We start from the raw sequence: 72,089 nt of genomic DNA on the forward strand, positions 1-72,089 counted from the left end.
AAATAATAAATGGGTAAGAGAGACATATTAGAAGAAGGGGGAAGGGATAGGAAGAATGGAGGAAATTATCTAACATAAAAGAGGCATGAAAAGAAGAATTTTTACAAAGGAACAGAACATGGGGTGGGAGATTGTCAGTCAATGCTTGAACCTCTCATCAGTGTTGCTTCAAAAAAGGGAACGATGTACACACTCAGTTGGATGCAAAAATCTATCAATACCCAAGAGAGATATAGAAGGGGAAGGGGAGAAGAGAAGAAGGAGGTGATAGAAAGGAGAATGGATTCAGGGAGGCAGTGATAAAAAGTAAAACACACTTCTGAGTAGGAATAGGCTGAGAGAGCAACAGGGAGAGGGGGAGAGTGAGAGCAAGGAAAAGTAGGATGAAGGGAAATAAATTTAGTAATAGTAATTTGAAAATGAATGGGATGAACTCATTTATAAAATGGTAGTGGATAGTAGAACGAATTAGAAACCAGAATCCAACAATATGTTGTTAATAAGAAACACACATGAAATAGAAACACACAAACAGAATAAAATAAGGGACTGAAGGAGAAAGTATTATGCATCAGCTGAGTTAAAAAAAGGCAAGGGAAACAATCATGATCTCAGATGAAGCAAAAGGAAAAATAAAATAAATGATAATAAATAATAAATAGAATAAATAAATAAATAGAAATGAGCAAAGACAAAAACATTTTGCTAAAAGATGCCATAGATAGTAAAGTAATATAAATATCATATATATGTACATTTGTACATATATATGTACATATGTACATATATATTTATATGCATATATAATATAAATATATATACACCAAATAGCATAACATTCAAATTCTTAAAGGAAAAATTGAATGAATTACAGGAGGAAATAAATGGTAAAACCATACTAGTGGGGGACCTTAATTTTCCCCTCACAGAACTGGATAAATCTAATCAAAAAATAAATAGGAAATATGTTAAAAAGATCAACAGAATTTTAGAAAACTTTGGTATGGTAGACCTCTGGAGAAATGGGAATAGAAAGAAATATGCCTTTTTATCAGCTGTACATCGCACCTTCACAAAACTGATGATTTATTATGGCATACAAACCTCAAAATCAAATGTGTTAAATTAGAAATATTAAATGCATCCTTTTTAGAACATAATGCAATGTAAGTTGCATTTGGTAAAGGCCATGAAAAAAAGATTAAAAATTAATTGGGAACTCTATTTCTTTTTTTAAATTTTATTCTTTTTTATTAATTATTTTTATTTATTTTCACTGTTTTACAATAACTACCATATAACTTAGATTATTATTTTCCCATCCCTCCTCTCTACCTCCCCCTCCCTCTCCAAGATGGTATACAATTTTTGTATAGGTTCTACACATACATTCTTATTAAATACATTTTCACTAAAGTCATGCTATATTTAAGAATTAAAATGAGTGAGAGAAATCATCTAACAAACCAAAATGCAATACACACACACACACACACACACACACACACAAACATAATCTGATACAATCTGTGATTGAATTCCATAGCTCTTTCTCTGGATGTGGAGGGCATTTTGCCTTAGAGGACCATTGGGAATTTTTTTTTAAGTCCTTGCATGGCAATTAAGTTCCAAGTCTACCAGAAAAAACTCTCGCACACTGTGGTCATTGTTGTGCACAAAGTTCTCCTGGTTCTGCTCTTTTCGCTTAGCATCAGATCATATAAGTCTTGCCACACCTCTCTGAAGTCTTCCTGGGGAACTCTGTTTCTAATCATAAAGAATGAGTGTGTCAAAGAACAAATTATAGAAACAATTAATAATTTCATTAAGGTGAATAAATTAATTTTGATTGCATTAAACTGAAAAGTTTTTGCACAGCCACAATCAATGCAACCAAGATTAGGAGGGAAGCAAAAAGCTGGAAAAGCAATTTTGCAACTATTGTCTGTGATAAAGGCCTCATTTCTAAAATATATAGAGAACTGAATCAAATGGTCAAGAATACACATCATTCCCCAAATGATAAATGGTCAAAGGATATGAGCAGACAGTTTTCAGAGGAAGAAGTTAAAGATAGCTATAGTCATATGACAAAATACTCTAAACTACTATTGATTAGAGAGATGCAAATCAAAACATCTCTAAGATACCTCATCACACCTATCAGATTAGCTAACATGACAAAAAAGTAACATGACAAATATTGGAGAATATGCAGGAGAGTTGGAACACTTATTAATCATTGGTGGAGCTGTGAGCTGATCCTATCAGTCTGGAGAGCAATTTAGAACTATGCCCAAAGGGCTACAAACATGTGCATACCCTTTGACCCAGCAATACTGCCTCTAGGATTGTATTCCCAAGGGATCATAAAAATGGGAAAGGGCCCCATATGTACAAAAATATTTATAGCAGTACTCTACGTGATGGCCAAAAACTGGAAATCAAGGGGATGCCCACTAACTAGGGAATGGTTGAATAAATTGTGGTGTAGGAATGTAATTGAGTGCTATTGTGCTATAACAAATGATGAACAGGAAGACTTCAGAGAGATCTGGAAAGACTTATGTGATCTGATGCTGAGTGAAAGGAGCAGACTCAGGAGAACTTTGTACACAACAATGACAACAGTGTGTGAAGATTTTTTTTGGTAAACTTAGAACTTCATTGGAATACAAGGACTTAAAAAATTCTCAGTGGTCTTTAAGGAAAAAATGCCTTCCATATCCAGAGAAAGAAATATGGAATTCAATCACAGAATGTGTTTTATGATTTCTCTCATTCATTTCAACTCTTAGCAACATGACTAAGGTGAGAATGTATTTAGTGGGAATGCAAGTGTAGAACCTATATAGAATTGTATGCCATCTCGGGGAGGGAGGGAGGAGGGAAAAAAATCTAAGTTATATGGAAGTGATTGTGGAGCACTGAAAATAAATAAAATAATAATAATAAAGAACTGGGGTTATGGACAAAAATACAATATCTAGCAAAGTAAAATCTTGATCAAAAATAGAATGGACATTCAATGAATTGACAGAATTTAAGGATTTTATTGCCCAAAGACAAAAATTTAATAGAAAATTTGACATTCGAGATCCAAAAGACATATAAAAATCACAGACTAATTACATGGGGCTCAATAAGAACAAATCGTTTACTTTCTATAGGTGGAAATGCAGACCTCATGTCTAAATAGTCATTAGTAATTGGGTAATTCAAAAGAAGGAGAGGGTTAGAGCTTAGACAAAAATCAAAATGATGTGAGAAAAGGTAAAAAGAGTAATTATCTCATACAAATGAGGTGTGAGAGGAAGAACTGATACAGAGGAATTAGCTGGGGCAGCAAGTGGGTAGTTCTAGCACTCTATTCTCATCAGGAATGGGTTAAAGAGGGAACAATACATATGTATCTAGAGGGGAATAAGCATCTTCTAAATTTAGAAAGAAAGAAGAAGGTAAGAGCATAGGGATGGTGGAATGGATAAGGGAGGGATAGGGCTAGAATAAGGGAAGGTATAGAAGGGTGTGCAGATTAATGGGAATGAGATAAAAAGGGAAAAACCTATATATTTGGAAGGGTATAATTTTTTTTCTAAATTCAGAAAGAAATAAAAAGGTAAGAAGACAGGCTAGAAGGAAAAGGTAAGGGATAGATTTTTGAGGGCATAGATTAAGGAATGAGAGGGCCAGGTATAGGGTAGAAGTAAAGTAGAGAAGTGAAGAAGGATAGGAATAGGGTGAAAAGGAAAGTGAGGAAAATAAGAAGAAAAATATACAGCAAGTAATTATAGTTTAGAATATGAATCAGCTGAATTTGCATATAAAATGGAAAGTGATGGAAGATTCAAAATTTGAATTCAGCAATATATTGCTTTTAGGAAATGCTATGAAAGTAAAAGATATACAAAAATAAAATAAAGGTATTATATAAAAAAGAAGGGATAATAATCATGATCTCCAACAAAGCTAAAGCTAAAACCTAATCAAAAGAGAAAAAAAATGGAAACTACACTATGTGTCAGTCATATTACCAATAGTTTTAGACAGTATGAATAACTCGAGAGTATAAAAAATATGAGAGTATAACTGCCAAAACAGCCACAGGAACTATACAAATATAAACACAAAATACCTTTTATGCAAGCAAAGACAGACTTAACTGAAATAACATTTATTGTGCATGACTAGATAAAGCTAATATAATAAAAAAATCACAATTTATCCAATTAATCTATTTAAATAATGCCATCCTAATCAAGTTGCTTAAAAGTATTTTACTGAGAAAAAAAATATAATAGGGTTTATTTGGAACAGCAGAGGTTCAGGAATTTCAAGAAAACCAGGGGGAAAAAGTGTGAAGAAACAAGATTTGGTGTTATCGGACCTTAAATCATATTTTAAAGTGAGAGCAGTGTTGAGGTGTAAAATGGACAATTTAAATTATTTTAAATTAAATATTTTCCTATATAAATAAAAACTGTGTAGCCAAGAATAGAGGGAATACAGAAAATTAGGGGAAAATCTCATAACCTACCCTCTAGATAGAAGGTGGTTGGATTAAAGTATTGTTGCGGTGTAGGATATGATGAATGAGTGGATTTAGAAAAAAAAATATGGAAAGACTTGGGGGAAAGGAGGATGCTATTCACCTTCAGATGAACAGATGACAAGTAGAAATATATATAATGCTATGTGTTTGAGCATATATGTGCATGTACATGTATGTTTATTGATATCTATATATGTGTGTGTATGTATGTATGTGTATCTCTCTATCTCCACACTTAATTGTTGCCTTGTTGGGGGGAGGAGGAAGGGGAAAAATAAAGTAAAAACTGTACAATAGAGGACAAAAGAAAACATAGAAGGAAGCAAAGAAAACAGTCAGCTTTGAAAATAATGTGTAGTATTCATTATATAGATTTTCTTGAAATGGGAATTTATTGCTTTATATTGAATCTTTTCATGTTCTGCTGGGTAGATGGCTTTTTTTTTCTTTTCTTATTTTATATATAAGCTTAAAATTTAAAAAAATTTAAAAAACATTGAATTTAGATTCAGAAAATGTGTTTTCCTGTACTGGCTCTGATATTTTCATAGACGTACAGATTTGGTATGTCACTTCCTTTTTCTTGATCTTATCTTAATCATCTATTAAACAGAGGAATTGTGCTAAGAGATTTCTAAAGTTATCTTCATTTCTAAATCCTATAATCTTATGTAACCCTTATGCCCAGTGCCTCAACTGAATGAGTACTTGATATGGTGGATAGGATACTGGGCCTGAAGTCAGGAAGACTCATCTTCCTATGGCTAAATCTGGAGTCAGACACTTACTAGCTGTGTTATAGTGGGTGAGTCATTTAACCCTGTTAGTCTCCATTTTCTCTTCTGCAAAATGAGCTGGAGAAGGAAATGGCAAACTACTCCAGTATCTCTGCAAAGAAATTTCCAAACGGGTTCATGAATGAAACAGCTGAACAAGAACAAATACCTTATTTATCACCCATTTGCTATTAAACACAAGCATGCACATGCATGAATACATAAGCCTATTAGTTACTCAGTCTCACTTGGTTCTTTTCCAGTACCTACTTCTAGGATTGTATTTGATCATACCATCAATTTTCCAAAGAAATCGACTGGTTTAGGATAACTTTGCTTCCATTTTTTGGTAAAGATCTTCCTGATAATGAATTTCCTCTTGAATAACATGCCAAAACACAGAATCCCAGTGGCAAAGAGAATGAAAAATCCCGTTTTTTAACCTCTTGCATTTAACCTCTCAAACACTCTTAAAATAGTTCTCTCTTAATTTGGCCTTCTCTCTACTGGTGTGACAGTTCCTCATCCTTTCCTTTTATATAGTCTGTTGTTTCCAGGGTTCATAAACACAAAGTTCCCTTGGTCTTTCTCTAATCTCTGTAACAACTCCTTATCTACTTTTAATGAGGAAAGAACTTTCCTCTTTTTCTTAGTGTTGCCTTCTCCACAGAAGACAGTATTATGGAGTGGAAACAGTGCAGGATTACTACTACTACTACTACTACTACTACTACTACTACTACTACTACTACTACTACTATTACTACTACTACTACTACTACTACTACTACTACTACTACTACTACTACTACTACCACTACTACTACTACTGCTACTACTACTACTACCTACAATAGCAGCTATTACTACTATTACCATTTTTCATTATCATCATTAAAACACATTTATATGTTATTTAAAGTGCAAAAAATACTGACATTATCTCATTTGATCTTAACACAGTCATATCAAGTTGGTGATATAGTTATTCTTGTTTTACTGATGAGGAAACTAAGACTGATATGACAAATAAGTTAACCAGGGCCAAATAGCTATTAAATGTCTGAGACAGAATTTGAATGCAGATTTATCTGATTCTAAATCCAGTACTCTACCCATTGCACCATCCAGCCACCTTTTCCCCCTTTGGCATTCAATGTCTTTAGTTCAATTTTTACATCATTTATTAAACATGTGACCTTAAGGAATTCACCTCTCTGGTTCTCAATTTTTTCATCTGTAAATCACCTAAAGTACATTATAGGTTTTAAATCTATGATACTTTAATCTAGTTATCTCTACTCATAATTTCTTAATCCCATTCATATACAATCCATATAATAATCTACTCCCCAACATTTTAACTTTCAACTTGACTGAGATAAATTCCAAATATATATCTTTACCCATGTCTTCCTTGGGTAGGAAATTGACACAGGCCATTTACCACATTCAAAAATTATGTTAAACTCAGGTCCAGTTCTGTATCTAACGCCAACACACCCACTGTGGGCATAAATTTTAGTTGTCCCCGGTCCCTTTAATACAATTACATGCAATGTAAGAATTAAAAGAAGACTTTTTTGGGAGAGGGAAGAAGTTCAGTGTGAGATATATCAACATGGAAAGGTTAAAAAGACAGATTCCTATGTGTAACCAACTGATATGAAAATAATGTTCTAATAATTTTTATTAGCACAAAAAGGAATATGAAGATCTGGCTTATGCTAATGAACTCATTAATAATCCTTTTTAAAGAAAGGAATGTCCTTTTATGAATACTGTCTGTGAGCTATGTGTTGGGTTAAATTTCGATTCATAAACTGATAGAATTTTAGTATTTTCCTATTTCTCTTTTCTTTTCTTTCCTTAGTTATGGGGTAGATGAAGGGAGATAATAGAGATATAATGATCAGCTGAATATAAAACCTAAATTCTAGAAAGAATAATGTGCTTGAAGCAGTATTTAGGGGAATAAATCCTAAATATACCTGTTACCTGGTATCAGTAGGCACTATTCTTGGCATAATGATTAGCATTTTTATAGTACATTGAGAGAAATCATTACTAGTAACCAATGATTTAGAGAGATCCAGAGTTCTCCCCTTTTTCTAAAGTCCTGAATTTTTAAAAACAGTTCAGTTTCTTGAAGAACATTGATAACAATGAGATTAGACTAATGTTTTTGTTCAGACCCCATCCAGGTGAGGTGGCCATTGTGTTCTATTCAGGCCTGTGTGAGGCATAAATTATTTGAACAGATTGCCCAAGGCTGGGGATAACTGGGTATAGAGAGAGTCCCTCTGTCTAAGGGTGACATGGCGCCACTCTCAGCCCCTCAATGTAAAGTAATATTCTTTCCATCATTTGTTGTTAACCAAGCAGAGCTGATAGTCACTCCTCTTCCAAGACAACATAGAAGCCCTGAGCCGGCCACCACGATTGTCTTTGTTCTAAGAGAGCTGGCCAAATGACCATTGTTTTATTAATAAAAGTGCTGATCTTACAAATAAAATGATTGCATTACCCAGAAACTCTGTCTCTCTAACCTTTTTAATCACCACAACATAAAGGTTTACAAAATTATTTCCATACAACAGTCATGAAGAGGAATTAGTCCAGGAATTATAATATCCAAACAATTAAGTAATGCAAGTCCTGAATAAATGACAACTGTACGTCAGGTACTAGGTCCTGGGAATAGAAGCAAAATGAACAAATCCTTGCCTTAAAGGTGGTTACACAGGTGGTGGAAGGGGACGAAGGAAGCACTAATAAGTAGGTATAAATTGTGTTGGCATGTATTTACTTGCATGTGTGTTTTACACATGAAGTACATCCATGGCTATTTCAGAGGTTGGGGATATCTAACAACCTCATGAAGGTGGGAGGGTAATCAGAAAAAAGGCTTCATGTAGGAAGAAGCATTTGAGCAGATCTTAACAGGAATCTAGGTAGTCTAAGAGGTGAACATCAGATTGGGGAATGTCTGCCAAGGCACATTGGTAGGAGATGGAACATTATCTATAGGGGTTGGCCAATTTGATTAGATCTCAGAGTGAACACGTTTAATAAAATTAGTCTAGAAAGTAATGCTAATGTCATACTGCACAAGGCTTTGTAATTCAGGCTGAGGGTTTATAGTTTCTACTTGACACAATAAGGAGCTACAAAAATTTTTCTTGATGCTTTCTTCTCCTTTGGCTCTTTTAGAGCTAGGTCCCAATTTGCACAAACAAGAATTCCTTTAAGTGATTGTGTTATTTTGATCTGCATCGCATATTTTCTTTGAGTTAAAACCAATTACCATATTTCATAAATTCATAAATTTGAATGGCGCAAATTCAAATACCTGGGTCCATTTCAGGGGTGTAGCAGTAAGCACACTGGCATACACAGGTTCTTAGATCTGCTTTTCTAAAAAGAAAGCAACTTTTGAGGGGTCCACAATCTATTTTAATTACATTAACCAACAGAGAAAATACAAGCAGATAAATAAAGACCAATAGTCAGGGCTTCTAACTGTCTGACCTTAAGCAATACATATGTCACAAATCAACAGACATATCTAACTGTCTGACCGTTGCATACATATATAGTTACCAGAAAAATGAGCACCAGCATCTGGGTTTTCAAAGCGGCAAGGTGGGGGGGGGGGGTGTCTCCTAAATGGCTACCCAGAATCCTGTCTGGCCAAATGAACTCTTCCAATCAGCAAGCCCCAAATCAAAACCTCACCTCTTTATATATATATATATATATATATATATATATACAGAGCCAGAGGACATCATGACCCTTGGGGACCAGGGTCTCATTAGAAATTAACAAAAGATGTGGGCCTTTCTGCAAAACAAATCTCCCCTAATCAAGCTTTCCTTAATAGGTAGGTCCATTAATGGGTTAGGAAGATCTTAAACTCTTATTAAGGTAATTAATATTAGAGAGGGTTCATTCATTTTTCCACACTAATTGTGGCCTAACTGTACTCAATTTTGAAGAGCTCCTCTCTCTGACTATGACCCCTTATCCTCTGTTCCTTTTCTTGATTCTTCAATTTCCTCTACTTCTGTCTCTGTCACCTTTGTTAAGTTCTCAATTTCCTATTGCCCCTTAAGTGGCTATACCCTTCCAGGCAGCATTCTCAGCCCTCTCCTCTCCTCTCTCTAAAATCTTTCTCATTTTTATTAGTCAGACAGAAGAGAAAAAAGTGCCCTGGTCTGGAGTCATGAAAATCTGAGTTCAAATCTAGATTAAGATATTTAGTAACTCTTACTGTGGGCAAGTCTTATTAAAGATTAAATTAAAAATTATTCTTATAAAAGGAATTGAAGCAATTTCTTTCTCTGTGAAATGGAAATGATAACAACTACTTCTTAAGGTTCCTCTGAGGATAAGTAATATGATATTTGTAAAGTCCTGAGCACTGTTTCTCTAACATAGGAGGCACTATATAGATTATTATTTCCTTCCCCCTTATTTCATTCTCCTGATTTCACTTATCAACCCTGGACATATAACTCCCAAATCTCTCTCCCACCCTTGACTCAACTATCTTCTGCACATTTTTAAATAAATGTTTTTCCAGCATGTTACAATCAACATGTGCAGAACTGACAATCTATCAGTATCCTCTACCCTGGAGTCTGTCCTCTCAGAAACGAGTATCCTATCTAGGGTTATAGCATCAGAAATTTTTGGGGATTTAGATTGGGCTCAGAACATTATAGCTTAGGACCTCTTTAGAAAAACACTTATGTATGATATATATGATTACCATGTTGGTATGAATGCACACATGAATGTATACATGTACATGCACATACTATTATGAATGTATAATATATGCATACATGCTGTAATACCCATAATGTTGGTATGTATGCATAGGCAGTATATATGGTAGTATGCATGCATGTGTATGTGTGCATATATATGTATGTCTATATATGAATAGACATACATATAAATATGTACATATATACATATATATGCTTATACATATACACTTGCATGTACATATGCATATGCCAACACTATGTGTTACAGTACACTTGTTAGAAAGTTGGCAGTCTTTGGATGTCTATCAATCAATCAGTCAGTTAACTTTTATTAAGCATTTATTATATGTTAGGTACTTTACTAGTTACTAAGGCTACAAAAAGACATAAAAGACACTCCCTGCTCTCAAAGAAAGGCAGTAGAGTTACCAATAGTTGTCATACACATACATATATACATATGTAATCTAATAATAATACCAATAATATCATTTATATGATGATTTCTATATATGTGAGTATTGTGCTAGGTCATTTACAAAAGCTATCTCATTGGATCTTCATGACAACCCTGGGAGGTAGGCAATATTATTATCACCATTTTACCAAGGTAAAACCAAGGTAAAAACCAAGGTAAAAAGAAGTTAAATGACTTTCCCATGATCCCACAGCTAATAATTATATAGTGTTGGATTTTATTGCAGATCTTCCTGAATCCGGGGATTTCTCTGTAATCTTGCTGAAGTCTAGAAGGGAGATTTCTATTGCTGCCTAAAGTGGAGCTGTAGAAGGGATCATGAGGTTGGATGCTCTGCGACTCAGAGAGGGTGTATCCAAAGGGAAATGTATCTACTTGCCCTCCTAAACATTGCTAGTCCAAGGAAAATAATTTTTAGGTTCAGATTCTAACCTTGCTCACTGTCCTTTAAAGAGGAAGAGTAGTTTATTGTCTCCAGGATCAAAAACAAAATTCTTTGCTTGGCATTCAAAGTTCAGGTCTTTCTATCTTTCCCTTTTTTACTCCCTGACATATACTCTTACTTTCTGTGACACTGGCCTTCTGACTATTCCATGAACATGACAGTGTCTCTCTCAGCTCTGGATATTTTCTCTGGAAGCTCCCCAGGCCTGGAATGATCTCCCTCCTCCACTCTACTAAGCCCCTTGGGTTTCTTTAAGTTTCAACTAAAATCTCATCTTCTACAGAAAGTCTTTTCCTATTCTTTTAAGTTTAGTGCCTTCCCTCTGTTAATATTTTTTGCTGTTTATCTGGTATATGACCTGTTTGTATATATTTCTTTTTTACCTCCCAGTTTAGATTATAATTTCCTTGAGAGCAAGGGCTATCTTTTTGTAACCTTAGTAATTAGTACAGTGCCTAACATGTAATAAGTGCTTAATAAATGTTTACTGACTGATTGATTAACATTCAAAGACTAGCCCCTTTCTAACACATGTGCTATGACACATAGTGAATATTAAGTAATCCAATTTATCTAAGCAGAGAGTGAAAAAACACATAGAAGTTGTATAGATTAGAATGTACCTGAGAAAATACTGAATGAATGAGCTCACAGACTGCATCTCTGTATGAAAAGTCTTGGAATAAGCAAGAAAAAATGAGAGAGAAGGAGAGGAGGGGGCTGGGGGAGAAAGAGAGAGAGAGACAGAGAGAGAGAGAGAGAGAGACAGAGACAGAGACAGAGACAGACAGAGAGAGAGAGAGACAGAGAGAGAGACAGAGAGAGAGACAGAGAGAGACAGAGACAGAGACAGACAGAGACAGAGAGAGAGAGAGAGAGAGAGAGAGAGAGAGAGAGGATCCATAGAATATTCAGGCATACACTCACACTCAAGGGGAAATTCTTTGAAGCCTCTTTGCCTTTTCATCTTTCTCTCTTTTCCACATCTGTACTTATTTTCTCTCTGGAAAGAAGAATTTATCTCTCACAGCAAAGTCTTATACTATCTCTACAATTCCTGTAGGCAATCTGTACTGAGTCATCACTCTCTCAACTAACAAGTGTCTTCTCTAAATATCAGTTGCCAAAATGCCTCATGGTTTTAAAATTGAGCTATATTTAGTTTCAATTGAAGCTATTAGGTGGTAGGCAAGTATCACTTCCTTTTCCCTACCCTAATTCCCTGTCACCCCCTGTTGGAAATCTTTAAGAGGAGCTTTATTATAGTGTCCTGGGGTTTTTGTCTTTGCGTTATGTACAGTGAAACCCATTGTGTATGTCATATTGCTTGCCCCGGAGTGGACTGAGGTGGGAGCACTTGTTGTACACGCAAAAAAAAAAAAAAAAAAAAAAAAAGACTGGAATAGGATTCAGTAGGAATAACTGGTAGGTTGTGAAACTGAGAGCCGGAATGAAATCCATGACCTGGGTTATAAATTAAATGGTGAAGCCCACAAGGAAAAATAGAGTGAACTTCTATCCTTCATCCAAAACGTACACAGTCCCTCACTGTTGTGCTTATACTTTATAACCAGCGTTCTAGAAACAATTTCCCAGAATTACAGTGTATATAAAATGCTTTTTGTCTTATTTTCCCCTCAGACTCAAATATACAAAAAGAATTATCTCTGAAGTTGGATACATTAACTGAAAATATTTCTATTTGCTATTCCCATGGTACTATAACACTCATCCAGAAACCAGAAAAAAAGATTTAGCTAAACCTAAACAGAATCATATCATTGGTAACTATAGGAAAAAAACAAAAAACAAAACAAACACCTTGGGAATACTTGAATTTAACGCTTTATTTGGAATCACCCAGCATGTTGCTTAATAATTATGCTTTAGAATATTTGATCTATCTGGGATCAAGGGACTCTGGAATTTTTAAAATAATTAGGGTTAATAAGATAGAGACAGTGTAGTGTTTCAGAAAGGTGAGACGTGGGATCTGGAAAATTGGGCTTCAATCCATTAGCTGTGTTGGTTTGACTAAGTCATTTATAATCACTGCACTTGATTCATTATTTAAAAAATGAGAATCATAGTTATACCACTACATTAGAAAGATGATGGGACTATTCAATGATATAGGGGATATAAAGGCCTCTGAAAACTATAAAGCGCTATTAAAATATCAGCTATCATTAAAATGTACTGAATTTGTTATCAGAAGACTAGTGTTCACATACTGTCCAAGCTTCATGGTAGCTGAGGAAGAGCTATTTAACCTCCCTGTTTTCTCATTTTTCAAAATGAAATAATTTTTATCTTATTTATCTCATTAAGTAGTAATTGGAATGAGAAAAGAGAATGTGCTAAAAATATTTTGTGAAGTTCAAAGTATTTATAAGTGTCAGGCATGAAGCAATTTTTGTGGAAAAAAAATTGTGGGTGCTCATCATTGGGAAGTAACTGGATAAATTCTAGCATATGAATACAATGACACTATGTTGAAAGAAATAATAAATATAAGCAAATATGAGAAATATGGGAAGATGTCTTAAGTAATATGTCTTTTAAAAAAGCAGTAGAACTATATATATATATATATATATATATATATATATATATATATATATATATATATATATATATATATATATATATATATATACACACACACACAATGACTTTAAGAACCTAAATGAAAATGACATTAAGTGCAACTGAATAGTAAAAACTGATCTTGTTACTGGAAAACACAGGATGAAATCTTTCTCCTTCCTTTCAACAGAGAAGTGGCAGTCTCTGAGCATAGAAGGTTTCATGGTTTTCAGATGAGAACTTTGATTCTGTTCCTTTTATTTAACTGTTTTCCTTTGTTACAAGGGAAGTTTCGGTGAAGAAGTACATTGGACAATGACTGTAAAGAACAAAAGGCATGGAGGAAAGTTAATAGTTAATTGTTAGCAATGAATATAATGGTAATGAAGTTGATGAAGATAAGTTTCAGAGTTTCCTGTGTGTATAACTACAGGATTTCTAATCTCAACATCTTAATGAAGAAAAATGTACTTTCTCAGAGTCAAATGAACCAATATGACCAATGGTCATATATAGACAGTAATTTCAGGGAGTTGATACCTATATGAGACTTCTCAGTTTAAATGTGCTAATTTATTTAAAACATATCTTAAGAATATTTCTGGTGTAGATGAAGAAATCAAGGTTCAAAGAGGTGATAATAACATCTAAGGTTACAAATAAGTAAAGAAGATATTCAAACCCAGAGGTCCTCACTTCAAATCCATTGTTCTTTCTACTGTATTACAGTGGCCTTTCTCAACTGAGAACTGAGTTCATTCTAGTTATTAATAATGTAAAGAAAGAAGCACAGTTCTTTTCCTGAATCCCAGGCTCTTGACATCATACACTCCCTAGTTCTGAATTTTCCTAGGAAACAGGACTTAGACTTTCTGCTTTCCTGATTTCACTTGCTGTAAACTCAATCTACCCTGTACAGATTTTTTTTCTTATTTCCCATTTTATTTTTCTATTTCAATCTTAACACCAAAGAAATGAATATTTTCATATACATAGTGAAAAATAAGGTAAAGATTGTATCATGAAAATATATCTCTCTGTGGAATCCTGATTGGGAAAAAGAAATAAAATACAGTAATAAGTGAAAAGCCATAAAAACTTATAGCGGAAGCCCAAACATGGTGACCTATTTACAATCATAACTTAGATACTGACTTATATTTTATACAACGAGTCATAACTTAAGATACTATGAATTATAACAGTCAAAACAAAAATATTGTGACCTATATGTGCCTGGCACATGATCCATATACAAACTTATGTTTGGGCATAACATTGGCTTAACTCCCAAGCTCATTAGTAAGGACAAAACCAAAAATATCCCCACTAGATGCACTCTCTAGCTATTCCTGCCTTTGTCTGTTTTCTATAATTACCAAAGGGACTGAGGGAGTTCTTTAGTGGGGATCCACTGAACTCTCTGGCTACCATACACACACACACACACACACACACACACATATAGGATTTTCATTTTGGAATTCTCTCCTTCCCTCACAACCTCTTGCTCACCCATTGAAATGGCAAAAAATTATTTCAAGGCATATGAGATCTTAAATTGTATTATAAAGTGGCAATCATCAGAATGATCTAGTATGGTTACGAAGAAATAGAGTGGTGGATCAGTGAAATAGATGAGGCACACGAGACACAGTAGTAAAGGACCATAGTGATCTAGTGTTTGATAAATCTGAAGACCCCAGCTTCTGGGATAAGAACCCACTATTTGACAGAAACTGACGGGTAAACTGGAAAAAAATGTGGCAAAAGCATGATATAGACCAACATCTACTATATATCAATATAAAAATAAAAACAGGTATATGTTTTAAACATAAAGGGTGATACCATAAGCAAAATGGAGCATAAGGAAAGCTTATCTTTCATATCAATGAAGAAGGGAGAAATATATGACCAAACAGAAAGAAAAGAGCATTGCAAAATATAAAATGGATAATTTCAATTATAATAAATTAAAAAGGTTTTGCACAAATAAAACCAATGCAACCAAGATTAGAAGGAAAGCAAAAAAATGAGAAGCAGTTTTTATGACAAATGACTGGTCTAAAGGCCTCATTTCACAAATATATAGAGAACAGAATCAAATTTATAAGAATCCAAATCATTCCCTAACTGATAAAGGATATGAACAGGCAGTTTTCAGATGAATAAATTAATACTATCTATAGTGATATGAAAAATGCTCTACATCACTATTCATTAAAGAAATTGAAATTAAAACATCTGTGAAGTACCATCTTACACCTCTCAAATTAGCTGATATGAAAGAAAATGAGAAGTTTTGGAGAGGACACAGGGAAACTGAGTCAGTGATGTATAGTTGGTGGAGTTAGGAACTGATCCAACCACTCTGGAGAACAATCTGGAATTATGCCTAAGGGGAAAACAAACTGTGCATAATATTTTTTTCAAAAATACCACTACTAGGTCTCTATCCCAAAGAGATCCTAAAAAAAGGGAAAATTACCTACATGTACAAAATAAGAATTGGACATTTAGGGGATGTCCATCATTTAAGGAATGTTTTGGTATATGATTGGAATATAATTTAATGGAATATGATTGTGGTACAAGAAATGACAAGCAGATGGATTTCAGAAACAAAAACTTGCAAAGACTTATGTGAACTGACAAAAAATGAACAAGCATAACCAGGAGATCATTGCATGCAAGTAACAGTGACACTGTTCATGATCAACGATAATTGACTTTGCTCTTCTCAGTAATATATTGACGAAAGATAATTCCAAAAGACTTATGATGAAAAGTGCCTTCAGGCAACAGAATTTTCACCTTCAGAGAAAGAACTGATGGAGTCTGGATGCGGATTGAAGTACACTTTTTAATATTTTTCTTTCTTTTTTCTTTTGTTTAGCTTTTTTGTTTGTTTTTTTTTATAACAATACTAATGCTGAAATGTTTTTTTTCTCTTGAGGGCACATATATAAACTATATTAAATTCTTTTCCTAATCTATGAGGAAGGAGGAGAAGCATAGAGGGAGAGAATAGAGAACTACATAAAAAAATGTTAAAAGATGATTTTACATGTAATTGGAAGAAAAGAAATATTTTTAAAAAAAGAAAGAAAAATTGTTTGTTGTTGTGTTCACACAGTTCCTATGTGTATTCTATAAGGTAAATTTTTAATTATTTTGTACTGTATACAGTTATGTTAAATAGAATTTCTCTTTCTATTTCTTCCTGTGTTTTTTTGAGTAATATATAGAAATGCTGATAATTTGTATGAGTTCATTTTATTTCCTGCAGCTTTGCTAAAGTTGCTAATTATTTTACCTAGTATTTTAGTTGATTCTCTAAGTATACCATCAAACCTTCTGCAAAGAGTGATACTTTAGCTTCCTCAATTCCTATTCTAATTTCTTTTACTTATTTTTCTTTTCTTACTGTTACAGCTAGCATTTCTAATACAACATTGAACAGTGATAGTAATAATGGTTATCCTTGCTTAACTCATGATCTTATTGTAAAGGTTTCTAGTTTATCCCCATTATAGAGAATGATTATTTTTTCAGTTTAGATAGACAATGCTTATAACTTTAAGAATAGTTATGTTTATTCCAGTACTTTCTATTGTTTTTAATAGATGTGTGTTTTATTTCACCAAAGCCTTTTTCTCCATCCATTCATACAAAATATGTTTCTTTGTTGTTTTTTTTTTTTTAAGATATGGCCAATTTTTCTGATAGTTTTCCTAATATTGAACAACCCTGTCTTCTTGATATAAATCCTACCTGGACATGATGATATATTACTCTAGTCTCCTTGCTATGATTTTGTTTAAAATTTTTGCATCGTTATTCATTAGGGAAATTGAATACTCTCTTTCTTGGTGTATCTCACAATGCCCCCATCTTTGGAAAAGGTGGTTTCATAAGTTTTGATGCTTGCAAAATTTTATCATGTGATTTTCATTCTCTTTGTGTTGGGTCTCTACTTACCAGTATTTTTCTCCATATATAGTAAGTGGATATAGTAAGTAGGTCCATTGAAAATTTCATACTCAAGAGCCTTTAAAATCTTATAGCATCTGCTAAAGTAAGATCACTTCCTTTGCCCCAAAAGGAATCAACAAAATTTTAATAGAGCATCAAATAAACTACCATCAATCAAAATTTTTTTAAACTGTAAAATTATATGCAATATATAATTTTTGAAACACCTTGCAAATAGGGGTATTCAATGTCAATGGACTTGAACTGCAATTTAGACTTTTCCCTTCCGTTCAACAAACACGAAGCATTTTTGTGTTGCAAAGTTGATAAAGAGTTATGACTAATAATTATTAATTATTATCTATGACTTCTTGGAGAATGGCTTCCCTTAATAGTGTAAGGTACCAATGCAGTAAATTATGTTATATAACACTTAAAATATTCAGAACAAAAGTGTTATTTGACAGCATACATACATACATATATATACATATATATGCACATATATATACACATTTGTATACATATGTATACACATACACACATACATATATATGTATGTGTATGTGTGTGTCTGTGTGTATAAAACATTGAATACTGTTTCTGCTGATTGCTATCCAAATGATTTTGGACATATCTTTTCATTCATGCATCTTGATTTCTTTCTATGTAAAATGAGAATTTGGCTAGCTAAATCCTATTATCCAAATTCAAGATGTTTGTTGTAATCAGCATCCCGCTGTGGTACCTTGAAGGAGAACAAAGCAGTGGGAGTGAGTGCTTTCTGGAAGCATGAATTTTTGAAGAGGAAGGGAAAGATTCTCTATAATCAAACAATTTACTTTAGTCAAAATGTTCCATAGCATAGGATTATCTGCAGAGTCTTTACCTTCCAAAATTCCTTGGCTCAATCTCCTGGTCCTGCTCTGGAGAAAGGGGGAATGATCTGATAACATATTTCACAATAATAAAGCACAATACATTTTTTGTTCTCCAGAATTCAGAGTTTTGTCTACAATATATTTACCACCCAACCAGGGCTATCTTGCTTGTTAATTATAATAGTTCACATTTATATAGTAAATATAAGTTCCCTCAAACAACCCTTTGAGGAAAGTAGTAAATGATTATTATCCTCATTTAACAATGATCACCTCTATATGACTCTGTTTCCTTATTTGCAAAATTGATTATGATTCTTACACCACCTTTGACACAAAGTAGTCTAGAAAATATGAAACGTTACATAGATTTAGAGTTCTAGGTCAGTTGAGGAAGGAAATAAACATTTATATAATTTCTACAGAGTGCTAGGCACATTATTAAGTCTATTTATCACATAGGTTTTCAAGTAGGTCAAAGAAGGAAATAATTGGAGTGAGGGACCATATGCTATTAGGTCAGAGATTTACAGCTTTGAGGGACTCTAAAGATTATCTAACTTATTCCCTTACAGACAGTGGAATTTAGGCCAGAAAACTGGAGAGGCTTGTCAAATGTCAAACACATTATAAGTAGCTAAGCAGAGATACAAATTCAAGTTTTGTGATTCCAAAGCCAGTGGTTCATAACATATGCTCAGAACATCCCATATGACTCCACTTTCATTCAAGGCTAATCATGGATTAACTCTTCTACTACAGTTCTTAAACTCCAGACAGTTCATCACATAAATATTTAATTATCTGTTAATTACTTTCTCAAAGTCATGGTTTATAGCTTACCTGTTATCTGCATTCACATCAGCATGGTGCCCCCATAGGGAGTAGGTTTGCCATTTAATAACAACTTTGGGATCAATTCTTCGAATAACTGATGAGGAATGAATGGCATCACCATCCATGACCTCTCACAAGTAGGAGAAATATAGCAGCAAAAAGGGAAATATATTCCATCTATGAAGCATCAAAAAATGAGCAGATCACAGGTTGCTCAGATCTACCAAAAGCAAGAGACAGGGGACTAAGGATGTCAGTGATAACACTAGCTCACATTTCAATAGGAATTTATTGTCATAATTAGTGGATGAGTCAATTACAGCATTTTAAAAGATTTTAAAACATGTTCCTCACAACAATCCTTTAAGCAATGTGGTTCTATTGAATGTGAGTTACGTGTGAATTTTTTTTCCCATGGCAACCACTACCACCACCAACAAAAGGAATGTTCAAGAAGACCCCCAGTCCTGAAAAGATGTTTTCTTGTCTAATGATGCCAGTCTAGATAAAAAGGTGACAGAGGGTAACAGGAAAGCTTTTTAGATGACCTAAAATCTTTAGTTACAGAGGCAGTTGTGGCTCAGTGGATAGAGCACTTAGCCTGGAGTCAGAAAGACCTGAATTCAAATCCAAGTACAGAAACTTCCTAGTTATGTAACCCTATGCAAGTCACTTGACTTCTATTGCTTGACAAAAGGATCCATTGGAAAAGGAAATGAAAAACCACTACAATATCTCTGCCAAGAAGACCCCATGAAAAGCTAAAGTCTGTAAGATCTTGAAGAGTCAGACTTGACTGAATGACTGAATAAAAAACGTTTTAATTTAACTATCAATAATCTAAAAGTGAAATTGAATGAAAATACTACTAAAATAATACTATCTTTTTTTGATATTTATTCATCTGGTGGTTAGATAGTGTTCCTGTCATGTATTTGCAAGAGATACTATTATGAAAATCATTACACCTTATGTCCCAGGTTATGTTGCAGAAGATGAATAGGTAATTTCTGTTAGGAACTCAGTATGAACTAGCAATTTAAATCATTATATACTTGAATACTTGGTGACTTCAATGTAAAGGTGGGAATATGTAAGGATGCTGGAAAAACATTTAAAAAATATGGATCTCAAATAAGCAAAGACAGTGGCAAAGGATTAATAGACTACATAAAGTCTTCATATCTAAATGTTACAAATATCTTCTCTGCAAAAAGAACATGTTACACATGTTCAGTGCAAAAAAGGAAACTGATCATGTTTTAAAAGGCAAGAAGTGACTCCTTATTACTTTGAGTCATTCTTGAATTAGTAGCCTATAGAAATTCAGAACCCTAAATTGTAGCATAAAGATAAAAATAAATACATGTGTACAAATAAAAGTGAGGAAAATATTATTTATGCTCAGCCATATTCTGATTTGTTTATTGGCAGTGAAAAACAGGATATGAACAGAAGAAAGGATGTCAGAATTGCTTAACTTGATTTTACATAAAAATGTAACCAAAATAAATCAAATACCATTCCATGGAGGCCCATGATACTTTCAAAACTCTATTTTTAGAAAACACTTTACTTATTTTTCAATTGGAAAGTTGTCACAGCTAAGGGAAATAATAATTAAAATTGTAAAAATGTAGATCTGAACAAGGCTGATGGAAGATTATGGGAAGTTTTATCTCATAAATTAGTAAAAATTAAACATTTCAAAGGCTGTCTTAGAAACTGTCATATGAGTAAAGTCATCTTGATGGAATTTAAGAATAAAAATGAAAGGAGGACAACAAACTGATGAAAAAAAGTTTTAAAAGAGTTTTAATCTCATTTCACCACCAAGATCAGGGAGACTATCTCATTTGGACCCTAATATCATGGCTCAGGATGTGGTTAAAAAAAATAGAAGGATACTAAAGAGAACAAAGATAGAAAAAAGTAGCCAGATTAAACTCAATCAAAAGTCAACAAACATTAATCACCTGCTATGCACCAGGCACTTGCTAATTGTTGAGGATATATAAAAAAAAAAAAAGACAAAAAGACAGTCACTGCCCCCAAGGAGCTCGTAATTGAATGTGATAACAAGCAAATTATATATAGAGAAATGAGTGGGATTCAGAAGAGTTTCCTGTAGATGATGGAACTTTAGTTGGGACTTAAAGAACTTTAGGGAACATAGCAGACAGAGAAAAGGAAGAAAAGCATTCCAGGAATGGGGGACTACTAGTGAAAATGGCTTCCATGATAACCAGAACTGACAGATTGATTGTCTTGTTTTTGGAATAGTCAAGTGGCCAATGTCATTAGATTGAAGATCAGGTTGTGGGGACTAACATGAAAAAAGACTGGAAAGGTAGGAGGGGGCTAGAGTATAAGGACCTTGAATACCAAGCAAAGGACATTATATCTGGATATGGAGAAGATAGGGAACCACTGGTATTTATTGAATAGACACGTGTATATGAAATACTTGTTCCTATGTTTTAGAAAAATCGCATTAGTGGCTGAATGGAGATAGAATTTGAATTGAAAGAGACTTGAGGCAAGTATACACACCAGTACACTCTTATAATAGTTCAGGAATTAGATAGTAAGGATAGTAAGGGACTACATTAGAGTGGTAGTCATTTCAGCAGAGAGAAGGGGGTATATATATATATATATATCTGTATATATATATATATATATATTTTATTTTTGTAGATATATATATATATTTTTTATTTTGTAAAACATTTTTGTTTAAAATTTTCAGTTTCAATTTCTATCCCTCCCCTGTTACTGATGTAATAAGAAAATGGATATAGGTTATACATATGCAATTATGTAAAACATTTCTGTATTAATAGAATTACAAGAGGTCCAGAACAAAAGGAAAAGAAAGAGTAAAAAGTAGTATGCTTCACTCTGTTTTCAAAATATCAGTTCTTCTCTTGAGGCAGATAGTATGCTTCATCATTAATCCTTTGGGATTGTCTTAGGTCATTGTATTGCTGAGAATACCTAAGTCATTCACAGTTCTTCATCAAACAATATTGATATTATTGCATGCAACATTCTTCTGGTTCTGTTTGCTTCACTTTGTATCAGATTATATTAGTCTTCCCAGTTTTTTTTTCTGAAATCATCCTGTTTGTCATTTCTTATAGCACAATAATATTACATTGTAATCTGTAACTGTAAGTAAGATGGATAGGTGGGTTATGGTGCCTTCTGGTTCTGAAAAATTGTATTTATTCTGGGAAATTGACATTTTGCCTTGGGGCTCACTCAAGGGAAGGGCACTTTGCCTCAGGTCTTTTGGATTTCCCCAACAGGACCCTAATCTGTGAAAGTGATCTCAGGTGTTGGTACTCTACTGTTCTGATGATGTAGCAATGGTAAATTGTGTAGGGAAGATGGAGCCCTGTCCATTGAATAAATATTATACTACACAGCAGCTGATTGTATTGTATTGACAATCTGTGTTTGAAGGGGAAGCTTTAGGGTTGAATGCCATATGTGCCTTCACTAGCCCCATTAAGGTTTCGAGGAAGCATTCAGGGTTGACGTACAAGCTAGAATGCTGTGTGTGCCTTGATTGGCCCCAACTGAGGCTTGAGGAGATTTATGGAAATGCAAAACTTGTGCCTATCTCAACTGACCCCCTCGAGACATAGGTATAGTTGCCACTCCCCCCACCCCCCCTACTTCTTGCTGGCTCCTGTGAAATGGGTGACGATTGAGGAGTACTGTAGGAGCTATACTAGTGGTTCCATTGTCAGCAGCCTTTGTGTGAACACTGGACTAGAGTAAAGAATTATTTTTGATCCCTTCAAAGCTGTCTTTCCTGTTTGACCAGATCAAGAATGAAGTAGTGCTAGCAGTCCTCCTGTGTGCTGTGTTTATTGCTGTTACACAATCATATATCACAGCTTGTTTAGCCATTTCCCAATTGATGGGCATCCTTTAAATTTTCCATTCTTAGCTACCATAAAAAGAACTGATACAAATATCTTTTTACAAATAGGCTCTTTCCCTTTATTTTTTTTTTTGATGCCTTTGGAATAAACCCAGAAGTGATATTGCTAGATCAAAGGATACACATAGTTTTACAGTCCTTTGGGCACAGTAACAAATTACCCTCCAGAATGGTTGGATCAGTTCACAACTCCACTAAACAGTGCATTAGTGTCCCAGTTTTCCCATTTCACCCCTCAAATCCAATGTTTTCCTTTTCTCATATTAGCCAATCTGATAGGTGTGAGGTGGTACCTCAGAGATGTTTTAATTTGCACTTCTCTAATCAAGTTATTTAGAGCAATTTTATATGACTATAGATAGTTTTGATTTTTTTTTTGTCTGAAACTTGACTGTTCATATACTTTGCCCATTTATCAATTGGGGAATGATTTGTATTCTTATCAATTTCACTCAGTTCTCTAAATATTTGAGAAATGAGATCTTTATCAGAGATATTTGATGCAATTTTCCCAAATTTTCTACTTTCCTTATAATTTTATTTGCGTTGGTTTTGTTTGCGCCATTTTTTTAAATTTTAGATAATCAAAATTATTTATTTTACATTTTTTAATACTCTATGTTTTCCTTGGTCCTAAGTTCTTCCCTTATCTATAGATATGATAGATAACCTATTCCATGTTCTCTTAATTTGCTTATGGTATCACAGAGGGTGCATTTAAGAGATGTGGCAAACATGAAATTGACAGGCCATGGAAGTAGATTGGATGTGGGGAGGAGTGAAAGACAGTGAGAATACTGAGAGAATACCCTGAGAGAATACTATTCCCCTCTGTAGAAATAGGGAAAGTAGGGAAGAATGTTTCAGGTGAATGAGTAATGAATTCATTTTTGAATATATTGAGTTTAAGATGTGTTGAGGACTTTCATTTGTAGATGTTTGAAGTGCTGTTTGAGATGCAAGATTTGAAGTTAGCAGAGAGGCTGGAATAGTACAGGTAGATTTGAGAATCATAACATAAATAGAGTAATTAAATCTATGTGAGCCGATGAGATCACTAAGTGAAGAAGTATAGGGGAAAAAGAGAAGAAGGACCACGACAATATCCTTGGGACATCTGCAATTAGAGGTAGTAATTTGGATACTGATTCAGCACGGGAGACTGAACAGGAACATATAGTTTTCCTTTTCATATTTTACAGAGAGGTAGAAGGAGATTCAGAAGATTGTTGTCCTAAAAATCTATACACAGAAGAGAATTAAGAAAGAGAAAAAGCAGACTTTAACCATCAAACACAAAGGGGTGAACTGCCTAAAGTACTTTGGAATTTTTTTATGATGATGATGACTGGCTCAAAACCTAGACTTTCTAGATTAGTCCTTTATAAATTTTATGATGTTGAATAGTAGGAAAGATAATTTTTGTGTTTCTTTCCTTTCTTATTTTAAAAACATTGTTTTGCACCCTTCTGAAGGTGGTCTTCATTTGAAGGTCCATAGTCTATCCCTGGCTCTGCTATTTACTAACTGGACTTTGTTCCAATGACATTTGTAATTGTGTGCTCCCTCTTGAACTCAAAATTCAAAAACAAATGTTAAAATTGTTTTACATGTAATTGGGAAAATAAAATATTAAATAAGAAGAAAAGAAATTATAGTGTTACAGATGTTTTAGAGAGCTGCCTAGTTGAGTCCTAAAAGGTTAAATGACTTCTCCAGGGTTATACAGCCAATAGGTATCAGGGATAGGCCTCAGAACTAATTCTTCCTGAATGAAAGGTTGATTCTCTTTTCACTATGTCATGCTGCCTCTGTTAATGTCTTTAGTTTTTATACCAGACATAAAATCATGTGAGGTACATTCATATTACTTTATTTATTTTTCTAATAAAAAGTGCACTCATGTATAAAAGGTATACTGATCAAGATGATGCCTAAGAATATTTCCATCTTTACTTTATATATATATCTTTTCGTCATTGGTTCAGCCACTGAGAAGACAGGAGCAATTTAGGCAAATTTAGGCAAAAACTGACTCAATTCCAAGACATAAAAGCTGATAATTCAACTCCTGGCTGCAAGGAAATTATGAAAACACTTCTATGGTTTCCTCAACTCTTGATTTGTGATGAATATGGAAACATTACAGGAAATTATTCACTGGTTATCTGGGACTAGGGTAAACTAGAGAAGGGAAAAGAAATGCTTTAAAAGAAAGATGAGAACTAGAATTGCAGCTTTGGATAAAAAGGAAAAAGAAAGGAGTTTATTGAGAAAATGTAGTATTACGTTAATTTAAAGTCATGTATGTGTATGTGTCTATCTGTCTGTTTATATTATCTGTTGCTGGTGGAGGAGCTTGGGAAGGAAGGATCTAGGTGCAGTTTCCACTATAATGTAGCTGCAGTTTCCAGGCAAGGAACATTTCATGGCATTTAGCAGAAATGATAACAGGACAAGCTGCACCAGATAATAAAAAGAAGAGCAAGGGCCCAATTATACATCAGTGGTTCTGCTTTTATAAAAGATTTTTTCGTAGGTTTCTGCTTGAGTTTTGGATCTGCCTCAATTGTTACCGATTTTTCAGAAGAGATCACATAAGGAGTTCACTCTTCATGTTTTGGGGTGCACAATAAAATTTGGAACTTACTTTCCAAGTCTAATCATTCTGTTTATCTCTCAATGCATAAGGTGCTCTTGACCCTGTTGATACAAAAATATATTATATGTAACATAAATAGTATTATTATTTTGGCCCTAGCTGAAATGCCAGCTGATCTTATGATCCTGGTCAAGTCATTAATATTAACCTTTGATTTCAGTTTACTCATTTGTAAAAAAAAAAAAAATCCTTCCCTGTTGATTGTCATAACATTATGGAAAGAATCAAAAGAATAATCATATTTATGTAGAACTTTAAAGTTTGCAGAAACTCTATACTAATATGATTTCATTCTAGAAGGTAAATTATTTTATTCTTCTTGGCAAGTATATAGATAAGCTTTGCTTCATGCTCAAAAATGTGAATTTTCATATCTTTCAAAATTCTTTCCAGGAAATAGTTATTAATTTGCATGTTTTGTACTAATAGTTTCTACATGTCACTCAAGGCACTCCATCATCCAATTTTTCACTAACTATCTCTGCTGCTTGCAGTTTTCTCCCTGATTCTCATCTCTGTCTCCTGGTTTTCCTATCTTTCTTCAAGTCCCAGATAAAGTTTCACCTTTTGCAAGAAATCTTTCCTGATCCTTCTTAATGCTACTACTTTCCCTTAGAGACTAGCTTCAATTTATCTTGTATCCATGTGTGTACATAGTTGTTTTCATGTTGTCTCTGCCTTCAGACTATGAATTCCTTGGGAACAGGTACTATCTTTGGCTTCTCTTCATATTCCCAGCACTTAGCCCTATGCCTGGTACAGAGTGGTGTTTAATAAAACTTTATTTGATGACTGATACACTCCTTAAACTTCTACCTGTTTTGGAAAAAAACTAAAAATTAAATAACGTGTCATTCCTACTCAGAGTTCGCATTCTACAGGAGAGCAGACTATGACATGCACTAAAATTAATAGAATAGAAATTAGAAAATAAATATATCAGATAATGATAATAGTGTACATTTATATAATGTTTTGAGGTACACAAATTCTTTTTCCCCATGGAAAACCTGTGAGATATGTCGTAGAGGATGGTCTCATTTGCAGATGAAGCCATTGAAAGTTCAAGGGAGTAAGTGAGCTGCCAAAAGTTAAGTAAATATTGAAAATCAAAACTTGAACCCAGACCTCAGAACTTTGAGCCCAGTAGGTTTAATGGCTGATTACCTAGGAGAAGCTTAAATTACCATGTAAAACCAGAGTTGAGAGTGAATTGCCATTTACAGGAATCAATATGTCTTCTTAGATCAGGTTACTGGTGACCTGAGCCTTGAATGACAAGTACTGCAAAAGGTTATGGTGGCTCACTGACAGTTTCAAGATATTGACAAGCAGAAAACTAATACTAAGCAATCAGGGATAGCACTTGCTCTAAGCAACAGGTATTATTAAAACCTAAGTATTTTTAGGGATCTTCTTTGGTGCTGGATTTTTGTTGATGTTGTAGCTGCTGTTGTTGCCTCGTTGTTTTATTGCATATAAGATTAATGATCACTTTCCTGTGTTCATGGGGTGTTTGTAGAAACAGATGGAATTTTCAGCAGAAGAGTCATAATAAAATTTGCTGCTTGCTATGACAAAACATTCATTATATGCTGTCAGCAGAATACTGAGTTTGGAAACTTGCCTTTTAAATAGTTTTCCAGCATAAATGTTGGGTTTATTTATTGAAGGAAAAGGTAATGGTGTGAACTCCTGAAATTGCAGATGGTATTAGTGGTTGCCTGACAAGACTCCTATCTTTTCTGTTGCCATATAACTGTGGGGGAGCCTGATTTCTCCATCAGCATGGTCCTATATTAAACAAGTGTTTCCAGGAAGAAGAGATTACTTCCTTTTCAGAGAAGCAAATGTGACATGTGATAAAGAGCCAACTCCAGACAGAAGGCAGGTAGGAATATTAAAGTGAAATTAATAGACATATAATCATAGGAAAGTAGGGCCTATTGTTTCATTGTCTCATCCCTCAACTGGAATTAATAAAAATTATGTTCCTTACCTCAGAAGGACGTGGGATGAAATGATGTATTACTTGGAGAAACATCATGAATTTTGAGGATATGCAAGATGTAATGACAATCTTGTGAAACTAAGAATCAGAAGACCTGAGTTCAAATCCCAAGTAATTACTTTGCTATCTTTTTACAGTGGTGGTAGTGGTGGGGTTAATTACATAGATAGAAAGGAGAAGCAATAAGGAGTTTGCGGAATAGATTACCAGCCTTGCACAGAGGTATGATATAGTAATGATGGGGAATTTAAATTATCTAGATATCTGCTGGATCTCTGTCTCCTTCCGCCTCTCTGCTCCTTTCTCTCTCTCTCTCTCTCTCTCTCTCTCTCTCTCTCTCTCTCTCTCTCTCTCTCTCTCTCTCTCTCTCTCTCTCTCTCTCTCCCTCCCTCCCTCTCTCTCTCTCTCTCTGTCTCTCTCTCTCTGTCTCTCTCTGTCTCTCTCTGTCTCTCTCTGTCTCTCTCTCTCTCTCTCTTTTTCCTCTTTCCCTCAAAAGCACAGTAACTAACACTTGAATTGCTTGCTTTATAATTTAATCTTTTAGGAAACAGAGGAACAAAGAAGGAGAAATTCTATTCTGAATCTTATGCTCCCCAATGGGGAGAAATTGGTTGCTAGAGTGGAAATGCTAGAAAAATTGTGAGAGAAGTGAGTACACCATCCTAGAATAATGCATAACAGATGAGCAAAAATCTTGATTTCAAAGAATTCAGGAGAAAGGTAGATAGGATCACATAGAGTAAAATGGTACAAGAGAAGTCAACACAAGAGGGATCAAAAATGCTTAAGAATAAAATTATGGAGACACAAAAGGAAACTATTCCAGTGAGGTGGGGAAAATGGACTTTGTCTAAAAAAATGAACACACAGGAAAAATTACGGACCAACTGGGTTTTAAACTAGTGCACAGAAGACAAAAATAAGTCCTGGTGATAAAACAATTATGTCGAAGAACTTACCATGGTTCTAGAATAATGCTGGGAGGAATTTCAAAACTCAAAATGAGCTGAATCTGATAAAAAAATAAAAATATGTTTAAAGTTTTTTTTTCTTCCTAGATTAGAAGAAAATTTCCAAGGATCCCAATAAAAGTATTGCATCCTTTAATTGCATAGATAAACTGATAATAGTAAACATTACTGGAACTACTTAGTTTTCTTCTTAATTTATAAATAAAGCAGGCATTGCCATAATGGTCTTTCCACTTTTTCTAAAATCATTGAGCTCATTATTTCTTGTAACACAGTAGTATTTCATCACAATCATATACCATAACTTGTTCAGTTGTTCCCTAACTGATGGACATCTATGTAATTTTCAGTTCTTTGCCACAACAAAAAGAGCAGCTGTAAACATTCTAGAACATCTAGATTTGTTTCTTTTTTTCCCTAATCATATGCGGAAATCAACAAAGCAGTGGTATTGCTGGGTCAAAGGGTATGGATAGTTACATAACTCTGTGGGCATAATTGCTCTCCAAAGTGTTCAGATTTTTTCACAATTCCACCAACATTGAATGTGTCCCAGTTTTTCCTCATCCTTTCCAACATTAATCACTTTCCCTTTCAGTTATTTTAGCTAATTTGGTAGGTGAAAAGGAGCTACCTCGTTTTATTTTCATTGTTCTCTTTTCTAAAAAAAATGGCAGTCACTCGACATGATGGAGCAAAAATGACTAAAAATAAATTGATTCTCAAGATACATAAGAAAAGAGTAAGAAAACACTCAAATATCCTTGCTTAATTCAAGTTTTCTCACTCAAAATAAATTATATCCTTAAGTCCTCAAAGAACTAGTAAATATAATTGCTGAGTCATTGTCAATTATACCTGAAAAATATTTTCATTTTTTTTCAAAAAGGGAAGAGTACAGAGCCTTGTGACTATGGGACAGTAAGTGGACTGACTGGTTTCTTGAATAATTTTAGAGTAGAGCACGAAAAAATGTTGGTACATATGTAGAAAGGAAAGCAATGATTATAGAATTAGTGTGGCTTTCTTAACAATGGATCTTGCCAGATATACCATTTTCTTTCATTTTTTATGGAATTATTAAACTAGTAGAAAAGAAGAATGCTGTAGATAGAGCTTATCTAGACTTTTACATAGGTTCAGAGGAAGTATTTCATGTGTTTGTTGAAGGGAAGATTGATATACATGAATTAGATCATAATGAAATCAGATTTATTCATTATTTGCTGGGTGACTAACCTTAAAGCATAGTTATTGTGATAGGAAGTCTCCAGTGGAATACCCCAGGAACCGTTATGGCAATGATTGCTCTTTACCACTTTTATTAGTGATATGAATATCAAAGTTGAGGGTGATGAACCCGGGAAGAAGAGCTATTTGGGTAGATAGCAGAATCAATGTATAAAAGAGTCTCAGTAGGTTAAATCATTTGTGAGGATATAATGAAACAAAGCTCAAAAGGCTTAAATGTAAAGTCATGTTCTTGAGCACTAAAAAATGTTTAAGGTAGCATAGGTTACATAAATAGTATTTGTTCCTGAAAGAAAAGATCTGGAAGTTTTAATGAATGTCAAGCTCATTACAAGTCATTAAGGTGACATGGCAATCAAAAGATCTTATATGTTTTTGGGACACATTAAGAGTTACATGGGGGAAGGGAGTTGGAGCCAAGATGGTGGAGTAGAAGCAGGGACATTCCTGAGCTCTCCACACAAACCCCTCAAAATACCTGTAAAAAATTACTCTGAACAAATTTTAGAGTAGCAGAAGCCATAAAATGACACAGTGAAACAGATTTCCAGGGCAAGACAATCTGGAAAGCCCACAGAAGGTGTCTATTGCACCTGACTTGTAGCAAAACACAGGCCAGTGTGATGTTCTGGCACAGGTGGAACTGAAACAGGCCTCAGGGGACCTTGATTTTCACACTTCTCAACACACAAATGCCAAAGACAACTTCAAAGGTCAGTGAGAAAGCTGTCTCACGTGGGTGCAGAAACTATTGCCTTTTTGGCTTTGTAATATCAGTAACTACTACTATACCTCGTACCTAGCATATGTTATTTTATTTTACTTTGTCCTCACTACAATACCTTGCTGTGGGTCTTCTACTTGGTAGATGCACAATGTATGTAAACAGCTAATTGTGTTAAAAGGTTTGGAACTGGAATTGGAAATCCTGGTTTGATTCAAAATGTGGACTATACTTTTCCTTAAATCTAACTTGAATAGAATATTATTGACTTCAAATTAGATGATCTATAATTAGAGCTACTTTTGAGCATGTAATGTATAATATAAATGAATATGTGTATACACACACAACACACACAAACACACAGTCTTATCTTCTCAAAGAGATCTCATAACTATTTATGGATGCTTTATATTTACTATAGAAGGGTAGTTTTTTTCTAAGTATGTTTAATTTTCCCATCATTCTTTGAAATGTTCTTTTAACTTTCATATCTGTATGTATAAATACATAATATATGTGTGTTTGCATATATGTATGTATGTATATGTGTATACATATATATACACATACACATATGTGTGTTTATGTACCTATTTGTGTGCATGTATACACACATACTATATATACACATGCATGTATATATATGCCATTAGAATGAAACTTTTTAAAGTCTTTTTCTATTATTGAGGGTGTTAATCCATAACAGCTGTTAAATTAGGCTGTAATGAACAGTTAAATATAAGCAGCAATTAAAACTTTGCTTGGTAGCAGAATACTGAAAAGAAAGTAAACACCTATATGTATGTACATATATATTCATATGTACACATGTACATAAACATATGTGTATATATACACACACACAAGTGTATATGCAAAGAGATAGAGATAAAAGAGAGAGATAAAGAGAAGGAGATACATCTCTTTCTCTGTATCCATTAGATTGTAATCTCTTTGAGAGTAGGGACTGTCTTTTGCCTCTTTTTGTATCCCCAGTGCTTGGAGCAATGCAGGGCACAAAGTAGGGGTTTAAGAAATATTTATCAATTGCAATACATCAGAGTTGTTATTTTGCTGGCATAGGAAGGTTCTAGTAAGGAACTTCCTCTTTGAATGTAGGTCAAAATATTTTCTGCAATTTATAACCTTCAAGAGATGGCTGAGTTACTGAGAAGGTATGAGTTTTGTCCATGGTCATACAACCAAGGATATGTTAATACACTTATGGCTGGTACTAAGACCATTTAAAGTTCTGTTTCTTTTAAAATGACAAATAAATATGAATTCATTAAAATAAATTTTACTCCCTATGGAAACTAATCTATATATCTCCTACCTCATTAAAAAAACATCAGGATAAAAGCACATCAATAAGGAATTGTGATAATGCCAAGAGTAACTAAGCAAAGAAAGATCTCAAAAAATATGTAAAAGTATGCATAAGTAGAACCTCTAAACTGTTGCCCTTTGATGATCCATTATGGTGATGCTTATAGGATTTGTTGTTCTTGAAGAAGGTGGTGTGTTATAATGGGAAAAAAAAAATATGTGATTGACCATAAAATATATAGATTTGAATCCAATATCTGTTATTATCTGTGTGACTGTGGGGTAAATCTTTTAACTTCTTTGAACTTCAGGTTTCTCATCTGTGGAATAAACATATCAGACCAGATAACTCAAGTCCAAAATTGCTCTAAATCCTGTCATTATCTGCTTCTGTGAGGGAAGGAAAGATCTAAATGTGACCTTTTTCTATTGAAAAGTGTTTCTCTGGGTGTTTATAACCCCTAGGCAGCATTAATGATTAGCATTTACAAAGTATGGTACTATACATATATATATATATATATATATATATATACACATATACAGATACATAAGCATATATATATACACACACACACAAACACACACACACACACACACACACACACACATATATATGCCTTTTTATTTGATTCTCTTGAAAAGCCTGTGAGTTAGATGTTTTTATTATCTAGCTAAATTTATTTATGAATTAGGAAAATGAGTGAGAAGAAGATTAAGTAACTTGCCCAGGGTCCACTACTAGTAAGAGCCTGAGTCAGTATTTAAACTTTTCTTCCTGATTGAAAGTTGTAGCACCAATGTAATATGCACAGCACCCATGGCAGCCATAAACATCCTGGCACAATTCTGACTCACAAAATTCAATAGACTCTCCACATGGAAGACAAAAGCAAAACATTTATTCAGACACCAGATAGCCAAATCCATCATAGTAACAAAAATCTAGACACAGTAACAATGCAGGAGACAACACCATCCCCATACTTCCCCCTGCCAGGCTTCCCACAAATCAGCTCCCTTGAACAAAATCACAAATAAGCTTTCACTCACATCAGCCAGCTGCCTATTTGCCTGCACCCTTTAGTTCTGACAGTTCTGACCAAATTTTTTCTCAACTCTTCGCTAGCTCTGCCTCTTCCTATTCTACCCTTCCTGCTCCACCCATGCAGCAAACTCCTCCCATCACAGACTCCATGTGACTCAGTCTTCCATGTGACCCAGGCAGGTCAGGTGGATCTATTAATGAATGATAAAGATGTTCCCTTTTAAATTACCATTACACAAGTCCATTATCTCACTTAGCTTCCTTCTCTAAATCATAATAGCTAGCATTTAAGGCTTTACAAAGCATGGTACATATACTATCTCATTTGATATGCATAACAATTCTAACAGGCAGGTTTCTTCTGTCCTGCCCTCTCCTTTCCTCTCCTGTCTTGTCCTTTGTCCTCCTAACTTTAAATCTCAAACTACTGCACTCTGAATCCCATAGACTGGGTGGGTGCCCAAACTCCACTTAAGGGTTGTTTCCTGTACCCCTCCTGGCTAAAGAGTGATTAACAATTGTAACTGTTTCCCTTCCCTTCTGGCTTGGTTTAGTTATTTTTCTTTTGCTCATTAAAGGGCCACTCTCTGACTAACTCTTGAACAGAATTATTCATTGTATGGGTCTTACCTCAGCCTAAGTGAGTACCTAAATAAGCCCAAGGCCAAAGAGGCCAAGGTCTCCCTTCACATCCTGGGTCATCTCCAGTCATCCTGATGAATATCTGGTCACTGGATCCAGATGGTTCAGGAGAAGAAAGTGAAACTGGTGCCCTTGCACAGCTCTCCCTCCCTCAAAAAAAAGTCCAGTACAAATCATGTCATGACATCTCTCTGATGGCATGATCCTCTTCAAAAATGAAGGACAAACACAACAACAAGAGGCAGGTACTAATATTAACTCCATTTTACAGATGGAAAAACCAAGTCTGAGAGAAACTAAATGATTTGCCCAGGGTCATAGAATAACATGTGTCTGATTTGAAAAACCTGACTACAAGTTCAGGAAGAATTTTGTAATATGCCTGGTTTTTGTCCTTTTGTACTGTATGTTTTCTAAGGGGAGGCAGGGAATCTATTGTTCCAGGGGCTGCTGTAAATTATCTGAGGTCTCAGACACAGTGACAATGGAGAACTAGATAGTAGTGCATTTCTTTTACAAGATCAGATATATCCTTACCAAAACTTTCCAGGTCATCATCTATCTTAGAATGTGGTTGTAAGCATCAGTATTTTTGGACTCTGGTCATGATTGTTGCAAAGTATTTTAAAGTATTTAAAGCAAGTATTTTAACATGGTGAAACACGGCAAATTCTTCTCCCCACCTTACAACTTAATTGAACACTTTGAGGGAGATTACTAAAGACCAGCACATACCGTTAGAGGAATATGAATATTTAAACCAATGAAGGTCATTCTAATATAATCTATATTTTCTCCTAAGAGGCTTATTTCTTCAATGGACAGTGTCTGTCCTCTTATAATTGATTTGAAAGCTAAAGCAACATGGTGTAATGGGAAAAGCATTAAAGTTTGAGAAAGAAAATCAAAATTCAAATGTTGGCAGATCTACTCTTAGTGAAGCATTTGAACTTGAGTAAGTCTTCAACATTGTGAGTATATTTCTTTATCTATAAAACAAGAATGATAGAATAAATGATTTTTCAGTTTTATTTCAGCTCTATCATTCTATGATCAATTTTCCAATCTGAATATTTTCTTCTCTTTGTTATTTGCAGAATGGATATGATATTTGATCTCTCTATCCGTATTCTTTGAGTGTGAACATAGCTGAGTAATTACATCCAATCGTTTATTTAAATTATTGTCATGATAATACTGTCTTTCAGTGAGGCTAGAAAATAAGCAATTGACCAAGAAAAGCATTGACCAGCAAATCATGACACTGCAACATTCTGAAATCTCCAGTGACCAAGTCCAATGCCAATGATGAAAATAAGATATAACATAGATAGATTAGTAGCAGTACTTTGTCAATAGCTGAGTTTCTAATAATAGAAGAAATTAGTGGTAAATACTTAAGATATTTATAATATTGTTAGTATATGAACTATAATAGTGTAATTACCCTGATTTCATTTTTTTTAGTAGCATTGTTCAGTACATGGAAATTTTTTCTGTAAAGTCTAAAACAACAGTATGTATATGGGTATTTATCCTAAGTATAAATCTCTTCAGTTCTGTTCTTTTGATTTAGTTGAATTGGATTCAACAAAATTTGTAGTATATGTCAACGATAGTAGAAAAGTACTAAGGAAAATTAGGTTCCAAAGTCCTAGAACTATCAATAGTGAGCGGTGTGACATTGGGGGAGCTGTATTACATCCCCATCTCCACCCCCCACCTCAAGCCCAAGCCTTGATGTTCTTATCTATAAAATACATTAATACGTGAGATACCTATCAAGACTTCAGTGCTTCTGCCATTGTAAATCTTTACTTTCTCTTCATATTCTAGCTACTTGAACTCACAGATTGCTTTGTTTCTATCTTTGAATCCTTAAAGACAACCTAAGAATAACTAGCACTCAGTAGATTCTTGCCTAATTGAATTAAATTGTGCATATCAAGCAAAATATATAAATAAATCCTTTTAAAATCAAAGTATGCTAAAATTATCATATGTAATCTTGTATAAGAGATTTTTTTGTCTCAGACTATGATTATTATAGGGTGTACAAACTTCTGAATAAATGACAATAAAAAGAAGCATTTTCAGATTCCTGAAACATCTTAGAGACACATTTGGGAGAATGGGAGATGTATCAGGCATTGTCAAGGAGGAGACTACCATAGACTTCATAAAAGAGTCATTACTTATATGATGTTCTGTGTATTCTTTGCTCAAGATCTCAGGTAATTCACACAACCCAGACTAGAAAGGAAACATAGATGCACAGGGAAAGTTAACCAAGAATAACAGAACCCTGTGCTCCTATCGTGTAACATGGGTTACAATCTATCTTTCTTTTGTAAAAATATTTAGACCCCCAAACTGAAAATAATAGCCCAACTCATTGGTTTTCTTTTTTATTTCCTAATATTATCTATTCTCTATAGTTTCAGAGGGAGTAGAAAGAACTGAGAGAGTGTTCAGAGCAATGAATGGTGTGCAGTTACTGCTTCTTGTTCCTCTAGCTCAGATGTCCTGGCTTCATGTGAACAAAATATGTGTATGCCCAAGAAAAATACGTATTTAATAATAACACATTTTTATTGTTATCTTTGAGTGGTTAACATAGTTCAAATACAGTTCATATAGCTCTTTTCCATAGATGTTAAATGAGACTGTGAAAAATTACATCATCATATGTGTTTAATAGAAATGTAAGAATACAGTCATATCATATTGCATGACATCTTGGGGAAAGAGGGGGGAGGCAGGGCAGGAAAATTTAAAACTACTAGAAGTGAATGTTGAAAACTAAAAAGAAAAAGAAAAGAAAAATTATACAGCACACTCAGCTCATATCTAAGAAAAAACCTATAAAAAGATTTCTTGTCCCCAAGTCTAATATCCTTTTTCACTATCCTATACTATCTCAATTAATCAATCACTAAATATTAATTAAGCACCTACTATGCACCACGTATTGTGCTAAGCCCTATGGATACATACACACACTTAAAACAAAAAATAGAAAAGATAGTCGTTACCCTCAAGGAGTTTAAAATCTACTGGAGGAGAAAACATGAAAGCTAATATATGCAAAGTAAACTATATTTAGGTTAAATAATAAATAATTAATAGAACGAAGGCACTGAAATTAAGAGGAGTTGGGGAAAACTCCCTATAAAAGTTGAGATATTAGCTGAGATTTAAAAGAAGTCAGGGAAATCAGTAGGTAGAGCTGAAGAGGAGAAAGCACCCCAGGCATGAGGAACAGCAAGAGAAAATGCCATCAAAAGATGGAATGCATTATTCCTGGAACACTCAGGAGGCCAGCATCACTAGTGGTGGCTAATATGATGGGATTTGGATGCCAAACAGAGGATTTTGTATTAGTCCCAGAAGCAATAGAGTTTATTGGATAGGGGAGTAATATGATTGAACTTGTATTTTAGGAAAATCATTTTAGTGACTGAATGGTGGATAGATTGGAATGGGGAGAGACATGAGGTAGGCAGACTCACCATCAGACTATTGCAACAATCCAGAATAGTGGTGATGAGGGCCTAAACTAGAGTTGTGGCAGTGTCAGAGGAGAGAAAGAGGTGTATCTGAGAGATATTACAAAGGTGAAATTGACAGACTTTGGTGACAGATTTAATATGAGGGGGTAGGTAGGATGATGAGCAATAGTGAATGAACCAAGATGATTTCTAGATTGGGAAAATGAGTAACCGGGAGGATAGTATTGTCCTCTACAGTAAAAATGAAGGTGGCTAGAGTGGGTTTAGGAAGAAAAATATTGAGTTCAAGATGTTTATTGGGCATCCAATTTGAGATTTCTGAAATGGAGAAAAATTAGGACAGAGTAGGTAGGTTTGAGAATCATCAGCATAGAAATGGTAATTAAATCCATGGAATATTATGTCATCACCAAGCATATAGAGCATCTGAATAACTACTGTTCTTAGTCTAAAGACACTTTTCCTTTCTTTAGTTCTGAACAAAGAACACATGCCCCAAGAGTATTATTTTTATTTTTAAAGATTCATAATATTTCAAGAAAAAAGCAGTTTATACTTCAAAAAAGTATGATTTATTGCCATAAGAAAGTTTATTGATGCCCCAAGTTAAAATCAAAAGAAATGAAACATGGACAAAAAGAGAAAAGGCTATTATGTATAAATTCCAAAGAAGATAGTGTTGATGAGAAAGAGAGATAGATACACAGAGGCTATTCCAGATGGCAGTGATTCCAGAAGGCTGTCACACCAGCAGTGAAGAGATTTTATTTTTTCCTAAAGGGACAAATAAGAGACAAGTGCCAAATAAGCAGAGGGAGTAGGAAGGAAATTCAGGGAGACCAAATTTCCAGTTCAACTGAACAGATGGATGGGTTCAAATTTTGCCCTTGATTATGAATCCAACTTTTTTACCAGAGACTTTATGAATTCTGAGTATGATTGTACTGGGGCAAATACATCTCAGATTGCCTAGGAAAAGAAGGGAGTGGCCTCCAATGTATCTTCCAGCTTTAGAATTCTCTGATTCATTTGCTCTTTACTTCCACCAAGAGTAGATTCTTGAACTTTCTCTTCCTCCTATTCTAGAAAGGGCTGGTAGGGATCCCAAGCTAGAAAACAATGACTTCTTAGATGATTTAAGAAGATTTAAAGATCTTTGGTAAATGAAATATATATAGTGGTTCCCTTGAGAGTAATCATTTATCTTCCATTCTGTGATAAAAGTTTTCTATTGTTATTCTATGAGACCAATAAATCAATAATTCATACAGTCCTAGACTGTTAGAACTAGAAAGACCTTAGCACATAGGATGGTAGAATGTGCCACATAAAAGGATGTTTCCAGGTCTAACCTATCATTTAAGAGAAGGCAAGAATGAAACCCAAAGAGTAGCTGTGATTTGTCTTTGATTGGCTACTATTCTGGTTTAGGCCTCTCAGGCCAGTCCTTTAATTCTTTAGGTTTGATACTGTAATGAAAGAAGGCAAGAAGTACATCATTCAAAAGTCAGTTGAAATAAATGTATTCAGCCATATAAAAGAAAGGATATTTAATATGGAAATGTATCCAAGTTAGCATAAGTTGATTCATGTGAATAAAAGTTACCTACCTCTTGAATTTGCATTTGTGGTCTCCCAGCCAAACCTCTGAACTAAGGTGAAGCCCTCCCGTGTTTGTGGTTATTGTAGTTCTTTTTATTAACTCTGGCAACCTACTAGAGATGCCAACAGTCTGAACCCTTAGCTTCTTTTATTGAATCTCAGTGCCAGTCCTATGTGTGATCGCAAAATCCATTAAGAGAAAATTAGCTCAAACTGAGTGGGATTAGTGGTTAGGATATAGTAATTATCACACTTATACAACAGAAGCAAGGGAGCTAAATCATTGGAACAGGTTATTAAGACTAGTAATAATAGCCAACAATTATATAGTACTTGAGAGTCTGAGGGTGCTTCATAAATATTTGCTCATTTTACCCTCACAACAAACCTGAGAGACAGTTGTTGTAGCTATTGACATTTTGGAAATAAAGAAACTGAGGCAGAAAGATGTGACTTGCTCAGTTACACAGCAAATAAGTATGAGGCTTATCTTTGATATTTTTTAAATGCAATTTTAATTTTCAATTCTAAATTCTCTTCATCTCTTCACCATCTACCCCATACCCACTGAGATGGTAAAACATATGCTACTCATTATACATATGAAGTCATGAATCATTTTCACATTAGCCATGTTCCATATTTATGTTCCATAACTAAAAATTTATTTCAAAAAATAAAAAAAAATTCATGCTTCAAAGGATCTTACAATCTAATAGAAGGAATATGGCAAGTACACAAATATATATATATGTATATATATATATATATATATATATATATATATACATACATATATATATGACATCAAGTAGATATCTTTCTCTTATCTTAGCACCTAGGGTGGAGACAAAGGAGAGATTCAGGCAAACTATATTAGGATGTTTTAAAGAAAGTGATTACTTTAGCTTGGCAGGAGGTAGGGAGGAAGAAAGGAAGTTCACAAGAGAAGGCTTCAGGGAGGAGGTGACATTTGATCTGAGATGTGAAAAAAGGAATCTTACCAGGGAGTAATGAAGAGAAAAATAAATGCAAAGAATTATATTGAGAGAATCTGTGAAAATTACCAGAGGCAGAGAAGTATAGAAGTGATGGGAGATGAGCTAGTATTACAGTGTGAGTAGAATGCAGAGTTCATGGGGATATGAGGGTGGGGAGAATTAGTATGCAGTAACTGAAAAATAAGCTGCAATGGATGACAGATGACTTTGAATAACTAAATAAAGCCTTTGCATTATATCTTCATAGAGGACCACTATAAAATTTCCAAATAAAAAAGATAATCTTTTCTAACATCAACATCAGAATGCTTATTTTGTAATCTTTATCCCTTAAATTAAGAATTAATAATGTTCTATGTCAGATAAGATGATGAATATAAACATTCATTCTCTGTCCACATCAATTCAGATATTAAAAAAAAAAGATTTATTCTTACTTTTTATCCACCAGCATCATTAAGGACATTTTGGACAGAGTAAAGAGAGGAGAGAGGTTTCTTATTGATGGAGAGTTTCTCCAGATATTCCCATTTTTTTTGGATGGCATGTTGCTGATTGCACTGAGACCTGGAGAACTATTGAATTTCTTCAAGTTGACCTATAATCATTTGGAAGAGTTCAACTTTAAAAAAAATTACACACTAAAATTAAAGTATATGAAACTCCTACTTCTGAATCAGTACATTCTGGTCAATGTATTTCTTACTACTTATTGACTTAGTCAATTATCTGTGTCTTTGCGTCTTTCTGTCTTTCTGTCTCTATCCCTTTGTGTCTATCTACACACACACACGCATACAAACACATTTGCATGTATGAGCGCACACACAAGAAAGACAGAGACAGAGACAGAGAGATGGAGAGACAAGGTCCATCTAAAAAATATCTTTATTAAATGATCTTAATCTACTGCTATCAACAAAGTCCATTTTTTTTAACTACTATAATTTCAAGATGAAGTTAAATGATTGTGAATTGTGGAATATCAGGTTTCCAAAAGAATAAAAATTGCTATTGACATGAAGGATAATGGAAAATTGTTGCCATCTGTGATTAATAATAACTTATTCCAAAAAGTAGTCTGAGATATCATTAAGTGCATAGGAGGCTTTTGATGTTGTAGCTAGAGAAAGAAATAAGAGAAAGACAATCTGAGTGCTTTAATATTATCTATAGAATACTGAAATAATTAAAGTTTAGCACATTGCTTTAAAACTTTTATGGAAAATGTTTGGAAACAAGTCAATAATTCCACCAGATGAAAGGGTATGAGTTGAATACGTTTTACACTGGGAAAGAAAATAGTTCATACTGATGAACTCAGATCTCCATTCAAGCAGAGAGCAAAAGAATGGAAACAAGTGGTTTCATTCAGAAGATATTAAAACAGTGAGTCCTTATCGCGGAAGCTGAAGTCTTTGGGTTAATCAAACAGTAGACTATTATAGTCATCAGCTGCTGGGTCTTGTGTACCTAACCTTTTCCACTGATCCACCACTCTGTTTCATAGTCATTACCAAGTAGTTTTGATGATTGCTGCTTTATAATATAATTTAAGATTTGGTATGGCCAGCCCACTTTCCCTAGCATTTCTTTTCATTAATTCCTTTAATATTCTGAACCTTTTATTTTTCCAGATGAATTTTGTTATTATTTTAAAATAATATTTAAATTTATTTTTTTTAGTACTTTGATTGTGGCACTAAATAAGTAAATTACTTTAAAAAGAATTACAATTTTATTATATTACCTCAGACTACCCATAAGCAACTCACGTGTTTCCAATTCCTTTGATATGACTTTATTTGTGTGAAAAGTGTTATATAATTGTGTTAATAGAATTCCTATTTTAGAATGTCTACAGTAATTTTTAAATGGAATTACTCTTTCTACCACTTGTTGTCAGGCTTTGTTAGCAATATATAGAAATACTGATGATTTATGTGGGTTTATTACATATCGTGCAAATTTACTAAAATTGTTTATTATTTCAAATAGTTTTTTTCATTTGCTTGATTCTCTAGGATGCTCAAAGTATATCAACATATCATCTGCAAAGAGTGATAACTTTGTTTTTTCTTTGGCTATTCTAGTTCCTTCTGTTTCTTTTTCATCTCATTGTTAAAGCTAATGTTTCTAGTACAATATTGAGTAACAGTGGTGATAATGAACATCCTTGATTCATCCCAGATTTTATTGGAAATTACATTACATTACATATAATGCTTGATGATGGTTTTAGGCAGATGCTACTTATCATTTTACGTAAGACTTTATTTATTCCTATACTCTCTAGTGTTTTCAATAGGAATGGGTGGCTTATTTTGTCAAAAGTTTTTCTGTATCTATTGAGATAATTATATGATTTCTGCTAGTTTTCTTATTGATATGGTCAATTACGTGGATAGTTTTCCTAATACTGAACTAGCTCTACATTCCTGATATATCTCCTACCTGTTCATAGTGTGTTATTCTCATGATAAGTTGCTGTAATCTTTTTGCTAATATTTTATTTAAATTTTTTGCATCTATATTAATTAGGGAAATGAGTCTATAATTTTCTTTCTCTTTTTTGACTCTCCCCAATTTGCGATCAGTACCATATTTGTATCATAAAAAGAATTTGGTAGGACTCCTTCTTTGCTTATTTTCCCAAGTTGTCTATATAATATTGTAATTAATTGTTCTTAAATGTTTGATAGAATTCACTTGTAAATCTATCTGGGCTTGGAGATTTTTTTCTATGCAGTTTATCAATGGCTTGTTTAATTACTTCTTCTGAAATGGGTTATTTAAGTATTTTATTTCCTTTTCTGTTAACCTGGTCAATTTAAATTTTTGTAAATATCCATCCATTTCATTAAGATTGTCAAATTTATTGGCATACAGTTAGTCAAAATACTGGCTAATTATTTTTTTTTAATTTCCTCTTGATTGATGGTGAATTCAACCTTTTCATTTTTGATACTGATAATTTGGTTTTCTTGTTTATAAATCAAATTAACCAATGAGTTATCTATTTGCAAAAGCAAGCATCCTGATATACACAAGAGGGACTGCTATCCCAGATTCTTAGATCTGCTTTTCTAAAAGGAAAGGCAACTTTTGAGGGGTCAACCACTTTAATCAAGCACATGCATCATTCACTTAGTTCAGGGAGAAAAGTCAGCACCTTGGTCTTCAGAGAAAATACAGACAAATTGAATTCAGCAGACATGCATCCAACTGTCTGACATAAGGAATACATACATCATAGGTCAACAGCCAGATCCAACTGTCTGACCATTACATATATACATAGTTACCACAGAGGAGAGCACCAACATCTGGGTTTTCAAATCTGGGTTGCTGCTTAGCTGCTTCCCAAAGTCTCATCTGGCATACAAACCTTTCAGGAACTAAGCCCCAAAGTAAAACCTCACCTCAGAATCTTTATACACTTTTTAGAGCCACAGGGCATCACAACCCTTGAGGACTAGTGTATCATTAACAGAAGGTTTGGGCCTTCCTACAAATCATCCTCGGTCCATTAATGCATGGGGAAAATCTTTAATTAAATTATTCAGTCAGAGGCACTTGATTATACTAAAGCAAAAACAGTAAAAGATCTTTGCTTGCCATTACACTATTTTAATGTTTTGTTTTTCATAAAACCAGATCTTCATTTTATTTATTAGTTCAATATTATTCTTAATTTCAATTCTATTAATCTCTCCTTTGGTTTTTGGTACTTCTAATTTGGTATATAATTGGGGATTTTTGATTTGTTCTTTTTCCAGCTTTTTACAATGCATGCACAATTCACTGATCTCCTCTTTCTCTATTATATTCATATAAGCATTTAGAAATATAAACCTTCCCCAAAGAACCATTTTCACTGCATCCCTCAAGTTTTGTATGTTTTCTCATTATTGTCATTCTCTTGCATGAAGTTATTGATTGTTTCTATGGTTTGCTGTTTGACCCACTCATTCTTTATGGTTAGATTATTTAGTTTCCAATTGATTTTACCCTATCTTTCCATGGCCCATTATTGCATATAATTTTTACTGTATCATGATCTGGAAAGGATGCATCTAACATTTCTGCCATTCTGCATTGAATTGTGAGGTTTTTATGTCCTAATATATAGTCTGTTTTTTTGTGTGTAAGTACCATGTACCACTAAGAAAAAGATATATTACTTTCTCTCCTCATTCAATTTTCTCCAGAGGTCTACCATATCTAACTTTTCTAAAATTCTATGCTCTTGCTTAACTTCTTTCTTGTTTATTTTGAATTAAATTTATCTAGTTCAGAGAGGGGGAGGTTGAGGTCCCGCTGGTTTAGTTTTGTTATCTATTTCTTCCTGCAACTTCCTTAACTTCTCCACTAAGAATCTGGAGGCTAAAATATTGCATATGTATTTAGTAATTATATTATTTCATTGTCTATGGTGTCTTCCAGCAGGTTATAATTTCCTTCTTTATCACTTTTTTGTATCTATTTTTGCTTTTGCTTTGTCTGAGATCAGGATTGCTAGTTCTGGTTTCTTTTTTTTTTTTACTTCAGCTAAAGTATTATGTATTCTCCTCCAGCCTTTTACCTTTTTGCTGTATGTATTCCTCTTTCAAATGTGTTTCTTATAAACAATATGCTGTACGATTATGGTTTTTAATCCATTCTGCTACTCACTTCAGTTTTATGGAAGAGTTCATTCCATGCATATTCAGTTATGATTGCTATCTCTGCCTTTCTCTCCATCTTCTCCCTCCACATTTATGCTTCTTTATCCTCCCCTCTCTCTTACCCCCATCATTAGAGTTTTAGATTTTGCCTCCTGAAATTGCCCTTTCTTCTATCCCCCCTTTGTTTTTTTTCCCTTTTCCCTTCTAACAGCCTATAGGGCAAGTTAGCTTTCTATACCTGAGTATGTTTTTCCTTCCTTGAGCCAAATATGATGAGAATAAAGTTCAAACAATGCTTATCTCCATTCCTTCTTTCTCTCCACTGTAATATGTCTTTGTGCCTCTTCATGCGATACAATTTACCTTTTATGCCTTCTCCTTTCCCCTTTCCCCACTATAGTCCCCCATTACAATACCTTTTCAATCTTAATTTTTTTACCATCACATCAAAGTCACCTTAAACCCACTCCCTCATTATTCCTTCTAAATATCATAATAAATATATAGTTCTCAAGAGTTATAAGTATCATCTTCCTGTGTAGAAATATAAACAGTTTGCTCTTATTGAGTAAGGTTTTTTCTTTCCCATTGACCTTTTTATGCCTCTCTTGAGTCTTGAATTTGAAGATCAAATTTTCCAAAGAACTCTGTTTTATTTTTCATCAGCAAAGATTGGATGGACACTATTTCATTGAAAGTTTATCTCCTCCCCTGAATGAATATGCTCAGTTTCACTGGGTAGTTAATCCTTGGTTGTACTCCAAGCTTCTTTACCTTTTGGAATGTCATATTCTAAGTCCTGCAATCTTTTAGTGTAGAAGCTGCAATGTCTTGCATAATCCTGATTGTGGTACCACAATATTTAAATTGTTTCTTTCTAGCTGCTTGCAATATTTTCTTCTTGACCTGATAGTTCTGGAATTGGGCTACAATAGTCCTTGACATTTCCAATTTCAGATCTATTTTCTGAAGTGATTGGTGGTTTCTTTTGGTGCCTATTTTGCTCTCTGGTTCCAGGATATCAGGACAGTTTTCCTTGAATTTCTTGAAAGATGCTGTTTAGGATGTTCTTTTGATCATGGTTTTCAGGTAGACCAATAATTCCTAAAGCATCTTTTATAGGTCTGTTTTCCAGGTCAGTTGTTTTTCCAATGCGGTTTTGTTTTCTGCTGTTTGTTTCATTCTCTTGATTTTGTTTGACTGATTCTTGATGTTTCATAAAGTCATTAACTTCCACCTGCCAAATTCTAATTTTTAAGTAGTTGTTTTCATCAGTTAACATGTGTACCTCCTTTTCCATTTAACCAATTGTGTTTTTAAGGAGTTTTCTTCAATGTACTCTACCCCTCATTTTGTCAATTGCATTTTTAAAGAATTTATTCAATTTTTCTTCTACCTCTCTACTTTGACTTTTAAAATTCTTCTTCAGCTCTTCCAAGAATAGTTTTTGGTCTTGAGACCAGTTCATATTCCCCTTTGAGGTTTTGAATGTGGGTATATTGATCATATTATCCTCTCCTGAATTTGCTTTTTTTTAATCTTCCTTGTCACCAAATTACTTCTGTATGGTCATTGTTTTTCTTTGTTGTTTTTTGGTCAAATTGCCTTTTTCCTTTCTTTTAAATTTGATATCTGCTTCTGCAGTACAGGGAATGTTGTCCCAGGCTTCTTGTGCTGGGACTAGGGGCCTGGTTATTGCTTTTCCATGTTGAGGTCTCAGGTGATGGTAACTGGAGGCTGGTAGCTTATCTGATGCTGAGTTGGAGCAGGTTGTGGTAGCTGGTGTGTTCTTGGCATTGGCACTTATCTTCTCTACCATCCTAAGACTCAGGATCGCCAGCTGGTTTGCTGAAGTGGGACTTGCTGCTGACTTGCTGGGATGCCTCCTGCCCTATACTCATCTCCTTCAGCCACAGTGGGAGGGACCTTTCCCATAGTCTTCCTAGCCTCCTGAGCTAAAAGGATTCTATGCCTCATCTTTCTACTGGCTCCACTATTTCAGGGTTTTTCCTGGGCAATATTCTCTAGGTTTCCAGGTCAATAAGCAAGAGTGAGAGCAGCTTACTGCTTACTCAACCATCTTGACTCCTGGAAGTCAAATTAGGTGACTTCCCCCTCTCTATTCTTAACCAGTATCGAATTGTTTTGATGATTATCACTTTGTAGTGTACTTCAACATCTTATAATGCCATGTTATTTTATTTCTCATTTTTCCATTAATTCACTTGGTATTCTTGATCTTTTGTACAAAAAAAAAAACCTAATGTAGTTAAAGTTAAAAGAAAAGCAAAAAATTGGGTTAAAAATAAGAACAGTTTCTCATACAAAAGTCTCAGATGTCAAACATGTAGAGAATTTTGTCAAACTTAGAAGAACTTGAATCATTCCCCAATTGATAAATGATCATAGAATATGAACAGGCAACTTTTCAATGAAGAAAATGAAGCTATATAAAAAAGTGCTCTAAATCATTATTGATTAGAGAAATAGAAATTAAAAGAAATTTGAAATATCTCATGCCTATCAGACTGACTAAAATGATGGAAGAAGAAAATGACAAATGACAAATACTCTAAATGACCTATATTTTACTTCCCTTGAATGAATACAGTTTACGATCAAAAGTACAACTGACATTATGTGGTTGAAATTCAAAACTTTGCTACATAATATTTGTTGATGTACAATGCAATGATACTTAGTTATATTTTTGCCATCAAACTCTTCAACAAGAGTTATTACAGCAAGGTTTTTCCCACAGACGGATGGAGCTCCCTCAGTGCAAATGGTCACTAAATTTGTAAATGTTATACCTAACCTGTCAATTACATGCTGTTTACATGATTCATGACATATTTTTCCAATACTTTGACCTCTCATGGAATATAAACCAGTCAAGTCCTCAGTCACTTCAAAGCTGTCATCAAAAGAAAAATTAGAAGTTGATCAGTAACTGTCAAACTAGTGCTCTCTTCCATCACTAAAAAATGATAGCTAAATTCATTTTCTTTCTAATGTAACTGATCATTAAGGTTGTTGGATATATATCAACTACTCTTTACTGCATGGTCATGTGGGACAGACATACTCTCAAAAACCTTTTTTTTTTTTTTAAATCAGGATATAATCTAGAAACTGCAGTCAGCAAACACGTCTTTATGAAGTCACCTTCAGTAAAAGACTTCCCAGCAGCAACAATTTCTTTAGAAATCTGAAAACTAACCTTAGTATCCTCAAGAGAGGCATAAAAAGGTCAATGGGAAAGGAAAAATCCTTGCGCGATAAGGGCAAATTGTTTATCTTTCTACACAGGAAGATGATACTTATAACTCTTGAGAACTATATATTTATTATGATATTTAGAAGGGATATACATAGGCTGAGTGAATGGGTTTAAGGTGACTAAAATCCTTTGTCAGACCACAAGTAGCCTGCAGACCATATGAAGTGTAGGCCCTCTATGTGTACATACATACACATATACATACATGCATACATACATACATGTATATCTGCGTCAAATGATGGCCTTCTGTAGTGCAGGGTAAGGAGAGAGGAATGGAGATATTTTAAAACTTAAGATTCAACAAAAGTTAATCCAATTTAATTGAACAAAGAAATATGATGTTCAGTCTCTTTTTTTTAACCTCGTGGCTTTCAGATAGTCCAAAAATTCTTAAATTATCTCTCTTTTATTTTTCTTCTAGGTCAGTTTTTTTTCAGTTAGATATTTTATATTATCTTCTATTTTTTTTCATTCTTTTGATCTGATTTTATTGTTTCTTGATATGTTATGAAGTCATTAGCTTCCACTTACCCAGTTTCAATATTCTAAGCTTTGTATCACTTTTTCCTTTGTCTGAATCTGTTTTAAGGAGTTATTTTCATCAGTGACTTTGTGTCTCTTTTACTGTTTAACCAATTCTGCTTTTTATTGAGATGTTTTATTTAGTGAGGTTTTGTGCGTATTTTGCTATTTGACTAATACTGTTTTTAAGGTGTGATTTTCTTCACTGTTTTTATGTTTCTTACTAATCAGTTAGTTCCCTTTTCATAATTTCTTTACATTGCACTCACTTTGTTCCCCAACTTTACCTGTACCACTGTTTTTAATTTTAAAATATTTTTTCTTTAGCTCTTCCAGGAATTCTGGTTGTGCTTGTGTCCAATGTGGATTTTACCTTTTAGGCTTTGCTTGTAGCTTTTTTATGCCATCGTCTTCTTCTTAGTTTATGTGGTGATCTTCCCCATTATCTAATCAGCTTTTTATGGCCAGGTTACTTTCTGTTCTTATTTGCTCCTTTTCCTAACCAATTACTTTACTTCAGATGTTATACTGAAGTTAGATTCTACTCATATTGGTGAAGGGAGAGGTGTCCCAAGCTTCATGCTTTTCTGCACTGTTATTTTGATATCTGGTTCTGTTATTTTTTTTGTTTTTTTTTAAATTTTTATTGCTTTCAAGGTGCTATGATCTATGGAGATGTGCAGTCACTGCTCTTCTGGTCTATGCTTTGGTCTTTACACAGGAAAACAACATTCTTTCTTTCCTTCAGTGTGCTATGATGCTTCATAGGATTCAGCCTAGCCTTTCTCTTGCTTATTTTTATTTTGGTGTCCTATAATATAGTGTGCATGCTTGTATGTTGTATACTTTCCTCTCACATGCTCTTACATGAATTATTCACTTGCCCACATCCCCAATGTCACCACTTTTTTTTTCTAATTCCAACAAATAATTTTTCCTCATTAGTGAGAACAAATTTCTTTCTGTTTGTTCCAGTTAAGTTTGAAATATAAAATTATCACTAAAGGTAATTAGGAAATTATTAGCTATCTGTTTTTGGCAGAGAGAAAACTCCGGCACACATCCAGAGAGTTGACATCCTCTATCACTATTCTATCTTGCTTCTATGCCAAGCTTGTGATCTGCTTCTCAAATTCCTCATCTGTTTCATTGATTTTGTCCAGGTGGTATACAGAGTGGTCTAATGGCAATCACTTCTTCTTACCTATATTAGTCTTTTTCTAAATGTTCTCTATAATGCTTTCCCTTTTTGTTTATAGAATTTCTGCACATGAAATACATTTTGGAAAGGCACAATGAAATAATAGATAGAGAAATGATATTGGAATAAGGAAGACCTGAGTTCAAATCCTGCATCTGATATATATTGTGCCCTATAGGATCAGAAAGACTCTAGGCAAATATATATTCTCAGCAACTTAGTTGGTAAGTTACAGGTTTAATGATTCGCAATGCTTGTATTCATGATAAAACTTTAAAATAAGATGTTTAATAAAGCCAAGCTTATCATAACATTCATTCATCTTGAACATCATCCCCTTCCTTGGAGTAATATAGAAAATATAGGTGCTGAATCATTGTCATAGGGTTATAACTCCGGCAGTGGAAGAGATCATCAAATCCTTTTAATCTACACGTGAGAAAATTTACACATGAGAAAAATGGGTCTGAGAAAAGTTAAATGACTTTTCCAAGATCACACAGTTAGACAATGTCAAGAACTACAATTCATTCTCAGAGGTTCTGACTTCACATTCAATGCTCTTTCCATGATACAATGGATCTAATGTCATACTATGTCATAGAATCTGAGGAAAGAATAGCATTATTGTGCATCTTAGATAAAATTAATCAAAAAGTGGTAGAAAGAGGTCCCTGAGGTCATCTTGTCCAAATTTTATGACAGTACAAATTTTCAACCTGAGTAGTCATCAAGCTACTTATTCAAGTACAAATAGGGGGCATTAATCCGTAGACAATGATCTTTGTGGTTTACATATTGACTTAGCTTTAAAATACAATATTTTGTTGTTGTCTAGTCATGTCCTACATTTTGTGATGCCATATGAGGCTTTTTTGACAAAGATTCTGGAGTGCTTTGTCATTTCCTTCTCAAGCTCATTTTACTGATGAGTAAACAGAGGTCTACAAGGTTAAGTGATTGATGTGGGATCACAGAGTTAAAAAGTGTCTAAGACTGGATTTAAACTCAGGTCTTCCTGGCTCCAGATCCAGTGTCCTATCCACAGTACCTTGTAGTTAGTTTCCCCTAAAAATTGAATGAAATGTTTTATTGAATCTTTATTTATTTTGTTAAATATTCCCGAATTACATTTCAATTTGATTCCAACTTGATTCATGAGTGCTGTGAACTGCATGTAGTGAACAGATTACATATTTGACATCTCTCATATAGAGTACTTACACGTAGTAAGAACATAATAAATCTTTCATTTTACTGATGAGTAAACGTAGGTCTACAAGGTTAAGTGACTGATGTGGGATCACAGAGTTAAAAAGTGTCTAAGACTGGATTTAAACTCAGGTCTTCCTGGCTCCAGGCCCAGTGTCCTATCCACAGTGCCCTGTAGTTTGTTTCCCCTAAAAACTGAATGAAATGTTTTATTGAATCTTTATTTCTTTTGTTAAATATTCCCGAATTACATTTCAATTTGATTCCAACTTGTTTCATGAGTGCTATGAACTGCATGCAGTGGACAGACTACATATTTGACATCTCTCATATAGAGTACTTACACATAGTAAGAATTTAATAATAAATCTTCTTTCATTCATTTATCCATTGTTTGTCAGTCACCTGGTGGTCATTGACTTTGTCTCCTCTTTTCATTCTCTCCAATCAGAAGTTGGTCTTAGACCTTTTTGAGTGCTTAATCTTGTCATTAAAGTACTGGGTTGGTCCTGTGTCCTGTCTCCAATGGTTCCTAGTGCTCTGAGATTACGTTGCTGGGCACTGTCCTCCTGCTTTGTGACCTGTAGAGGACCATTCTGTCTCCTGATTCTATTCTGGAAATTCAGAGCAGGAAAATGATTTTAAATGTTCAACAATTGGAGTGCATTTTGTGCTGTGACTTCACTGTTCTGAGTCTATTTGTGGAATCAAATCTTGACTTCCCTATTATGGGTCTCCTACTCACCTTCCTCTGATTCTGGCTCATATTCTCTAATTTATGCTGGTGTGGCACCTTTTCTCTACCTATATCCCTGTTCTCTTTCTGTCTTCCTTGATGTTATGACTACCAGCTTTTGAGTTTTGATGTGTATTTATGTGTGTGTGTGTGTGTGTGTGTGTGTGTGTGTGCTATTCTGGACCATACAGAGCAGATTGCTTTTGTATATTTTGTGTTTTTATTATCCATCATCTTTGGTCTGGGACATTTTTCTTTTCTTTTTTTTGTTTTTTTGTTTTTTGTTTGTTTGTTTTTTGGTCTGGGTCATTTTTTCACATCTGTTGGGATTTATCTGGTACAGTTGAGCTTCAGTATGACCTTTCTCATCTTCACTACAACTGGAAGTCCATGTTTCTGTAAATATAGATGTGTTAACATCTCTTACCTTTCAGAAGAAATGTAAATATGTTTCACCAGATGGCAACAGGCTCATCCTATCTGAATTATGAGATGATAAAAAAGTTGAATGAAATACTCAATATGAGAATTTGGTATTGGATATCTGAATTCCATATAGAAGCTTCCATTAAAAGTGGCTCAGCAGATAAGTGAAATTCACCTCAATGGTCAAGACTTGTCCTGGGACCATATGTTATTACACACAAGGCAGCTGTATCAAGGCTGTTATTTTAATTGGAGGTCAAACACAAGGTACCTTCTACTTCAGCTCAACAAATGGAACATATGCTTGCACAAACTTTGCTGATTTTCCAGGCTGCTAAGGAAAGATGAGTTAGAAGGTATTAAACTGCCTCCTTGGCACATAGACACACTGTCCCTGGGTTAAATTTAAATAGTAATGTACAAACACAGAACTGATCAGGAAATTTGTCCCTATTTTTGAGTACACAACAAAATGTCAGATAGTCTAAAAACTTTAAGGAATAAAAATATAAGTCTAATCAGAGAAGAACTGTTAAAAAATATAGGTACTTTTAATCTTCTGAATCATTGGTGGTAAAATTATTTTTATCTCTTTTGAATCTCAAATGGGCTTTCATTTTTGAATGTGATTAAATGTAGCCATTTATTCTTTTAAAAGAAACTCATCATTGTGCTGGCAGTTTGAACAGCTGGAATGTTGTAGTAGACAGATCCCTGGAGTTGGAGTGAAGGGGCTAGAGTTGTAATACTAACTCTGTCTCTTATTTGATATTTGGCATTGTAGAATTCACTTTAGCAATGTTGGCCTTAATTGTTCATTTTAAAAAATGAAATCAATAGTAATTATATCCCTCATTTCATAATAAAGGCACTGTGCACATGATAAAAGTATATAAATATGACTTATGAATCAATTTGAACAGAAATTAATTCATTTTAGAACTTATACCTAGTAAAAGTGACACAGATAAATTATTTACTCTTTACATCAGTTTCTTCATCTATAAAATAAAGTGAACTATGTGATCATATTTATATATATTTATATTATATATACACATATATATATATTCCTAAAATGCACTTTATTTACAAAAAAAGTAGATGTGCCATAAGTGGAAAGAGTGAGAGATAAGTGATTTGAAGCTCATATACTTCATTGATATGCCCATAACTTGAAGGAAGATTTGAAGGTCTTTGAAGTAACTGGAGGAAGGTCTTTAACATGTCGGTTGGAATATTATGTTGAACTTATGGAAACGTAAGAGATGTGTACAGCATGGGCTATAGTGTATATCATTTGAGGGAAAGCTCTAACTAATGAGATAACAGATCCATTGAAGCAGGAGACTAATGGATTACATCTTATCTAAGATTTTTTCTTTCTTTAACTACTATAACCTAAGACCTTTATTTCTTTCAGAAGGTAGTTGAAACTACATCATTTCCTATAGCAATATTTCTCTGAGTCATGTAATCTTATACCTAGAAGGAATTCAAAATCTCTGTACCCACTACTCTCACTTTAAAGGCAAGGTAACTCATGTACAAAGAGGTGAAATCATTTGGTCAAGGTCACTAGACTATGTGGATACCAGTCACTGGTATCCAACCTACTAGACCAGAAATTTTTCCACTGCATATTTCCACTGCAGAACTTTCAATAGTTAATTGGTCACTATAAAGTTGACTTAGCTGAAGGAATATTCAAGCAAAAATTGAGTATCACTGGGGGAAAGAGTGAAGATTTTCAGAGCCTGTTTGGGAGCATTGAGTATATAAATAGTTATAGTGGAGATTTCTAGACAAGTTATTCAAAGCAGTGGATTTCTAATTATCTCAAATCAACATGCCATGATAATCTCTTTATGCTCTGAGGGAAAGAAATGGATAAAACTATGTCTGTGAATCTTCCATACAGAAAATAACAATATTATTTCTCTAATGCTTTAATATTTTAAAGTACTATAATAACAATCATGTGACAGATATTGCAAAATCTAGTTAGTTTTGTAAAATGATTGCTGATAATAATAAATCATATGTGTGTGTGATGTTACTTCAATATAATCAGCCTTATCTAAAACTAAGTAGGCGAACAAACAAAAAACTAGCCTTACTGTAATGGAGAAACAAGAGAAAATATCTCAATAAAATGTAGTCAAGGTAAGAGTGTACATTGTCTCTAATTTTAGCACAGCTTTAGAAATGTTAACTGTAACATTTAGGATAAAACAAAAAAAGAGAAAGAAATTGAAGGAGTAGATATCTGTAGAGAGGTTGAAAAAGCATATCTTTAGACAATATATTGATGCTTAACTAAACAACAGAGATTCCCAAAAAATGAAATGAGAAAATATATAGCATCAAAAACGTTAGAGGATTTAGAAAAAAATCGCATATTTTGTTCTTTCTGTTTTTTTTTTTCCTTTTCCTACCAATAAAACCCTATTGGATGAAGTAGAGAAACTCTTTAAAAATAATTTCAAAATATTTGAATGTTAGCTCATCAAGACACATGGAACAGTGTTAGAGAAGATCCTGAACATGTGGTTTTGTCAGTATAGAAAATTCTCTCTATCAATTCATGTCAGTACCTCTGCAACTTATAATTTTAAACAGTAGTTCAGGGTGTGGAAAGGATAATGATATGCTCTGGTGTTAGAGATGGACTTGAACAGGAATTTTCCTGACTCCAGCACCAGTATAATTCATTACACTATACTTCCTCCCAGAACATATAAAAATACAAATACAAAACACCACGTACAGAAATAAAGATGAAGAATTGCAGATATATTAATTTTTCATGGCAGGGGCACATTAAAATAAAGCAAATGATGCTATTAAGGTAATTTGTAGGTTTAATATACACTAATCAAACTACTTAAAGATTATTTTTATAATGAAAAAATTAGAACAAAATTTAACTGGAAAACAATGTCTAGAATATCTAAGGAAGTAACTAAAATTAGGAATGAAAGCACTACTAAATATTAGATTATATCAAAATAGTAATAATTAAAATACTTTGTAGTTAGCAAAAAAGCAGAAAGGCATATCAGTGGAAGAGATTAAATAAAGATCAGAAGAAATCAAGCATAGGATCTCAGTGTCCTATGAACACACTTCCAAGGAAAAGATTCTGTATTCAACAATAGCCACTAGGAAAATAGAGAGACAGATAAATAGAAGAAAAGTAAATGCAAGTGCTTTAAAACATAATCTCCAAATGGATATGCAAACTAAACAAAATATAATTAATATAAAAATATAGATGAAGAGAAAGAGAAGGCTTTCTAGGTTTAGGTTAAGAATTCTTAACTAAACATGGGATACATTTGTTAATACAATATAAAATGTGCATTTTTATTTGCCTAATGTTAAAACACATGCACAAAAACACATTGCAATCTGAAATTCACTTCCATTTGCACATCCTCTTTGGTGGAGATTACTGCTTAATAATGCTCCATGGCTGTCTAAGGAGCAGAGTTGATAAAAGCTTAAAATAAGAGAGTACCTAATTCTTCTGGCTTACAGATTTGACAGAAATGACTTAAGGTTCTATATTCTGTTCCAGGAGAAGTCCTTAAAGGGAGGCAGAGAGTGAGAGAGGAAGAGACATAGAGACAAAAGAGACAGAGGCAGAGACAAAGAGAAAGAGAGAGATAGAAAAAGTGAATCTAGGTAGAAGTTAACACATAGCACAAAAGCCAGAAAACTAGACTCTCTCTTCTCTCAAATTCTGGATGACTTCACTACTTGTGCTATTATGCAACAGAGTGTCTGGTCTCCACAAATAAGGAAAGTATTATAAAAATGAGCTAGAGTCCTGGGTTATTACTTTTTTAAGGACAAATGAAAATGCAGATAGAATAAGATGTACTATAAAGTGGGTAAATTTTTATCTATCAAATATTTCTGAGGATATAATGTATGTATAGGCATAGAGGATATAAGAAATTGATCAAAAGTCATCTAAAAATGCTTATTGAATTGAATTTGGCAGGGTTTCATATCCATCACTGGGATGTAAGAAGGCTCTGTGCATATCATTCTGTTTCTATGACTCATGCATGGGTCATACAGAGATTGTGTTACCTTATGCATACAAAAAATAATAGCTAATGATCATATGGTGCTTTATGTTTACAAGAGGTTTTATGCATATGATCTATTCCAATATTTATAACATCCTGTGATGTGAGTCAGGCAAGTATTATTCTCTCCATTTAAGTGAAGAGACTGAGATAAGGAAGGACAACTAAGGTTCCAGGAACAACAAAATGTGAAGCTTGACTTTAAGCTCAAGTCTGCAGGGACTAAATGTAATTTACAGTATACCAAAGAGGAGTAGGGTAGGGAGAGAGAAGGAGAGAAAGAAGATAGAGGAAGAGGGGGAGAAAGAGAATGAGAAGGAGGAAGAAGAAGAGGAAGAGATGATGATGATAACTAATCTTTATATATTGCTGAATATATACTGGGAGCCCTATGCTAAGTGCTTTTACACAATAAGATTTTGTTATTGTGTAAATGCAACTTTGCATATACATGCTTTTTCCTTCAATAGTATATATGGGGGAGCCAAGATGGCGGAGTAGAAAGATGCATATACACATAGCTCCGAACCCACAACCCATAGAACATCAGTAAAAAGGAACTCACGGAGAATTCTGGAGTAGTGGAGGCCGCGGCGCGGTGGAGTGGGGTGGGGATTTCTGTTCCAGAGGGACCTGCAGGCTTCTCGCGGGGGGTCCGTCGTGCTGCGGACGCGGGGCCCAGCCCAGCCCCGCCACGGGACGCGGCGCGGACAGGAGCAGATCTGGGTGGGCTTCAGGTATGGGATCTCCAGCAGCCGTGCAGGTCCCTCCACCCACAGGTGGCGGGGGTCAGTGGGAGGGTCTTCTTGGCGGGTCGGGGGGGGGGAGTGGGGTGCCCCCATGGCTCGGGTCCCCTCGGGAGTCAGTGGCTGGCGCAGCGGCAGACCAGGGCTCCCTGAGCAGGTGGGGGCCTGGATCCACTGTTGAAGGTCTCTGCATAAACCCCCTGAGGGAACTGAGCCCAAGAGGCAGCCCTGCCCTCATCTGAGCACCTGAACTTAATCTCACACTGAATAGCAGCCCCGCCCCTCTGGAAGCCATGAGGCTGGGAAGCAGCATTTGAATCTCAGACCCCAAGCTCTGGCTGGGAGGATCAGGAGGCGAGGTGGGTGTGAGGAGAATATTCAAAGGTCAAGTCATTGGCTGGGAAAATGCCCAGAAAAGGGAAAAGAAATAAGACAATAGAAGGTTACTTTCTTGGTGAACAGGCATCTCCTCCCTTCCCTTCTGATGAGGAAGAACAATGCTTACCATCAGGCAAAGACATAGAAGTCAAGGCCTCTGTATCCCAAACATCCAGACTAAATATTCTGTGGGCTCAGGCCATGGAAGAGCTCAAAAAGGATTTTGAAAATCAATTTAGAGAGGTGGAGGAAAAGCTGAGAAGAGAAATGAGAGATATGCAGTCAAAGCATGAACAGCAGGTCAGCACCCAGCTAAAGGAGACCCAAAAAAATGCTGAAGAAAATAACACCGTGAAAAACAGGCTAACTCAATTGGCAAAAGAGGTTCAAAAAGCCAATGAGGAGAAGAATGCTTTCAAAAGCAGAATTAGCCAAATGGAAAAGGAGATTCAAAAGCTCACTGAAGAAAATAGTTCTTTAAAAATTAGAATGGAACAGATGGAGGCTAATGACTTTATGAGAAACCAAGAAATCACAAAACAAAACCAAAAGAATGAAAAAATGGAAGATCATGTGAAATATCTCATTGGAAAAACAACTGACCTGGAAAATAGATCCAGAAGAGACAATTTAAAAATTATGGGACTATCTGAAAGCCATGATCAAAAAAAGAGCCTAGACATCATCTTTCATGAAATTATCAAGGAAAACTGCCCTGAGATTCTAGAACCAGAGGGCAAAACAAATATTCAAGGAATCCACAGAACACCACCTGAAAGAGATCCAAAAAGAGAAACTCCTAGGAAGATTGTGGCCAAATTCCAGAGTTCCCTGGTCAAGGAGAAAATATTGCAAGCAGCTAGAAAGAAACAATTCAAGTATTATGGAAATACAATCAGGATAACACAAGATCTAGCAGCTTCTACATTAAGGGATCGAAGGGCATGGAATAGGATATTCCAGAAGTCAAAGGAACTAGGACTAAAACCAAGAATCACCTACCCAGCTAAACTGAGTATAGTACTTCAGGGAAAAAATGATCATTCAATGAAATTGAGGACTTTCAAGCATTCTTGATGAAAAAACCAGAGCTGAAAAGAAAATTTGACTTTCAAACACAAGAATGAAGAGAAGCATGAAAAGGTGAACAGCAAAGAGAAGTCATAAGGGACTTACTAAAGTTGAACTGTTTACATTCCTACATGGAAAGACAATATTTGTAACTCTTGAAACTTTTCAGTGTCTGAGTACAGGGTGGGATTACACATGCACACATGCACACACACATAGAGACAGAGTGCACAGAGTGAATTGAAGGGGATGGGATCATATCTTAAAAAAAATGAAATCAAGCAGTGAGAGAGAAATATATTGGGAGGAGAAAGGGAGAAATGGAATGGGGCAAATTATCTCTCATAAAAGAGGCAAGCAGATGACTTATTAGTGGAGGGATAAAGAGGGGAGGTGAGAGAAAAACGTGAAGTTTACTCTCATCACATCCCACTAAAGGAAAGAATAAAATGCACACTCATTTTGGTATGAAAGCCTATCTTACAATACAGGAAAGTCGGGGATAAGGGGATAAGCAGGGTGGGGGGGATGATGGAAGGGAGGGCATGGGGAGGAGGGAGCAATTTGAGGTCGACACATAGGGAGGGACAGAATCAAAAGAGAATAGAAGTAATGAGGGACAGGATAGGATGGAGGGAAATATAATCAGTCTTATACAACACAACTATTATGGAAGTCATTTGCAAAACTACACAGATTTGGCCTATATTGAATTGCTTGCCCTCCAAAGGGAAGGGGTGGGGAGGGAGGGAGGTAAAGAAGTTGGAACTCAAAGTGTTAGGAACAACTGTCGAGTAATGTTCTTGCCACTAGGAAATAAGAAATACAGGTAAAGGGGTATAGAAAATTATCTGGCCCTACAGGACAAAAGAGAAGATGGAGACAAGCGCAGAGAGGGATGGTAGAAGAGAGAGCAGATTGATGATAGGGGCAATTAGAATGCTCGGTGTTTGGGGAGGGAAGGGACAAAAGGGGAGAAAATTTGGAATCGAAAATTTTGTTAAAATGAATGTGAAATAAATAAATTTAAAAAAAATAGTATATATGGGCAGGAATTGTCCCAGTTTTCTATTTGTAACCTCCACAGGAAGCATATGTAGCTGATCAATCAATACTTAATTGATTGATCTCATTGGATTAGAAACCATGAATTCAGAGGTGCCTCACTCAGACGTACTAACAATGTGACGATCAGTAAATCACAACCTCCTGAGCCTCAGACCTAGTATTACCTAGTAATTCTCTTGAATTCTCTTGAACTCTCTTGAATACCTTGCACCTTATCACTGATCTTGCCTTGCAAAGTCATAACCTTGGATTATTCCCACTATTTTCCACTTTAAATCTTCCATAGATATGACAGGGATGGTGCCATTCTGGAGAAAGTATGAGACCCAAAGCTGGAAACTACCTAAGGTCAATGTGACTAGGCCTACCTATGTCAGGGAGACATAGTAGATTCTCAGAATCCTACAGGAAAAAGAGATCTCTCCAGTTCATGATCTTTCTTCAAGCAGGCCTGTCAATAAACCATAGCATGGGGTATAATTTAGTTTACTATTTGACATAGTTCAAGATTTTAAATAAAATTATCCTCCACTTTCCTTACAAAATGTCTATGAAGGAATCAATGTAATGTTATTATCCTCATTTTATAGAAAAGGAAAATGACTTGATTAAGGTCACACAGCTAAGAAAGCAACAGGGCTGCAGTCTGAGCCCATTCCTTCTTACTCCATATCTCAGTCTCACTTGGGTACCATATTGACTTGCTCAATTAAGTCAGTTAAAGCTGGGGGAAAACAGTCAGACCTATGGTTTACCCCTGTAAAGATTAGTAATAGTTAGCCTTTATATAGTCTTTTAAGGTTTACGAAGCACTTTACAAATGATTGTCTCATTTTAGGCACATAAAAACCTTGGGAATGTTTCTTATTCCCATTTTACAGATGAACAGAGATTGTCTTGCCCAAAGCATTTGAGGCAGTATTTCAACTCAGTGTTCCCTAACTCCATGAACAGTGTGCTATCTGGTACATTGCTTAGCTGCCTACATAATGTGGATGATGAAAGTTCTTCCACCAGTTCACCTACTGACTGATTGCTAGGCAGAAAAATCTGACTCTGGCTCATAAGCTGTCCTCCAGTCTGCAATGGTCCAGGAATGAGTATAGAGGTAATGCAAAATTATAGAATAAAAAGGAACTGAGTAAGAAAGCTGTAAGTAGGCTAGGGTGACAGGGGCTTTGTCCCAAAGCATCAAAATTTAGACAAGAATCTTAACCTAGGTTCTGTGGATAGATGTCAGGGCACCCATCCACTTAGGAGGGAAATGGTAATTTTATTTTCACTAACTACCTACTGAAATTTAGAATTCCTTTCAATTATGAACTTAAGTAAAATAGATGATTCCAAGGGCTCCCTGGACTTTACTAGATATTCCCCATGACAGACAAGATGAAGACCCTCTGAGCCAGAAGATGCTGACTACCCTTGCTAGTTCTTTAGCCATGCAGAAACTCCTAAGGTTTGCACCTAGTTAGTATAAACAATGAGTTCAACTTGAAACCTACTAGGAGATGCATTGATAGTTACAGCCCAAGTGAACTCTTTTCTACCTATCTCACAATGCGTCAGCCTCTCCAGAAGCATTAGCAGACATATTTAATTCAGTATGAAAATGTCTAGTTATGGCTCTACTGAGCCTAATTCAAAGGTCTGAATTCCCTGGGGATAGAAACCAGTCACATCTTATGTCATGATCCTCATTCTTCCCCTCAATTATATGAGTTTTTCCTTCTATACTTTTTAGCCCATTTAATTGAGCCCAACTTTGGGAGGGAAGAGCAAGACAGGAGTTATAAGATATAGCATTCATGTAGCACTTTAAATGTTTGCAAATGTAGTTTCCCTAACTTATCTCATTTGTCCTTGACAAAAACTCTGTGAGGTTGGTGCTATTATTATTCTTATTTTACAGATGAAGAAATTGAGGCTGAGAGAGTTCAAGTGACTTCCCTATGATCCTAGTAAGTCTCTGATCCTGGATTTGAATTCAGGTCTTCCTGACTTCAAGTCTATTACTCCATCCACTGTGCCACTTAACTGGTATATTCTATTCCATGTAGCACCTTTTTCATTCATTTCTAGCATCTGTCCCCTCTTATGTATTTCCATAGTCATTTCATATATTTCCTCATACTCATGTGTTTCTACTCTTTTTTTCCTCTTAATAGCACTTTTTTTTCCAATTATATGCAAAAATAGTTTTCAACATTCATTTTTGTAAGATGTTGAGTTCCAAATTTTCCTCCCTCCCTTCCTTCCTAACACAGCAAGCTTTCTAATTTATACATGTAAAATCATGTCACACAAATTTCCACACTAGTCATATTGTGATCAGAAAATCAGAACAAAAAGGAAAATCCATGAGAAAGAAAAGAAAGTGAAAACAGTAAGTTTCTACCTGTAGTCAGACTCCATAATTCTTTCATTGGATGTGGTTAGCAGTTTCTATTGTGAGTTTTTGGAATTATGTTGTATCATTGTATTGCTGAGAAGAGCTAAGTCTAACACTGTTGATCACTGCAAAAGGTTGCTGCTACTGTATACAACTTTCTCCTGGTTCTTCTCATTTCACTCAACATCAGTTCACGCAAGACTTTCCAGCCTTTTTCAGAAATTTGCATGTTTATTATTTCTTATAGAACAATAGTATTTCCTTACATTCATATCCTACAACTTGTTCAGTCATTTCTCAATTGTTTGGCCTTTCCCCCAATTTCCCAGTCTGTGCAAGACTTTTTCTAATTGTTCCAGTTATTAGTAGTGTTTTCTTTCGCAGTTATTTTGTATTCCTTTTAATAGATTTGTATTCATATATTTCTATACAGATTCGATCCCTTTAAAGACTGTGGAAGTCCCAGTTCCTTATTTCTCAATCTTTGAGGGCAGAAGCAGTGTCTCCATTCATTCATTCATTCATTCATCCATCCACGCATACAATAAACATTTCTTAATTGCCTCATGTGTGTAGGACATTGATTCTGATTCTATGATAATTGCTAATTTCAGGAACACACGATACCTTGCACATGTTAGGTATTTGAACTTGTTTAATAAAACTTGTTTAAAAAAATAAAAACATCTATAAGAATTGTAGGCTTACAGCTGACATGGATCATAGAGATCAATTAGTCAAGTCCTTTCGTTTTACAGATGAGGAAACAATGGACCATATTTGTAAAATTACTTATTTGGTTTTTGTCTATGTTTCCACAGAATCCGCTGCAAGGCACTATGCAAATGTGGGGCAAAGAAGAAATCTCCTTCTTCTCCTTCTTCCAGTCCTCCCCTGCTGGCTATACACAATGGACCTCATTCCTTTTGAAATAACCTTCTATAGTAGTAGGGAAATGGAAGAGTTACAAAAGAGATGGCAGAAAGTAATAAAGGTCATACTGTGTATCAGTATCAACACTTGTTAATAATCTAAATGTTAGAACTTTTTTCCACTGACCAGTGAGTGGACATAGAACTGGAGATAATAAATTGTTAATATTGACATTTTGGTATAAATGGAAGCAAAGTAGAGAAATTACAGTTAAAAGGAAGAATGAATTCTCTTTGGAGAGACAGATGAAAGAGTAGGCTGGATCCCTTTTTTTCATGCATCTAAAGGCAGCAAGAAATGTTTTTTCAAAGGACAATTGGTCATTTCCTATGGCAGTACACATAAAAAAATATTGTGAAAACCCAATGAGAAAAAAATTTTAGCTCAAAGAATAGCATTGATTGCAGAGGATGAGGAAATAAAGGAATAGTATGCAAAACTCAGACCTTCGAAGTTAAATAAAGATATACTTTAACACTCAGTTACTTCAATACAAATGTTGCCATTTGGTAAGATGGGAAAGAATATGTTAGAAAATAATAGTCTGGAACAAAGACTGAAAAACTCCAGTGGTTGGTAGATTTCACAGAAACCTCCCACCTTCACAACTGAGACGGGATGGATGCAAGGAGAGTAGATTGAGACATATCTTCTTTGAACATGGTCAATGTACTTTCATGCATACAGATGCTTATAAAAGTTTTTCTTTCTTTCTCAGTGGGGAAGGGAGTTGTTGAAAGAAGAGGAGGTAGAAAAGGTGAATTTTCATTGACTGAAAAAGAAATAAAGCTTAATTTGAATAAAAATAGGTACTAAATATGGAGAACATAAAATAATGTAAGAAAAAAAATGATTGTGGTTCTTCATTCTAAACTTCACAAGTACCTCACCAAGAAGAACAATTTCAGATGTAAAACAGAGCACCCAAAGAGAATTTTATATGAAACTGTCGACTCCTAATATTACTGTCTTTTAAGTATGAAATAAATTCAACCTGTTATTTTATTTAAAAAATGTACTAATTTTGTTTCCTTCTGAATTTCCTTCTGAACTCCTTTGTTCACTTTAAAAAAATATTTCAGTGACCCTTTTTTTCTTTCTTTCTTTTTTAGAAGCACTATCATTGCATCATCTCTTCCTTCCTCCACTCTTTTCTTCTTCTTCTTTCTTCTTCTTCTTCTTTCTTCTCTGTCTCTCTGTCTCTGTCTCTGTCTCTGTCTCTGTCTCTGTCTCTCTCTCTCTCTCACACACACACATACACACACGCACACATACACATCCCAACAAAATAAATCCATGTCTCGACCATGTTCAAAGGCATACATTTGCTTTGACACTTTGAAGTCATTACTTCTTTGTTAGTAATTGGGTAGCATTAAATACTGGGTTACTATGATAATGGCAATACTCTAAATAGTAATAGGGAAGTTCAGAAGACAGGAATGTCTAGAGAAAAAAAGATATTAAGTTCAGTTTGGAACATGTCTAGTTTGAGATAATATGTGAAATTCAATAGACGTTTGAAGATGTAAGACTAAAACGTCAAGAGAGAAGCTAAGGCTGGATAAATAAATCTGAAAGTCATCAGCACAGAGATAATAGTTGAAAGTATGGGAGATAAAATGATCAAGTAAGAACCTATAGAAGAGAATGAAACCTAGGGTAGAGTCTTATAGAGATAGCTCTGGTTAATAGGCATGATTTGTATGAAGATCCAGCAGAAAGAAAGTAGAGCGTTTCAAATATCTAGGAGGACAAGCAGGGGAGAGCAATGTCACAAAAATTTTATAGATAGATTATTAAGGAAAAGAAAGGGATAGCAACAAAAACGTTAGAGAGGTCAAGAAAGATAAGCACTGAGAAAACACAATTCACTTAGACAATAAAGAAAACACTGGTGTATCAGGAAGAGGGGCTTACAAGGAAAGGAAAAAAGGATAAGAAACTGTGACTGGTCTCAAGAAATAAGGAGCAGAGAAATATGAGCAGACTGTATCAAAACTAGAGCACAGATTTGGAGGGCACACCTTGTTCACCACTGTCTTCTTTATCAAGAAGGGGGAGGAAGCAAAGAGAAAGAAAAGAATAAAAGAACAGAATACACAAATAATGACTGTAGTTATGATTATGAATAGAATGAATTCACTCATAAAACAGAGGAAGATAGTAGATTGGATTAGAAAACAGAATTCAACAATATATTATTGACAAGAAACATATATGAAACTAAAGACATATAGAATTAAAATAAAGGGCTGGAGCAAAATTTATCATATTTCAGCTGAAATAAAAAAAGGCAGGTGTAACAGTCATGATATCAGACAACTCAACAGAAATATACACAAAATAAATGAAACATGAAAAATACACTTATAAGTACCAAGATCAATAAATTAATATAAATCCTAAACATATATATATATATGCATATATATATATGAAATTGCATAGCATCATGCAATACTTAAAGGAAAACTTTAATGAGTTATAGGGAGAAATATACAGTAAAACTACAGATAGTGGAGAGAAGCCCTCAATGTAACCCTTTCAAACTAGATAAACATAAAAAACGAAGTTAAGGATGTGAATTTTTTTGGATGATTAGCTGTGAGAAACCTCTAGTTATGGGATAACAATAAAAAAGAGTGTACAATTTTCTAACCTGTGCTTTGCACTTTAAAAAAAAAAAACAACTCAGCTTATATTAGGGCACAAACCCCTCACAAGCAAATGCAGAAACATTAAGCATATGTTTTGTAGACTGCTGTGGAATAAAATGTGTATTTGATAAGGGGCCTTGGAAGCAAAGATCAAAAATAAAGTGGGGACTAAATAACAATCCTAAAGACTAAGCAGATCAAAACTTTGATATGCTTAGCTTTTCTTAACAATCTAATGATCTAAGACAATTCTAAAAGATTCATGATGGAAAATGCTAACCATATCTAGAGAAGGAACTATGGAGTCTGGATGCAGAACGAAACATACTATTTTCTCTTTTTCTATTGCTTATTTTTTCTTTCTCTTGGTTTTTCCCTTTTGTTCTGATTCCTCATTCACAGCATGACTAATGTAGAAATATGTCTAATATGACACAGCTATAACCTACATCAAATTGTTTGCTGCTTGGGGGAAGGGGGAGGGAAGGGAGGGAGAAAAATGTGCAACTCAAAATCTTTTCTTTCTTTTTTTTTTTTTTACCAAAATGAGTGTGTATTTTATTCCTTCCTTCAGTGGAATGTGATGAGAGTAAACCATGTTTTTCTCTCACCTCCCCTCTTTTTCCCTCCACTAAAAAGTCTTTTGCTTGCCTCTTTTATGAGAGATAATTTGCTCCATTCCATTTCTCCCTTTCTCCTCCCAATATATTTCTCTCTCACTACTTAATTTCATTTTTTTAAGATATGATCCCACCCTATTCAATTCGCTCTGTGCTCTCTGTCTCTGTGTGTGTGTGCACGTGCATGTGTGTGTGTGTGTGTGTGTGTGTGTGTATGTAATCCCATCAGCTATCCAGATACTGAAAAGTTTCAAGAGTTACAAATATTGTCTTTCCATGTAGAAATGTAAACAGTTCGACTTTAGTAAAGTCCCTTATGACTTCTCTTTGCTGTTTACCTTTTCTTGCTTCTCTTCATTCTTGTGTTTGAAAGTCAAATTTTCTTTTCACCTCTGGTCTTTTTATCAAGAATGCTTGAAAGTCCTCTATTTCATTGAAAGACCATTTTTTTCCCCTGAAGTATGATACTCAGTTTTGCTGGGTAGGTGATTCTTGGTTTTAGTCCTAGTTCCTTTGACTTCTGGAATATCATCCACGCCCTTCGATCGCTTAATGTAGAAACTGATAGATCTTGTGTTATTCTGATTATATTTCTAAAATACTTGAATTGTTTCTTTCTAGCTGCTTGCAATATTTTCTCCTTGACCAGGGAACTCTGGAATTTGGCCACAATGTTCCTAGGAGTTTCTCTTTTTGGATCTCTTTCAGGAGGTGATCAGTGGATTCCTTGAATACTTATTTTGCCCTCTGGTTCTAGAGTCTCAGGGCAGTTTTCCTTGATAATTTCATGAAAGTTTATGTCTAGGCTCTTTTTTTGATCATGGCTTTCAGGTAGACCCATAATTTTTTAAATCGTCTTTCCTGGATCTATTTTCCAGGTCAATTGTTTTTCCAATGAGATATTTCACATTATCTTCCATTTTTTTCATTCTTTTGGTTTTGTTTTGTGATTTCTTGGTTTCTCATAAAGTCATTAGCCTCCATCTGCTCCATTCTAATTTGAAAGGGCTGGACTCTGCTCTGGGTCCAGTGCACGATGGACCTTTCACGTTGGTTTTTCAGGTCTCTCTGGAACAGAAATCTCCTCCACTCTGTTGTTCTGTGGCTTCTGCTGCTCCAGAATTTGTTGGGAGTTCTTCTTTGCAGGTATTTTATGGACTGTGGGTTTGCAGCTAGCATATGTGTATATTTCTACTCCGCCATCTTGGCTCCTCCACAACTCAAAATCTTATAATAATGAATGTTGAAAATTATCTTTACAGGTAACTGGAGAAAATAAAATACTATTAAGTTATCAAAAAAGTCACTTGTTCGTTTAGTATTTATTGAGTACTTGATATGTCCACAGAAAATGAAGCACCTGCTAGGTGCAAAGTAAATTCAATTCTACAAATACTTGTTGAGTACTGATTATGTACAAGGCACTGTGTTAGTTTGTTAAGGAAATACAAAGATAAATAGGATAGACTCTTTTATTAAGATGTATGTAATTCAATGGGAGAAAGTCATGCAAATATCTGATTCAATGGAAAGTGAGATGAATACCTAGGAAATGTCAATCTGAAAAGGGATAGTTTACTTTAAGTATCAGAGAAGACTTTATGGAAGAGGTATTGCCTGACTTGGTTTTTGAAAGGAGAGACTTTAGATGGAAATGGGAGGATTCCAATCACTGAGAATGACACATCTTCACAGAGTCCATAAAAGAACAGAATAAGAAAAGAAGTACATCAAACTAGACTGTTTTCTGTCCTTCAGTCTTGTTTTGCCCTGCTCTGTCTTTGGACCTTTGTTCATACCATTTTACAGGCCTGGAATGGATCCTCCCCATCTCTGTCTTTTTAGGTGAGAGTCCAGTTTGGCTGGAATGCAAAGGATTTTAAAGGCAATAATATGAGATATGATTGGAAGCATGTCAGAATTCAGAGTCACAAAAGTAATGGGGCCTTTGAAATGTTGAAGTAAATGGGGCCACCCTCCAATTCCAGGATACTCTTAATGAAACATGCTATCCCCTCCCAATGGAGAGTTGATGGACTCAGGGAACAAAAGGAGTCATCTTAAAAAAATGGTCAATGTAGGAATTTGTTGGCTGACCATGATATTTGTAGCAGTTTTATTTTTCTTGCTTTCTCAATGGCTGTGATGACTGGGAGAGACAAAATGAGATGGAAGATGGAAAGAATGCAGACCCGAAAAATATGGACCTTTTAAAAAATAGAAAAAGCCTTACAATCTATCAATCAATAAATATTTATCATGGGCCTACTATAATCCATATACTGTGTTAGGCTGTCTTTATCTCTGATTTGTAAATTTACTCTCCAATAAAGTACTGAGATTTAATAGACTATAGTATTTTAAGAAGAACAGACAGGCAGTATGTAAAAGTGATGAAAGTGATATGTTATGAAGAGTGCTGGACTGATCATAGACTTATCTTTTGCAAATCAAACACTCACATTCAACAAAAGTTGTGATCCCAAAATAAATGACTATTAGGAGACTCATCATCAACAGATTAGTGTGCTCCTCTCGTGTGTTTGTGAATTGCTGAGTCAGTTAACAACAGTGGAGCAGAAAAGGAGTGGGCACCTTTCAGAGTCTTGATGTACAACACTGCATTTGCTCATATGGATTAGAATGCTTGCAAACATCAGTATTGGTTTAATGAAAATTACAGGGAAATTCAGAAGCTGATAAAAAACAAGAATTCTACAAGATTTTCTAGGAGGCCAATTCATCTATCAAAAGTAAAGTACAAGTGAAGCTTAGAGAGATGTAGGATACTTGGCTCAGTAAGAAGGCAGATAAAATTCAATTTCTCACAGATTGCAACTTTTGAAAGTGAATCTATGATTCCCTCAAAATTATTTATGGGCCAAAGACTTCTCTGGTACATGTCAACTACTCAGTGCTGATAGAATCATACTGATTAGTAATAAGGATATGATCCTGGAGAGATGAGCTGAACACTTCTACAGTATTCTCGAATCACAATTTTCAAACAATGTGATGGCATTAACTGTATAACTCAGGTTGAAGTCAATCTTTCTCTAGCCAAACTTCCAACTGAAGAAGAGGTATTGAATTCCATTAGCCTCCTCTTGTGTGGCAAATCTCTTGGTTCTGAATCCATCTCAGGAGAGATGTATAAGGCAGGAAATCCACTGCTCATCAGAACATGACTAAAATTTTCCAAGTTATATGCTAAGAGGAGGTTAACCCCCAGGAGATCAAGGATGCCTCCATTATCCATCTCTATAAAGGAAAAGAAAGAAAATTGTCCTGACAATCACAAGGGGGTGTCTCTCTTTGTCATTGCTGGTGAGATTGTTGCCAGAGTCCTTCTAGGTCAGCTGATACTTCAACTGTAATATAGTCATCTACTTGAGAGCCAGTGTGCTTCAAGAAAGGACCAAGGAATGGTTGATACAGTGTTTTCTGCCCCCAAATTCAGGAGAAATAACAGGTAAAGAATGGAGATCTGCACACAATATTTGTTGAACTGACCAAGACCCTTGATAGTTTCAGATGGAAGGGCTTGCTAAAGACCATAGCAAAATTTGGTTGCTTGGAGAAGTTCATCAGTATTATATACCGTATTCATGATGGAATGCTTGCATGGCTTATGAATAATGTTTCTATCACATTTTCCCAGCGACCAGTGGAATGAAGCTGAGCTCTGCAAGTTTGTTTCTATGCTTTTTCATGATGTTGTCAAATGTCTTCAATGGGAACAAAAAATGATATCAAGGTCAGCTACCATACTGAGGGAAAATTGTTTAATTTGAACAGTCTACAACCCAAGAATAAAGTGAAAAGTGAGTTAGTGCATGTCTTCGACTTGCAAATGATTGTGCACTTAATTCAGCCTCTGAGGCTCTGAGATGCAACAGAGTATGGATCAATTCTCTGAAAATTTTGGCCTGAAAATTAGCACCAAGAAAACAGGTTTTCCACTAGTCTTCACTGCACCATTATTTTGTGGAACCATTGGTTGTAGCAAATAGAGTAATTTTGAATATTGTGGATAAGTTGACTTACCTTGGAGGTATTCTTTCAAGGGATATACAAAAAGATGAGGTTGACCCATGAATTGCCTGAGCTAGCTCAGTATTTGGGAGGTTCTAAGGGAACATAAGGAAGAGAAGAGTTATTAGGCTGCCTACCAAACTGAAGGTCTACAGAGCTATTGTGTTGACCTCATTGTCGTATGCCTATGAAACCTGGATAATGTACCAGCACCATGACAAGAAACTGAATTTCTTCCATCGTTACAATCTTAGGAAGATTGTAATGATCACCTAGCAAGATAAGGTACCAGACACTGAGGTTCTCTCTTGAGCTGAACTGTCAAAGATTCACACTTTACTTTAGAGAATGCAACATCAATGCACTGGCCACATAGTCCAAAAGCCAACACACATTTACCTAAAAGACTTTTGTTGACAATTTGTACAAGGTAAATGCTTTTGTAGAGGTCTTAAGAAGTGGTACATAGACCTTCTCAAGGTCTCTCTGAAGACCTTTCGTATCACTTGTGACACATGGAAGATGATAGCACAGGACCAACCTGTGTGACATGCCTGCATTAAAGAAGACACTTTACTCTATGAGCAAAGGAGAATCACAGTTTCTCAAAAGAAATGTGAGATATACAAATCTAGAGACATCTCCATGAAAAATATTCTAATGGACTATTTGCATCCAACCAGTGGTAGAGCCTTCTGAGCTCAAATTGATCTCATTAGCTGTTATCGAACACATCATACCTTGACATCAGCATCATGATTTCATTTTGGTCCTCTTTGAGTACAAAGGATGAACAACCACATTTCTTATTGAATAATGCCCCAAATTCTTAGATTGTCATTCAAAGCCCCTCTCCATATGAGACTTTCCAACTTAAAGTTATGCTTCTTTCTTTATGTGTTCTGCCTTCATCTAAATGGATGGATGAATGGATGAATGAAAATATATATTAAATGTGTCAATCACAGTGCTTAGCCATGGAGACATAAATACAAAAATAGTCATTTCCTTCAAGCAATTAACATTCAAATAATATAGAAATAGCCAAGGGATATTTCTTTGGGAAAGTTACAAGTGAGGTAAACATTTTAAAGTTTGGAAAACACTTTATATATATACATATACACACACTCATTTTATCACAGATAGAATTGTGATGTTCATACTATTATTATTCTCATTTTACAAATAGGGAAACTGAGGTTATAAGGGTTTTTTTTTGTAACTTTCTCAGTGTCACAAATGCATAGAATGTCTGAGGCAGGATTTAAACTCAGGTCTTCTTGAGTACAAGTCCAGTAGCCTATCCAGTGACTACACTATGGTAGCTCACAAGATTTCTCTGAGAAACCAGTGAGATAATGCATATAAAGTGCTTTGTAAACCAACACTTTGTAAATGTTAACATAGCTTATAGATATTAGTTATTATAATTATAGGACATGAACTATGGTTTGCATCTGGAAATAGGGCTAGCCAGTTGGCCATAAACTCAGAATACTTGCCAGAGGAAGAAATGCGATGCCTCAATGGCAGTGATAATTCTGGAATAAGTGAACAAATACAATTTTTAGTACATTTAGTCCATAGTGGCCTTCTAATATTATAATGGTTGCCTCAGTCATAGACAGGAGAATACCTGTTATGCTGTCCAAGGCTTTGAGATCTTTGGGTCATAGACTCCATGTAATGGAATTCAATAGTTTAAGTGGCTGGTAATATAATAATCTCAGGAGGGTCTGTGGCATTTCTTTAATGTTCCCTATGGGACAGATTCAGATCTTACCTCACTGTACATATTAGCACAAGTTCGGCCAGATATACCCCTGACCTTTCACATCCCCATGTGATTGGACCTTGGGGAATTATACCAGGGCACCAACTCTTTTAGTCAAAAGTCCTTGGAAAAAGTATGCCAACAGAGAGTATACTCTGGGATTTATTTGAAGTGGATTTTTCCTTAAATAGAAAGTAATTAGACCATCTTGCATGAGAACCTGGG

The sequence above is a fragment of the Notamacropus eugenii genome, chromosome 5, assembly GCF_028372415.1.
Source record: "Notamacropus eugenii isolate mMacEug1 chromosome 5, mMacEug1.pri_v2, whole genome shotgun sequence".
NCBI lineage: Eukaryota > Metazoa > Chordata > Mammalia > Diprotodontia > Macropodidae > Notamacropus > Notamacropus eugenii.